This window comes from Cornus florida, unplaced genomic scaffold (genome assembly GCF_030987335.1).
Source record: "Cornus florida cultivar Cherokee Brave unplaced genomic scaffold, ASM3098733v1 CherokeeBrave_3.0.0_Hap2_Chr01, whole genome shotgun sequence".
NCBI lineage: Eukaryota > Viridiplantae > Streptophyta > Magnoliopsida > Cornales > Cornaceae > Cornus > Cornus florida.
The window spans coordinates 108056225-108128313 of NW_026775571.1; the positions used below are offsets into that span (position 1 = coordinate 108056225).

Below are 72089 nucleotides of genomic sequence, written 5' to 3' on the forward strand. Positions count from 1 at the left end.
TTTCATAAAATCCATGCATTTGACCATTAAATCTGTTTCAGTAATTAATGGCTGCTGTTTTCTGATCATATCTTTAATCAATTCAAAAAGGGTTAAAGATATAAGTGGCATCTGGAAACTGAGTTAATGTCAATTTGGAAATAGCATCCTGATACTCCACTGTTTTTTGTTTGATAAGAGTCAATAGGGCTACAACAGGCTCGTGAGACATGCCGGACAAAAACGAGGATCGATATATATTAAAACAAAATAACAACAATAATACAAATATATTATGACACAGACTGGTTTCAGTGCACCCATCAAAGAAGGGTGACATCTTGAATTTAAAATTGAAAAACTTTTAATGTAAATGTTAAACTAAACTTTTTCAAATTTCAAATTCAATTCACCCTTATTAGAAGTAATTGAGGTTTCATGTCTCGTTATCAAATTATAAATCAGATTTGGTTAATCAGCTTCTTTAAATTCGTGGCATTCCATCTTCTATGTTGGTGACTCTGATAAATCGAGGCGTTCATTACATGATCCCACTTTTAATCATATTGTCCTCAAATTGCACAGTTGTTTACTGGGCAGTTAGCTAAAGACCCTGATTTTTTGGCCACACTAGGACTAAAATGATGGTGAGTGAAGGAAGAAAGAAAACCAAAATGATTCCAAACAACGGGTTTGGAATTGAATTTGATTGATCCTAATTTATAGAATCAAAATTTCAACTTTATTCCAATTCCCCACAACCAAACGCACTCTAACAGGAGATCTCAATGCTTTACAAATTGCAAGTTGTGAACATGTTTCTGGTAAAACTCATTAAAGCAGCAATAAACAGCAAGATGTGTCATGGCTTTAATTCATCAGTCCGTGCATCAACAGTTACTGTTCCATTTTTCTATACAATTGATATACATTCCAAAGATGACAAAGTTACTGTCAAGATCAATTTTCCTTTCCTTTATGCAGTCTATCAATCACAAGTTCACAACTATTGAATTTTCCCTGTAATGCACAAATAACACACAAGGAACCAAAACAAAAGCTCAATAAATCAACTCAAAGAGAGAGAACTCAAACAGTGAGTGTCTGGTTCGTTCACACATTGCCTGCAAGAAATATTTGCGAATATGCAGCCACCTATTGGCAACTTTTATTTCTCCATTTTCCTTCACCGTTTACAAAGAATTTTGCATGCCAAGTGACAAATATTAGGAACGCTGATCATCTAGTTTAATCATTTTCTACATCAGCGTTTTGACGTCCCACCAAATTCTTCCAACAGCCTCTCGATAGTCTTCCTTGATGTAACCTTATCAATCTCAAATGCCCTCATCTCATCTCCTAGACCTGCATGAAACACCCAGAAGACCTGAATTATTGTATCTTGAACTGGAAATGGAATGACCAAGGACGTAGTTTTACTCAGTAATAACAGCAAGAAGACTACTAGAATCGTGTCTCTGTGAGTGTTAGTTTCATAGGTGTGTTTTTGCACATGCCTGTGCATGCTTAAGTGTGTGCATGCCTGTGTGTTTCCAAGATGGAGAGAAGTCTGTTGTTTAGCATTCTTTGGGACAACAAATTACCGCACTAGTGTGCCCGACAATGCCATCTAACATCCCTAGTCCTAACCCAGAAAATCCAGGTAGGTTGGTTCATAGTTTACCAATACAGGAACGGATCATTTGATCAAATCTTCTCTTCTGGAATGTATCAAAGCAATAAGATAACCATGGTTATTAATTATTTTTTTGAAAAAAAAAAAACAGGGAAAAAGATATAATCACTAAATTTGATGGCGATCATCATTTGACTGAGGCAACGTTATGAGCCACAACCTAGGAATAAGTCAAATTATATCAGCAAGAATATCTAATTCATCAATGGCATAAGGAGAAACATTTCACATCCCGAATCATGCTTTCATCTACGATGGTCAGAGCTGCACATATAATATGCCCCCCTTTGGTAGAATATCCATCAAGACATGGCGCACATGCAAAGACATCGTATGACATTCTGGGAATCTCATGGGTGAAGCATGTTGTAACTTTATTGTTGACTACAACTGAGTTTCAGGACGTAAAGTTAAAAAAGACAAACTGACCTGGTTGATGCAGAAGTTTGAGTGGCAGTTGGGAGGCATTCGCATTGAAGAATTGAAGAACATTTTTCATAAGTTCAATGGATTCGGCAGACACCAGGATTTCTCTCTGACCAGATATATGAAACAGTCAGTAATTTTAATGGGAGAAAAAATACATTAAACATTTTGAGACAGGTTGTAACAGTTCACATGGGGCATGTAGTAGTGGCATCCGACATTTGAATTGGCCACTAGACACCAAGAAAAAATCTACAATATGGGTAATTATATTTATAAAAAATCAGTCGTTCACTTGATACCAAATTAATTTGTTTCTTCATATTTCCCTTTGGTAGGATCTTTCGACTCTTCCCACAACAACTTTACAAGTGATAGTTTTCTTTTCTTTTGACAGAGGAAAGATGGGAAAGTGATAATAATCATATACTGAGTTTAGCCATGAAAAAAACTTTACATGTTCCAGTTATTCTGATACTTCTGCAATCATTGTGCTCTGAGTAATTGGGCTGATAGTTGTTGTGAATGCAAAAGTTGGAAAATACATGAAAAAATAAAACAGGAGTGCATGGAACATAGATTAAATTAAAGCCAAGTACAATGCTTAAAATTTTTGAGAAAACAAAAACCATTGCAAAGCCCAAATGTCAGGCAGTATAAACGAAAACTATTGCATGCCCAAACAGTTAACACCACGCTACCTGATCCATTCATCAACCTCCAGAAAAATAAGTAAATAAATCACGTACATTAAGAGGCTCTCCTTACCTTGAAATTCTTCTGAGCATCATAATAGCTGGAAACAACCATGAGAAGTCGAAGTTTCTCGAACTCTGGATTTTTAAGAAAGAGGCGTTAAAAAGCAAAATCCTAAATGTTTTCAAACAAACAGAAGATAAGGAGATACCCAAATAGGGGGGAAGGGGGGTGGAAGGAAAAAAAGAAAAAAAGAAAAAGAAAAAAGCTTAATAAAATATCACTTCATGTTAATGAAAGTTATTCTGATAAAGGGAATTTATTAATAAAATTAAGACCATACTAAATTTCTAGTGATGCAATAACAGAAATCATGAATCAACTGTCAAAACCAACTTCAGCCCTGAGTGAAGAGTGAAAAAAGAAGGCAGAGAGAACATGCAAGCAGAAAGGAGAATGCATTTGGAAGAACTCCATTGACAATATACTATAGAGAATATAATACAAACCATGAAGTTGTGGGTTGCATCATGTTAATTTTATAGTGATGAGAATATCGCTGGAATAGCAATGCATGGAAAAGCAGAATTGAGAAGAGCCCATATAGAAAACCTAGCAAGGAGAAGCCTCTACAAGTGAAAACAGAATGAACACTATGATTGTCGTGCAAAGGACCAATGGAAACACTAACACAGAGTGGTACCTGACAAAGGTTTACAGAAGGAAATGGTACAATCCAAAAGAATAAAGTAGCACATCAAAGTAGAGAGAAGAACTTAAAGCTAACATATTGACCAAAGGTAGAGAGAAGAACTTAAAGCTAAAATACTGACCAAAAATGGTGTTTAAATATCATTTAGAACATAAAGGGAACAGTGATGATAAAAAGAAGATGTTGATGTAGAATGGTATCACCCATCTCTCGTACAAAATATTTTGAAATATCTTGAAATTTATTACTGAACAATGATCAATCACTTACGCTGGAAATGTATGATTTCTTGAGCTGCACTGTCCTCATGAGCTAGAAGTTCCCCAATTGACATTCCAATTGAACTCATCCCGATATGTGATACCATCAATCTTGAACCAGCGTTTTCTGGTTTACCTGGTTCAACAATTCTCATGTCAACAGAATGAATAAGAATGAGAGTAACAGATAAGGCCACATAGGTTCAGCAGGAATGGCGTACATAACAAAGCATAAAAAACAACTGCCAAAACAAATTATTCTGATGAGTGCAGAGAATATATATTTTTAATCAGAGAGAGGCATGAGCTCTCAGAATCAAACATGTTATAACAAGTTGCCTTGCTTTTATGTCTGTGCAGAGAACAAAGATTGCAGATATATACACAAAGAGACACGAAACAATCTGACATACAACTAAAAGAATCAGACAATTAAGAGCATATATTCAATAAATTGGGTATGAATGAAGAAACCATCCAGATACTCTTACACTGACTAGCTAATCTATTGGAAGTTTTTACTCTTGAGGCCTTGCAAAAATCTACTCAGAGAGAAGTGAACCAGGTTGTTTAACCACGTTCAGCTGATTTATTAATTTTTCTCAACTGGATCAATTGTGTTATTTTACTTGTGACAAAAAACAATGATGGTTAACATCAAGTTTACTGGATCTTCCAGTATGGGAATCTCACTATCTCAAGCCATATATGTTGAGACTGATGTATGCATGCCACAAATGTGATAGAATATGTGCTAAGGTATAGGGGTAAATAATAAAAATAAAGGAAATGTGTCCAGACCTACTCTTGTCCACTTCTTGAAATCCTTGCGCAAGATATCTTCTACCTTGAAGTTGGATAAATCACAGATTTTGTATCTTACTGAAAATGATTAATTATAACATCAGAGATGGGCCCTGTAGTTCAAGAAATCCAAATTCAAAACTTCCAAACCATGTAGAATAGTAAAGTTACAGAACGTACAGATCTGGTAAAGACCATTGCATCCAAATCGACCAGCCCCATTAATCAACAATGTGGCTATGTATTTATCTTTCATGGTACAACGAGGGTTTGACAAGTTTCCAGTATCCAAGAGGATGCCTGCTAACTGCAAGTAGACAGAAGAGCAGAATACACTAAAGTCTGCCAAGATAATTTTGAGTGGTAAAAAAGGACAAACTGAGCTCAAATTGAGAAGAATCAGCATATATTATTTTATAATAGTTCATGTTATTGTGCCCTTGGGTCATCCCAATGGGTGAAAAAGGAATAGTAAAGGAAAGAAAAGCACCACGTCACTTGAAGGAGAGAAATATAATCATGTGTTATACCAAACTACGTGCATCGATTTGGATTATAAAACTGCTACACAAGTCCAAAGTCCACATCTAAAATTAATGGCATGGTCAGGAAGTTGATAGCCCATATCCTAAAATGTTGATAAATAAACAAATCTCCTAAGAAGAATATTCATAGCAGAAGTTCTATTTTTCAGTTTGTGTTGGATATTTTGGAGGGGGAAAGGGCACATATTGATAGTTGCCTTCAACATCCTGCATTGGAACATCTCAGCAATTTTTTTCTGGCGAAGTAGGTGTTGAATACGTGAAACATAAAAAGATTAAACGGAATAAAACAAAACAAAAAAAAGAAAAAGGAAAGATGAGAAAAGAAATTGGCAGTTGCAAGTTCAGAAGCACTAGGTACCAGAAGTCGGCTGATTCCTTTCCCAGTCAATATCTCTGGTGAAGTCAGTACAAACTTTTCAGCAATAAGTGCACAACATGAACATTCCTGCATTTGCAGATCAGCATGTTCATCTAACTAAACTAGAGAAAGAAAATGTACTGGTAGGTATAAAAAATTAAACTATGTATATGCATATACATACGTGTAAGGATTAAACTTTCTACAATTAAATTAGTCAAAATATAATTGACCTTAAAAAAAATAATAATAAATAGAAAAACAATAAAAGACAGATTATGCACATCTTTTAAATAATATTTCAAACATTTTCATAGAGAAGAAATATGTAATACCCACCAATATTATAATATTTTTAAATAAATTAGTTATTAATTAAGTTTTTAATTTTATTTTATGAGTATGCAACTCAACTTTGTATACAACGGTTTGAGAAATTCAGTTGCCAAAAGATCGAGAATATTATTAAATTTCTTCTTAAGTATTATTATTATTATTATTTTTTTGCATTCTAGTAAGTAGTAACAACATTTACATTTTTTTCAAAAAAACATAAATTATACACCATGTCACCATGGGACTGAGTTTTATTATTATTATTAGTTTTTGTTAAGTACCATGGGACCAAGTTGGTTCCTCCAAAAGTTATAAATACTAAAAATTATTGTATCATTACATATTTATTATTACAAGGCCAATTGCATATGAAGCTGATATTGCAAGAGATACATTTGTACATTCAAGGGGAATTCCTTTTTAAGGGAAAGTTCTGGTACCAAAGAGAGGTCCTTTTTCTTTTTAAAATTAAGATATGTCCTTCAGGGGAAATTTTCCTCTGAAGTTCAAGCATGTACGTATTTTTTATGAGAAAGTGAAGATTTTGCATATCTGTCTAAGTGTAGGATTTATAAAATCCCCAAACCGAGAACACGACGACATATTATTTCATATTGTTCTTTTATTTTCTAGAACAAAAATAGTGTTTTTATGTATCACGGAGCATAATAAACTTGAATTGTTGGATATGCTTGTTAGATATATTTATTCAACCGGATGTATCAGATGCATAGTTGTGCCCATGTCTAATTGTCATCTGTGCTACATGAGTACTTCACACATTTCTTAAGAGTTCATGTAAAGTAGGTTCATAAATGAAACTAAAGGTATTGATTTTATCAATGAAGGCATATATGGATAAGTTCCTTATTGAAATTTAGAATTCATCATCATCATTCTTGCCTTTTCCCCAATTTAATGGGGTCAGCCACAAGGATTCTCTTTCTCCATTCTATTCTATTATATACCATGTCTCCTCAAATATTTAATGTTTTAAAATCATTTTTAATTACTGCATTCTATGTTAGTTTTGGCCGTCCTCACTTTCTAGTGGGCGCATTAACGAGTCTGCGTTCTATGTGTCCAAACCACCTAATTCTTTGTAACTGTATATGCATTTAATGGCAAGATATATTAGAAGCGTTTCTACGCAATACAAAAATTAAAGACTCACAGAAAATCTAACATGTCAGGGCAGAAGGTATAGAGACATCAGAATTTCGCATTCATATCTATCCTAAAACTACGAGAACATGCAGAGATGTTCGTAGATGAAGTGTGTTAAATCTGTGATGCAGTGTAATATGTGAAACATTGCATGCGTCTGGCCAGACATTCATGCACGTGGTAGCATTCCAATAAACATCTGCAACAAGGAAAAGCAGTTTCTAGGTCTGCACAGGACTTGATATATGGCAGCCCTTCCCTCCACCAGTTACTTATTTCTCCCTAGCAGCTTTGAATATTCACTAAATCTATGCCAATTCTAGAAAAGCGATTCATAGTTCCATGGAACTCTTAAATAAGAAGGTAAAAAGAAATTGTAGAGTTAGCATCTTCATGAGTAAAGACGAAGAGAAACAAAAGTTAAAGATCAATTGTAACCCTGATATACACGATTAATACTCAAAGTGCATGCTATTACAACCAGAATATCCCAAATAAGTCCTTAATCCTATTGTTGTTTCTAGATTCAGACAATAGTTATAATGCTTAAATTAAATGGAAAGCCCACATGCTTAAAGCTTTAGACCACAATACAAAAAGGATCACATTCTCAGTATCAATTGCCTTCAAATTCAGAAAATGTTTTCTACCAAAGTAACTTCCCTCATGGAGCTACTATTCAATGCCATTTGAAACTAAGTAAAATGAACCAGCTAGCTGTCCAGTCATTTGAAAAGAGTCCCCATTAACGTGGTTAAGTGACAATCCTAGAAAAATGGAAATAAAAAGTTGCTGCAATTCAAGTATCAGTCATCCAAAGCACACAATAATATGAAAACCTAAACAGTGGTTATGTTTTCACCATCCTAAATCATATTCAGAAAAAACAAATTATGCTAAGAAGAGAACCATTAAAATTTTCAGATTCATGATTTTGAGCACAAGAATGGATATAAAAAATTTCAAACCAGGAATATCTAGTTGGCTTCACTAAAAATTATGATGGGCATACCTGTCCCTCGGTGACAGTCTCAACCCAAGGATATGCAGTTTCATCCTGTAAATGGAGAGAAACACTAAGATATACATTTCCTCCTTTTTGAAGATGTCTTGAGGTAGACAAGATAAACTATACTGAGTTAAATAAAATACACCTTTCTGCAATTGAAGATTTCAAACAAGGCCTCCTTTAGTGCCTGTTACAGAAAGATACTAGCATATATCCATCATTTCCAATAGTTCACAGAAAACGTACAGAAAGTTTTACACTAAAATATTACCTCTTGTTTGGCTGGAAGCTTATTTCCATTTAACAAAACTAGTTTAAGACTCCCAAATAGATCATAATATGACAGATCAATCTGCTCAACATTTCAACAATCAGGAAAAAGGAATTTCAGTTTGAAAGGCAAGAAGAACTTGGAGACGAGAATTTCAGGTCTCTAAGAAAAACATAAGATTTACTTGTAAAACATGGAGGAATTCATAATAGCATAATAACCATGCAGATTGCGTGAATGGAGCAGGTTTCAAACTGTGAGATTCTCTTTGTGAGAACGAAGAGATACAATGAGAAGATTCCAACCATTTATCAACCCTGATGTATTCTTTGCAATATTTTCCCTTACCATACAAAGTATGAGATAGGAGGCCAACTTTTCTAGGCAAATCAGAGGGTTAAAAATTAAAATAAATGGAACACATGTTACTCTATGCATATTACAGTAGATCAACATCAAGATTTAATTTTAAACAGTCAATTGGGACATACCTCATCAACAAAAATCAATGATGACTGATCAAAAAGACAAGAGTCAAGTAACCATTTGAGCTCAGCCTGAGAGTTTAGGTCTGCCCTCTTCATGTTGATGATTGGCACAGTGCAGAACTGGTCGCTTTTCAATGTTTCATTCAAGTAGAAAGCATACATGATGGTTGAGACAACTGATCCAGCATCTGTACGTAGCTATACCAAATAAATAACCAGCAATGTTTGGTGTTTGCAAGATTAACAACAATTTGATGCCATTTCAAATGAACAGCAAATGGGTTGAATTTGAACCATAATCAAAGCAATGCCGAAACAGGAATCTCAGCAAAAAATACATTAATTACTGGTAAATGCCATTTCAAATGAACAGAAAATAGGTTGAATTTGAACCATAATCAAAGCAATGCCGAAGCAGGAATCTCAGCAAGAAATACATTAATTACTGGTAAAATCAACATAGTTGATTATCCCCAACCATCTGATCAATATATGTTTGCTTTTGTATGAACCATCGCTTCAAGGAGGAAACCAAATAAAGGTCCTAAAAAATTCATCCATTATAATAACTGTTACAGATTCATAAATTCCGTAGGCCTTAATTAACATCAATAATACGCATTGCATGTTGATAAACACAATGCTGAAAAGTAATTCATAAAATTAAATATAGAAAGTGAAAAAAAAGAAAAAAGAAAAAGGAACAGAATTATACGAAGGGGCTGTTTTAAACTTGGTCAATAAGAGTTCACAAGTAATGTTACCAGCGACATCTTGCCCTATTACAGCGTGCAAGAATCTTCCCGGGACACCAGCATTTACATCTTCCCTTCTAGCCTTCAGATAGAAATTTAATCTGTTAGTGAATTTACACACTTCCACAATTTCCAGTTCTGGTGAGTACCCGTTATAGAATGATGCTGCAGATGGAGGAAGCAGAATTCTAGAAAGATTAGTTCTTATCTTGTTCACACTATATGATCTTTCAATTGCAGGCCTTGCCAGAAATGTTAACTCTTCATCTGTTTCACATATCGTTGGGCTGGGCTCCTTTACTGGAGCATTTTCTTCCTCGAAGTCAATGCTCAAATCTAACTTTATACTTGGGTTGGGCTCCTTTACAAGGGCATTTTCTTCTTCCAAGTCAATGCTCAAATCTGACTCAATACTTGGTAACGGAAATGAAGATCTTTTGGAGAATTTTGACCACCTCCCAGACAATGACCGGCGGCCATAAGGTTCTAGAATAATGTCAGAAGGTGACCCTTTTGAGGGACTATAAGCAAACTTTTCAGATATATCAGCCGCAATCTCTCTCGGTCCTCTGTCACCGATATCTGAAACCGACCTAGAAATGTTACGGTCACTAAACTTTCCTCGAGAATCAAATATGGTATCCGTGTCCATTACAGCTGCATCACCCCTTCTCATGCCATCAAAAAATGGGTCATCACGGGCACGAATTAATGGTTCCTGCAAACCAAAAAGAAAACATATAAACAAAACTGGTAACATAACAGAAGTAATCTAATGACGTTCGTAAGAAGAAAGCTTATACCTATTTCATGCCATCAATAAATACATTATTACCTTAGTACTGAAATGAGACCTAAGATATAGAAGGCGATTGTTAGTGTGGGTCACTTGGTCCCGAATTATGCAGGGTGCTGATCAGTAAGTCCTCAATCCAACCAATACCATGCAATTTTGATGACTAGTATCACTAACCAATTTAATATTGTCATGCAAGCACACGAGGTCCACTGAAGACAAGTATTTGATTACATAGAATTTAATGTAAACACGAGTATGCATGTGGTTGAGTGCATCCATATGACGACATGTTAAGATTTAATTAATTTAACACGGTATCACCAATTTTTTCACCACTGGGAGAGGGGAGCGGAGACATACCTAAAATTTGGCATTATTACACTCTTGTTCAATTTTACATCTAGTTTTCCTTAATGTCACCCCAACAGTTATAATTGCATCACACAACCCCAAAAGAACTTTTGACAAGTAATCTCGTTATCCATGTATTCTCTTAAGGTCCTGACTAATATTGTTTTAGATTGTAATCTTTTTCCTAGCTGTCCAATTGATTAAGTAATTGCTCCATAAAAATGTAGTCACTAAACTTGCATTGCATAAGGTCAAACCATCTTAGACAACATTCTTTCATCATCCCTTGAATCTGCAGCAACCTTATAGACTTCAAAGAAGCATTTTATTTCTTATTCTATCTTTGTTGAAAATGAAGTTCGGAAAATAGAACATTTCCTCCTCTTGTATCATCAATAACCCATTAGTCGTGCATGTTTTTTCATACATGCTTCTCGACTGCCAACATTTGGTACCACAAACATGGACCATATTTTTGCTTTCCCAATTTCTTTTTACCAAATATGCATTCGACAGTCAACAACATTCCAGAAAACAGCTTCTCCACTTCATCCATCCCCTATCTAATTTTATGGGCGACATTTTCTAATTATCTACTGGTCTTTACAGAGACTCATCCAATATGCTAAAAACAATCACTTTTGCCTACTTTGAACATCAATTTTAACCGTCCCCACACACTTATAGTTTAACAAAGTTACAACAAACATCATAACAAACGAATTTGAAAACCATAAAGGAAACAAATGATATTCCAAAAAACAAATTTTACAATCCAATTGTGGTGTTTGTATCCACCGGATGTCTAAACAGGCCCAAATTGAACCTCATTTCATCTATTACTCACAATAATACTGGTAGTATAAATGCCTCCTAGCAGCATAAACTACTAAAAGGGCTAGCCCAGTACACCCCCTCCTGCCATTGCAGGGTCTGAAACCGTCAGATGTTCGCAGTCTTGCCTCCACATGGAGAGGCTAGTCCGGTTTAGCACCCGTGACCTCCAAATCGTAATTGCCAACCTTACCATTGTGCCAAGGTCCACCCTAGCAGCATAAACTACTAGAATCCAAATATCTTTATTGACAAAGAACAATTTTCACACCAAAAAAAACTGAAATCTTCAGGTCCACCAATATTAATAACCTCCATATGCAAGATAGAATTCTACCATTATGAGAATCTTCCTCTATTCTATTTACATGTTTTGAAATAAAAAATAACCGATGAACCACAGAGCTGTATTAGAATCATACAAATATATCTGTGTGTGTTACAAAATAGTGATAATAAAGAAGAAAACAAGTAATATGATAAGATGGGTCGAAGCTGTATTTACCTGGTGAGTCTGTGGCAAAGATTTGGAAAGAGACCTCATCATTGTGGTGATGAGAAGGAAAAAAAGAAGGGAAAAACAGAGAGTTTTTTACAAGAGAAGCAGACGGCAGATTCGAAGAGAGAGAAACAAGGGGGGGCCAATACGACCACACTATTTTTGTCTTCCTCGTCTTTGTGGACTCCGCCATTGCTGAGCAATTCTCCCCGTCTCCCTCTGTCTCCCTCGCTCTCACTATGTACAGTGCTTTGTTGTCTCATTTATAATTCCAATTATGTGTGCCCAGTGGTAGTGGTTACCTAGGAGACTTTGTTCTGTCTGACTGTCTCTGACTCTAGTGTAGTCTACAAATTTGGGTGGGCCCACATACATGGTCTAATTGGCCCATATATATAAAAAGTGGTCTGGTTAGCTTATTGATGATTGGGCTTGGTCTGCAATCCAATTTAAGCCCAAAAGAGAAAGGGCTGAGCTAAGCCTGTGTACAAAAATGCCGAAAAGTTTAGACTATAATATTAGAAATCACAATTTGTAGCATGACGATGGTATCTCGTTTCCTTTCAAAGTGAAAGACATAGAGTTCCAGTCCTTCCACGAGTATAGTTGGAGTTTTTTAATAGGAAAAAAAAAACCTATCTTAGAAATTACTATTCAGTCAAAATAATAAATCAATAAATTTGATTGTTAGTCCAAATTTGATATGAGAAGATGGCATATGAATTGAACATATTTATTTCAATAATTCTTTAGATCTAAATTTGATTATCCACTAAATTAACAAGTAAGATACGGTCAATTCGATCTGATCAGAGATAATTTTGATATATTGTGTTAATATTATTATTACCTTTTGAATGGTGTAAGTGTGATAAATAAAATACACAAACTGATACAAATATATATATATATATGTGAGAAAATAGTAGATTGTTTGATCAATTTCTATACAAAATGAAGGAACCAAAATACAATCCTTCCATGAGTGAATATGTGATTCGGATTATTCAGATTGGAATTACATAAACTATAAATCGCATACAAATTTGATAAAAAATAATCTATTGAATTATAGGATTGATTGACAATTTTATGTTGGATTATTAATTTATTACGTACCTAGAATAAAATTATTGAATTAGATTAGAGATAAATACGAGTATATATATATATATATATATATATATATATATAAACGTCATCGTTCTCCGTTTCACCAAAGTTAATTATGCCTAATTAACAGTAATAATTCGGTGATCATGTGAGGCGTTGGACGTTTTTGCATATCCCAGTAGTTTATTCATAGGAGGTCCTCAAAAAGAAAGGGAGACCTTCCACCTCTCTCTCTCTCTCTAAATCACCTACTGTCTATATAATCTCCTAAATCACCTACTGTCCCTCAAATATATATATAGAAGATTTTGCAGAGAGAGAGAGAGAGAGAGAGTGGTGGGAAGTCCTGCATGGGGACTGATTCTTTCTTTTTAAAGGGTGACCCGTCACTATATGGAATCTCCTCTTACTAGGAAGAAAAAAAAGGTTAATTTTCCACTAAAATTTGAGGGACATGTTAAAAAGAGAAGCTAAATTCTTTACCTAACTAGTATAATTTTTGTAGGTTAATTTAGGAAAAAGATAGAGACAGAATGATGGTGATCAAAAGAAGCAATAATGATTTGACTGGCGGTGGTTGTCATGCTGGTTAATTTGATTGGATTTAGTAAAATGCATGCATGTGTATTAATGTATAAAAAAAAATGTGTAACGCTTATTTAATTAATTCATAAAATATAAAAAAATTCCCTCCTAAGCTCTATATATTATTCCAAGTCTTGCCCTGATCGGTTACTAACTAGCGAGGTGTTACAAGAAAAGACTTGTCTCACATCGGATTCGGATGAAAAGTAACATGGGTATAAATGGGTGGGTATGCAGTATTACCCAACAGTTTGAGTTTTTGGGTAAATGGGTAAACGCCCACCCGTTACAGTTGGTATCAGAGCCAGTCCTTGATCTGGTGCTACGCCAAGCGCCCGACCCGGAAGGGCGTTGCGAGTTCGGGTGGGAGAGCGAGTTCGGGTGGGAGAGAATGTTACAAAGAGAGACTTGTTCCACATCGGATCCGGATAAGAAATAACATGAGTATAAATGGGTGGGTTAGAACTTTTAGATAAATGGACAAGCGCCCACCCGTTACACTAGGTCACTACATTGTGCCTTGCAAATCTCTCTCTAATATCTCACTCTCTCTGAGTGATGAAGTGAGATACATTTATAGCTTCAATTGATCAACAATTGAAGAAAATAAAGTGAAATATATGATTGTGCCTGGCTCCTTGTATGCCACACATAAATATCAATCTCTCCTTGATTGATTTTCACGCGTGCAAGGAGCCAAGCATATTCAACTTAATTTCTCTTTAAATCTACGTTACCTCCATTACTTGAATTGGTGCTGGCTCCTTCATTTGCAAGAACGATGAAAGGTTTCCTATCTTGATGCTGTTTTTTTTTTTAATATTTTCCTGCATCCACTATATTGACATGCATTAGAAAATTTCTTACATATATATATATATATATTTCTCTCGCTCAATCATGTTAATCTCATGCATAATTTGCACCATGAAAAAATAAAATAAAATAAAAAATAGAATGTATGCCGATCTAGTGATTCTTGCCAGGTAGCTTTAATATTTTTAACGTGCTTTACAACTATTTAGAATTAAGTGAGATTAACTAATATAGCTCGGTTGTACCATATGTTGAATTTAAAATAATAATCTCTCTCCCACAACAATTTTGAATTAAATTATCTTAAATTCCAAATAACCTAATATATAAAAATAAATAACATTCGGGTTGAAATTGCTAATACATCGCCTGAGCCCAATCATAATTAAATAGGAATTGTGAATTTTCAACTAAAATAGAACTCTAATTATAAAAAAATCTTGATACTCAAGCCCACAAGTCTCACAAACAACCTTAACCCAAAGGCTTTACAGTCCTGAATGAGAGACTCATGGGCTATATATATATATAATAATATAACACAGTTACACACGCACACGTATAAAGATGGGAAGAGACTACAGAGGTAGAGTCGGCTAAAATTAGCATCAGCAGCGGTAGATGACGTCGTGCATTGTGGAGCAACCACATCAACGAGCAGGTTCTCCCTCTGTCTATACACACGCATGCAGATCTCTCATACCTGCTTACATACATATAGAACCGCAACATATTCCCATTTGGTTTAATATTCATATATCAATTTCGAGTTAGATTCTCATCATTTGATCAATTGATTGTTAAGGGTCGAAAGCTAGTACTTAGTAGATTCAATTTATAGTATATATATGTCGATAGACAATCAAGATTCAGCGGTTGAGTGTGGAGAAGATGACATTTTTGCCCATGACCATGCGTTGCCCTCCGATCTCATTGGACTTTTAGAATCCCTAACCCACAATTTTGATCATTGGAGCCCTAATAAAGATTCAATTTTCAAATTGATCATCATGTTTTGCCTCCCGGAAATGAAAACCCAATTGGACACCATTAGGTTTCGTGTATCACATATGAAGGAAAATGAGGTTCAAGTTGTCATCTGCCATTATGCAGAGCAAGGAAAGCTCATTCACCTGGCTGCTTTGCTCACCATAGCTCCACTTTCTAGGGTTGAGACATTGCGCGAACGTGTCGCGACTAAGATGGTGTCACTGATTGTTGAGGAGCAGAAATTGATGGGCGTGAGTAAATTGGATGATCAGATGATGATCATATGCAAGGAGAAGAAGAGGTTGATGATGTGTGTGATGTTGTTACTTGAGATTTATGAGAAGATTGGTTTTGATATACAATTTTGCGTGCACCACGCCCATGCCATTGATAGTATTTGGCCGGAGATTCAACAATGTCGCTTGTGAGCAGTAGTTGCGGTGACATATACAATAAACCATCCGTTGCTGCTCAAGTACCGGCATCAATCTACCTGTTCTCGCTTGTTTGTTATTGGAGGACGTTCGAATTCATATTCCTATGCTCATTTAACAGCTTCACTCAGTCCCGTGTAGACAATTGGTACACAATCCCAACTGTTACCAAGTTGTCCTTGAAGTTCATCCAAGAAACTTTTGCAGTTGGTAAGTTCTTTTTATGATTAGGAAGCCTGAATTCTTGAGCATTCGTCATTGTTATAGCAAGAAATTGTCCTCTTTTCTATCAAGGCATTGCCTAAGTGAGGTCTTAATTTTCAATTAGAATTATTGGTGGAGTTGCTTGCTTTCCATTTGTGTCTCTATTTTCTTGGCCTTTTCTAAATGCTGTGTTATGGAGCCATTGTGAAGACTAATGAAGGACCTTTGAATAAATATTCATCACTGCATAATGTCTCAGAATGTTCACTGAATGCTGTCATTGTTTGACATATTTATTGTTATGCTAACTCAAATAACTATTTTGAATTAGAAAAAGAGAACAGTATTGAACTTATATACATATATATTTAAAAAAGCAAGAACTAAACAGCACTATACATAGCACATTGTTGTAGACTAGTGTATATTTTCTTAAAAGTAGACTTTTTAACTTCCCTGTTTTTAAGGGGAATGCAGCACTATTGAGTTTTTTTTTTTTTTTTTCTTTCTTTAATCGTATTTCTATGTGAACTCTTTCTTTGTTAAAATTGTGAAAATTTCAATGCGAGATTCATGGCTGTTGTTCAAACCATCCACTCTATCCATATTCATATGACTTAGTCCTTCGTAGTTTCTACCGCCTCAGCCGACCTCCATCTCCGCCGCCTCAGCCGGCAAAGGGCGCCTCAACTGTACGGTTGTACCTAATCATCCCTCCTCTATCAGACCCAACAACTCTTCCTCTTGGTCGTGACTATAAACAACCGATTTAGGGTCTCTCTGCCCATAAATCCAATCATCGTCCCATTCATCCGGCCACAGTTCCCCAGTCAGAGGTAAGTGTGTGTGTGTGTGTGTGTGTGTGTGTGTATATATATATATATATTAAGATGTGATTTTACTAATTTTTGCTGCTGCTGTTGTTTCTGTAACGAGTTGGAATTAGATTTAATAAATGAAATTTCATGAAGTGAATAATCAAGTTGGCTTTGCTGTGTATGAAGCGCTGTTATTTTTGCTGCTTCATTATTATTTTATTTTGCTTGAAGTTTGATTTTCTCAAATTTAATCAGGGACGGGGCTGCGGTTGGGTAAGTGGGGGCAGGGCGGGGTGGGGGTAAAATTTTAAACGGTTTTGGGGGCGGGATTCAGGGGTACAAAAAATAAAATAAAAGGAGACGGGATGGGGAATGAGATTCTCGTCCCAACTCATTCCGTTGTCATCCCTAGTCATGATACAATTTCCTGATTCGAGGAGTCTAAAGAGAGGTTAATCCTAAACTGCGCTTCAATCCAAACAGAGATTATTAAAATTTGAAACCAGTTACTCCTTAAAGATTGCGCGTTTGTCCTTAGATTGAAAAAATTGAAACCAGTTACTATTGGCGAACAAGAAGTAGGTAAGCCCTCAAAAGGCTGCACTTAGATTTCTGTTTGTTTTCATGCAGTTATGTTCGTGTACCTTTTAAGTAAATTAATGCTTGGGAACACTTCTTAAGCAATGTGTATTGCGAGATCAGAAAATTTCAAGCTTCAGTTTTTTTAATCTATCTTCTTTCTCTCAGGAAGATCATTGTTTTCGTAATGTGATTTTATTTGTCAGAGGCACTGTGCATCGGCTGAATCATAGCAAATATTTGTACCTGTGACTGAGTTGTAGCAAATAATTGTACCAAACAATTTTTACAGAACAGAATATCAAATTGAGACCCTCTCCATCATCAGGAATGGTCGATAATGGAAACGTGTGAGACATTGAAGGATATCCTTATTTTTGTCATTTTGATATATATACTTGTGAAATTAATTTTTTTTTGCCTTTGCCCCTCCTGAAATCATTTTTTTTTTTTCAATCTAAATTGTGGGCAATAAATTAGCACTGTTTGGTTCGCGTTTTGTTTTTGATATTTTATTTTAGTCCGAAACAAAATAAGTGTTTTGTTATAGAGTGTTTTGAATAATAATCAAAAGCTTGTTTGTTAACGTCTTTTTTGTTGCAAGATGTTTAAAAGTAAAAATATGAAAACATATTTAATAAAAAAATGTTGCAAGTTTAAAAAATTTAATGGTAAGTTTAAAAATATCATTTAAGAGTTTTTTTTTTTTTTTTTTTAAATATATATAAATAAGTAACTATTCATGAATATAGTACCCGTTGTTACAGTGCTGAGACATGTAAAAATATCAAATTGGTGTTATGATTTTTAGTCACTATTCACGAAATGTTTCGGCATTGTGTAAAATAAAATATATTTTAGCAAATATATATATATTTTTCATTATTCACTGTACAATACCCATTTTTCATTATTCACTGTACAATACCCAATGAAAACAAAAACAAAAACATCAAAAACAAAGGGCATACCAAACCTGACCTTAATAAATTGAGTGCCTGAGATTTACTTAAAAATAAAAAAGCAGTTGTCAATAAGTATTAAGTTATTTTACTCATGAGAGATGATATCATTCAATATGATGAAGTCATCATCTTCGTTCGTATAAAAATTAATTATATCCGTTTCAAAAATAATTCAGAATCTAAAAATCGGACAATTCTAAATAATAATAGGGACTTGCATAATACTACTCGAAATTGTCTCGGATGTACGTAGTCAGATGCGTCTGCCTTTCCAACTCTTTGTACCACAACTTGTTTCTCATTAATTGTTAAAAAAATAATTTGAAGTCCAAAAGTTGAACAACTCCCAACGTATGTGAGTGAAGCTAATATCATCGCGATGTTATTAATATTTTTGAGGTTACTAAATTTTTTTTATTTTTTATCAACGGTTGAATCCCTCGTTGTACGTTGCAACAGACTCAAGGAAGTTTTTATCTGATTGGAGGGGTGGTGGGCTTCCTATATAGCCTACCTAACCAACTTATCGTATTTCGTAGCTGTTCCAATTTAGATTGGGCTATACCGTTCAGTTAGGCACTGGTTCAGGTCCAGTATGTATACTAACCTTGGCCCAATTGGGAAACCCGAATCCACCAAACCATCTGTAATTCTTTATGTGAGTAACCGTCCACTTCTCCTTCGTCGACTCCTCCATCAAACACACCCAACTCTCTCTCTCTCTCTCTCTCTCTCTCTCTCTAAAACTCTCAGTTTCTCTCTCTAAGCCGAGATCTAGCAACCATGGCAGCACCGGACCTGTTGTTCGGTCTCCGAAACAACTTCTACTTGGGAGCATATCAGGCGGCGATTAACAATAGCGACGTGCCAAATCTCTCTCAAGAAGACTCCGTTGAGAGAGACTGCCTCGTTTACAGATCTTACATTGCCCTTGGAAGCTACCAGGTCCTCGTCCCCTTATTGCTCAAAAAATTGCAGTTATTCTCTCTAGCTGCGTAGATTTTATTTTTACCTGATCCATACTTGTGTATTTCAGCTTGTTGTCAATGAGATCGACTCGTCGGCGGCGACCCCTCTTCAAGCAGTGAAATTGCTCGCTTTGTATCTTTCGAGTCCCGACAACAAGGTTTTTTCCTTAACCTTCTTCTGATCTCTATTTCAGCCTGTGATCAAGACCTAGAGGTTTAGATCCACTTTTTGTTTTTAGTTTACTCAATTTTGCGTGAATTTCTTGATTTGGGAATGAAAATAAAATTCATTTCGCTAATGCACATTGCTTTTATAATTGAGATCTGTGTTTGTTCTGCTTTTGTTGATCAAAATCACTAATTTTATCATAAAGGTGGGAGAGAAATAGAATTTTTGAATTTTAGTTTCTTTATCAATTACATAAAAATAAAAAATAAAAGAAGTACGCGCCTAATAGTACGCTGTTTGGCTTGTTGTAGATGGGTTCCCCATATTTGAAAACATAATCAGTATACAATATAAGGTCCAAAATTTTATCATCTTTCTTTAATTCAATTTTCCCAGCAACTGAATCGTGGGTTTGTTTCTCCTGTTTCCCTCTCACTGTTTGGATTTGAGTTTTATTTTTCCCTTCGTTTTGGATCAGAAACTAGACTCAAAGGTTGCTTTAAACTTCTATTTTTAATTTTCTTTTGGGCTAAAGAAAACTGAGTAACCTTTGGCAAGCGTCGAATACAGTAATTTTATTTAATTACCCGAATTTTACTATTTTTTATGAAACCCTATGAAGGGTTTATGTCATTTGTGTTAAGCTTAATAGTGGTGTTGCTTCTGAATTATACAGGAGGCTACAATTTCGAGTCTCCAGGAGTGGTTGGGAGATCCAGCGATAGGAAACAATCCAATCTTACGGCTTATTGCTGGGATTATATTCATGCACGAGCAGGATTATAATGAAGCTTTGAAACACACCAATACCGGAGGGACTATGGAGCTGTGAGTCTTACTTTACTTCTTTTAATACTGAGATTGTCAAGCATACTTGCCAAAAGAAAAAACAGAGAGAGATACTCAGCATATTCTTCAATAATTCATGGTTTTTCCGTCTTAGTCTTTATAAGATTGATAGGTGCTCAGTAGAAATGCAGTCTCGTGGGTGCTTTGAGATTCAATGTTTAAATTTTATTATTATTATTATTTTTTATCTTATGAAGTCATATAAATTAAATACTTATTTGTTTTGCAAATATATATGCAGGTGAGTAAGAGAATTGTTGAGTATAAATGTTCATCACAATAGTACCCTCCTCTAGCTTGGAAATGGTGCTTAATTGTTGTTGGTGTTGTGATTAGATCATAGTTGTAAATTCAATTATTTTTCTATTTTGATGATCCTGGCAAGTTTTATTAATGTTTTCAGAACCTTTTAATTTTAAAGCATGTCTTCTGTTTCCAACTTAGAACTTACATTATGTGTACTCTTTTTGGTTAAACTGTGTTTTCAGAAAATAATTTTCAACCCTAAGTAAGCTTTGTCATTACAATTTAGCAAACCTTTTTGAGGAACTTTTTATGCTTGTTAGTGCTTTACAAATTAACCAACCTTTTGTTGAGCTTTGTATGTTAGTTGGTGCTTCATTTTAAGTATTCCTGATTACATAATCTGATTTCAAATCTTCTCATTAAATCAATGATATCATCTTGCTGAAAGCCTACTTATGCATTATCTAACTTAATAATTACCCTATGGAGTCTTTACTGTCCCTTCATAGCCTTTTCTTTCCTTATAAACCTTTTTGTCACTTGTCTAAATGAGAAAACATGATTAATTTTGAGGCTTGAAGCCAATCTAATTTCTGTTATTTCCTTCATTTATGTCTTTGTGTAATCTCTCGCCTATATGATATGAATTATAAGCTCAATATAGTCATAGTTGGTGTACCTCTGATTAACATCATTAGTGTTACATATATTGTTTAGTTTAGAGTGATTTCCCTATACATATCTCACATGTTCGTTGTCTTGTTGATTTTAATGGAATATGTTGATCTACTAAAACTGTGCCTATTTTGTGTGTTTATTTTATTTTATTTTTATTTTTAATTTTTTATAACCTCACTTGAATTTGTAATTCTCTTAGATTTTAATTATTTTCTAACTTTAATTTTTATACTTGGTTTTCTTAAAATTATGTGTAATTGTCTGTGCTCGTGCTTAATCTCGTGAAATTTTACTTACGTGAAGAGTGCCTATCAGTATCAGTGAAGCCTGATAGATGTTACTTCTTTTGTAGGCATGCATTGAATGTTCATATATTCCTTAAGATGCACAGATCAGATTATGCAGAAAAACAATTGAGGATCATGCAACAGACTGACGAGGACCATACTTTGACTCAACTGGCAAATGCATGGCTAAACTTGGCTGTGGTACATACATTTCCTCCAACTTTTGTTCATCTTAAATGAGAACTGTCATGTTCTTAATTGCATATTTTTCTACAAATCAGGGTGGTTCCAAGATACAGGAATCATATCTTATCTTCCAAGATTTCTCTGAGAAGTACCAGATGACTGGTTTGATCCTGAATGGAAAAGCTGTTTGCTGCATGCATATGGGAAACTTTGATGAAGCTGAAACATTGTTACTTGAAGCGCTAAACAAGGCAAATTTTATACTCTATTTAAGATTTGGATCAACTGATGTGCTTTTTCGTTATGCTTGAATCAATATTACTATATTTTCCAAATTTCTTCCCGGATCTTGAACAATCTGCGTTACTGCTGAAGTTCAAAAGTTTGCTCTATATTTATTGCATTTGAATAGAGAGACTTATGAATCTCTTTACTTAATGTGAGATGCTCTGATGATTCATGCAGGATGCGAAGGATGCAGAAACACTGGCCAATCTGGTTGTGTGCAGTCTTCACATTGGGAAATCATCCTCACGTTATCTCAAGTAATTATCTTTTCATGAGATCTATTGGGACATATTTCTTCTTTGATATTTTTTTTATTCCATTGAAGAAAGCCTTAGTGACTTTTTTTTTTTTTTTTTGGCTTTGCTCTAACATGTTAAATTTATTAAATTTCATAGTTTCTATTAGATATTAAAATATCTTGAACATTTTTTTTATAAAATGTAATTATATGATTAGGGTCAATTTAGTGAATAGAAGTGGACAGCCTTCTACATAAATTTGAGCAGGTTAGGGGGGTTCAACAGAGAGAACTAATCAAAATGACCCTCTCCCTCTTACCAGCAGCTAGAGCTATACTGGGAACCATCCTTCTGGTCTTGGTTCCAAGGAGCTAACCAATTACCTAAGAAATAGAAAGGCAAGTCTCGGAGAGATGCCTTTTGCAAGCCGCTGATCTTAACAACCCAATCACGAATATCACGGTCTTCGAAAACTAGAAACTTGGAAGTCCTGTCTTCTTGTGTCCGGTTGAGATAGTCATAAAGGATGGTTATATGTTTTTATTTATTTTTATTTTTCTTCAGCATGGTAGATAGCAATAACCAAGGGTGTCATTGTTACTAATTTACAGGATTACCTGAAATATCTGATCCCAGTTACCATGGTTTATTTAATTCATTGGGCCACTTTAATAAGGCTTTAGGTCCACATTAGGAATAATTATATTGAATAAGCTATTTGGAGCTGTTATAGACAAAAGTCAAGAAGGGGACAAAGAATTACAATATTCCTCTAACCTAGGAGGTTATTTGCATTATAATAATTTACTCAAGAAAGTGTATTTGAAGTTAAGCATCTGATGAAGGAATTGATTGTGGGGGATTACTGTTGGTCCCTTGAATTGTTGAGTCTGGAACCAGAAGGTATGGACTTATGAGTTCGATATTACGTGGACCTTATCCATTGATACACCTACTGGCTACTGTTACCTCTAGGAAACCAACATCATTAGGCCCAAAGACTTCTAGAGAGCAGGAAACTGCATTACAGAGAAGAAGCACTTCCCTATTTTTTCTCTGTGAACTTCTTTTTCTACGAAAACATGGGAACCTTTCATGGAGGTTCGGGTTTCTGAATTAAAATGGTTGAAACTCTTGCACTCCTTTAGAATGTGGTGGAATTATGAATTCTGGAGAGGGAGGTGTCTGGGTTTAAGATTCAGCTGTTTGATATCATTTGGATTGTACAAATGGAATAGGTTCTATGTTTTGTTTTGTTTCAAACATTGACCTCATTTATTTAGTTATTTTCATCTAGCAACCAATGCATGGAATGTTGTTTTGTAAGTTCCCGAAATACCCACTAGGGTCTTCAAAGTAACGCCCCTGCCAATGTCTTTGTATTTTGGGAGTGGCTTGAACAAACAGTGCGTGCAGCACTTTAGTGGTTCTGGATTTTGAGAAATGGGTTTTGGGATTTTCTTTTTTACTTATAATTTTAGGTTAAATAATCTTTACACATGCAGCACTGCATTGCAACTGATGATTTTGTTGGGTGATTGTCTACTTGGTACATAAGTTTGGTATACGTCGATTGTCATTGTCTTTACAAGGTTTCTTTGAATTCCTAAGAATATGGGTCTGTCATGAGCTGTTCTTGTGTCCCATATTTCCCCACGTTGTTATGAAGTTGCTAGAAAAAAAGCATAATGGAAATGACTGTTATGTTTTATCTTTTTTTGCAGTCAGTTGAAACTGGCACATCCAGACCACATGCTAGTTAAACGCTCATCAGCTGCAGAAGAGAGTTTTGACAGAGCAGTCCAAACAGTTGCTTGAAAGAATGTGCGAGTAATTTGCAAAGAGGGAGAATAGTGTTTCTTAGTCTCGTATCCTTTTCAACTTTCGTGATGATTGCAGACCTGGTTTTGTGATCCATATGAGCAATACATGAATTCAACTGGAATGTTTTCTTTCTGAAAATATTATATGATAGGCTGAATTTATTTTAGTGATTTTTTCTGAGATCCCTCATTGTAAAATGAGAACACCGTGTATTGTTGGTATCAAGTGACTTCATTTTTATGGGTTTATGGGTTGTTGCATACTTGCCATTTGGAACATGCAAATCACGATAATTACATATTATATTATACTGCTTGCTCATAGTTCATTTTACTTCTCAGAAGATGTTCATTGTGAAGAACCGCCAGTACAGACTGAATTTTGTGATTAGAGCAACTCTTTTTGTTGACGTGAAAGAACAGTTTCTCTCTCCCTTACCATGCTCTTCAATAATCGGGACAAATACCCGGTGTGCAGATGTAATTCTGGCTTGGTTTTGTGTTAAAATTTATTTGTAGTCCCGATTGTAGTGTTCAAGGAGCAGAGGTTAGTAAGGGCTAAGTATTATGTTTAATATTTATTTATAAATTTATTGTTTTTTTTTTTTTTTGGTAACAGAGGGGTCCAACCCCCTTGGGGGACGAGACTAATTGAGTACTCTTTCAAAGCAGTGCACGTATCTGAGTCACTATACCCCAGGATATCTGAAAATTTTTGCCAGGAAAACCACCTGTTCAGAAGGCCTTAACTCTTAAAGAGACCCCAACTGGCTCAATTTACCCAGTTTCATGTCATATTGAAAATATTTCAATAATATTTTGAAACGGCAAACAAGCCCATATTGATTGTGTTGCTCTAGCTTGGTGCACATTATTGGACTACTAAAATACAATCAAAGTCAGGTTTATTTATCTGCTAAGTAAGTTGCTAACCGACTAAATTTACATAATTCTAAGTATTTATTAGCTTATCGAGTCGTAGTTCAAGCCAAGCTCAATAAGTTGAACATGGTCAAGTTTAGGGTTTTGTTGATGGCAATTACTGGGCAAACTGCATCAAAGCCTTTGAAAGGAATTCAAGTCCTAAACAACATGGATGAAGGCTGAAAGCTATTTTCTTAGTTTTGGACAATTTATATTGCTACAATCCTGAGTGTGAATGCAATAAAAAGGCCATCACTCACCAAGCAGTTGCTAGAAACAGATTTTTGTTCAGACTGTCCCGAATGCCATTTAGCGTTACCGTCTTTCAAAACCCCAATTCTACTCTTTGGGATAAATCAAAACCAGATCAATTTAAAAACACAAGTTGCATTGTCAAAATTGCGGAAACTTCGGTTTAAAGCTGTTCTCAGAGAATATGAAAACATAAAACAATTCGAAAATTCTTTTGTTTGCATTATTGTTATCTGAAAACTGAGTTAAAGAAAACCCCAATTCCCACAGAACTTTGAGAGCTAAGAAGAGTGCGAGTGCTAGTAACTGACAAGATTGTTTTTTTTTAATCCTTTTGCTCGTGAGCAACTGAGGAAAGTTGCTATGGTGTCAATGCGGGCTGGCTCCTCTTCTGGAAGACAGTTGTCCTGTGGCATTTGACTATCTGTTCAAAATGGCTAACGATCCGGTAAGTATGCACTTGGACTTTAACTTATGGATCTATTGTTCCTTTTCAACATAATATATATTTGTGTGATTAACTCTCTAATATGTTTCATAATTTCTACTTGTGTAGTTCTATGAAAGAATGCCATCATGCATCGATGATCTGATGTCTTTGTTTTCCAAGTGGCTTGTCAATGAATGAGAGTCAAGATTTTAACTGGAAGTTAAATGTTTATCCAATGCATCATGTTCATATAACAGTACTTTGTATAGACAGGAGATAGATTTTATGGCTCCCCTACCCTAGGTTTTATTGTCTATCGTTATTATTAGGGTTTTGCAGGGTCTTGTGCAATTCGTTTTGTCCTTTTTATTAATTAGACTGCTCGGTATTTATCTTCCCTGATTAGACTTCTAAAATGAGTATTTAGACGTTTGTTTGAGCTTATTTTCAAAATTTCTATAGAAAATATAGATTTAGTGTTTGTATTAATATCATCTTTACTTCTATTGCATGGTGAATAATTCTTCTCTCGTTTTTCTGCCAAATTCTTATTCTTGATGCATAAGATCAATAAATAAGACTCCTTGGGCTAGACTTCTCGACTAGACTTTTATGGGCAATGCTATTTATACTCTATAGATGTAAAATCCATTCATCCCACTTTTTGATATCAAAAAATAAAAAGTAAAAATTGAGATTTTTAAGAAGATAGGTACTTTAGGAACAATAAGAAAAAATTTGTCAAGAGCTTTGTGGCCAGTGATATATTTTCTATTTTTCAAAGTGAATGGTAAATGTTTAAATCTCCAAAAAGACAAAGTATATGTGTAAGTGGTGTGGTTTGTTTCTTACCAACGACAAAACAAACAAACAAAAAAATGGAGAAAAAGAGAAGGTACTTAAATTCAATATATTTAAATTTATCTAAAAAGATGAAAAGGATATTATACATGCAACAAACAGGATTATTATTGTGATTCCTGATAAATTTAGTAGTAAAACATATTTTCTGTAAGGACAATGGAGAGCAACCCTTGGGCTATGAAGAGAGTCGGTATAATTGTGCTTGGGCAAAGTATTGTAAAGTCTCAATTCCAACGACCATATATTTTTTTGAATTTTCAGTGTATGAAATTCCGGTCACTTAAAATTTAATTTCACTAAACGCACTTAATTGGATTATCAAACAACACTGAATTAGAATATCAAACAGCACCTTGAAATGACCCGCTCAATTAAACTAATCACCCAATAATTATTGTTTATTGGGCTGGGATATTGGGTTTGGGTATATTTTGTCTGCCATACTTCTGACCTTTCCATGCATGTAAGTCATGGTTAATTAAATCAGCCACTACAGAGATACTTGCAGAACTCCCTGTCAAGACTGTTTGGAGGCTTTCTGAAATTTGGAACCCAATTATCTTTCTATATAATTCACTTTCTTGCCACCAGAGAGCTACCAAAAAGAATGATATATGAACAAGATAACAGCTATACCTGACCGGCCATTCTTATTGAACTAGTTCTCTGTGTTTCAAATACATGTAATAAATGGGCTGCTTCCTACATTCTACCACATATATGAAATATAAAAAATAATTATACCAAAACCCTTCCAACCCCCCTTCTAAGAGACTAATAGAAGCTAGGGCTGAAGTCAGCTCCGCATGAGTTTTGCGTTAGTCTTCTTCCTCTAGGAAAGCGGCGAATGTATTAGGAAGCCATTGCCAGAGGGTCTCCGTACCCATTACGGTGTGACTTCTGCCATCTCCATGCAGTTTGTAAGCTATCTTGAAGATTGGTGTGTTGCGCTGTCCAATTCAGCTCACGCCTGATCTTAGTCGGGTCACTGAACACTTCAGCATAGTCACCTGGCCGACGAGGGAGGTAGTCTACTTTGATGTTCACCCCGGTTGCCTTCTTACATGCCTCCACAAACTCCTTCACTGATCTACCTGTTGACAGAGACCCAAAAAAAAAGTCGAGGAACAATTTTCTGATGGCGTTTGATTGTTATGCTTGAATAATACAGAATGTAATAATACCTCTTCCTGTGCCAACATTGTAGATTCCCACTTCCCCAGGCTTTGCCTTTTCAAGGGCTTTCACATGAGCATCAACCAGATCTGTGACATCAATGTAGTCTCGTATGCATGTGCCATCTTGAGTTTTATAGTCTGTTCCTCTAACCTGCAACAAAACCAAAAATTTATTAGATTATGGAAGTTGGGCAATATTGCATTTTGGGGGGTGGATATGTTCACCATGTGGGAATTCGGGTCAAGAATGACAAATTCTTGAGGACCAACAAAATTTGGGTATTGATTTAACGAAATTTTTGCGAGCCATAAATGCCCCAAGTTGCAAACATTCCAGTTCCCATTAAACGTAACAGAGTTCAATTTTACTCACTTCAATATGTAGGAATCTCAATTTCTGTTAATCAAGAATTTGCAAGTGTAGTTGACTTGTATAGCCAATTGTTGTTGTTTTTACCCAAAAATATCTTTTTAGTTGACCACAACATTTTTTTTTTGATATGTAGCTTTGACCACAACATGGTTGATCAACATTCAGGAATTTGGGTTTATGGAAGGGGAAAAAGACTGTTAACAAAATGTTGTCCTTTTTCACATAGAGAAGTACACAATTAACCAAAGATATAATTTATTTTGCAAATATGTACCAAGTTGGTTACAGACCGATTATTGGTGTGCATCCTCAGTTAGAGAGAAGGTCCCGGGCAGTGAGAAAGGTCCTGAAGTAGGATTCAGTCCTTAGATAGTCTCCTGTAAGCTTTCCTAAAATAATAGAAGTGTTCCTCTTGCCAATAATTACACAAAGTGTGTGAGCAAGCTTGGAGATTGAGCAAGCTTAAACATTAGATAATAAAGTGACTGAAATCATGAATCAATATGGTATAAATTATTTGGTTATTTATATTTTTATGATTTATGACTTTTTCTAGTGTACTGTTTTTCAAAAGATGATACTTTGTTCTTAGTTTGACCCAAAATCAAATACAAATAAGTAAAAAAATCCAAGTGTCAAAAATTGAAAAAGACAAATATCAAAATGTGATAAACTGGGATCAAAACACGCATATTATGAACTTTTAGTGGTTAATTAATGGCATTGAAACGAATCCCCCATGAGCCTTGCCCAACACTACATTCGATCTTATTGTAACTTGACACCGTGATCCTATACCACCAATACCATGGTTAAGTGCAAGCAATTATTTTCAAATTTTCAAGTACATCCAAACAAAAGCAATCTTGATTCGTCATAATCTTCGTTGTTGTTATCAACTTTAAAGGATCCATGAATTGACCTTCAGCTTCTTCTTTTTTTCCGTATTTTTTCATCAGCCCCTAGTTTTCTTATAAAGTAACTCTGGACTCATGCAACTCACTCCACCAGCTTGGTTGAAACTTTAGATCTATTATTCAAAAATAAAAAAGAGGAGAGAAATGGGGTATTTCGAATCTCAAGAAAATTTTGCTTCTAGTTGAGTTCCCAACATATCATCCATAGTTGATGATTCTCATGAATTTTCCAATTTCAAGCTTAGTGCCCAAAAAGTCATACCTAAATGAGAATTAATCTTTCAATCCAGTAAAACATATGGGAGTATAAGAAACTAAGTGCAAATATAGGTGCCAAATTAATTTACGACAGCATAATAGGGATAGGGCTAAGGGATTAGAGATCACCATACCTTAAGCCCAGGAATAATTCCACGAGCTGCATCAAAACAAGCACCAGATATCCGTCCATGCTCACGCAGTTCGGGTCTAGGAGCTTCTCCTAATCTTCCTTCTGGATCTGAACCAATGACATTGAAGTATCTGGCATTTTTCAATAGAAGACATCAGTCAGTACCTATCTGGTTGATTGAATACACTTTATCAAATAAATGAAATCAAAATCATCAATGAAATCAAAATCAACATTAAAATGAAATTATAATATCAAGGCGTGTTGTGTTGTCCAACCCCTTGGGAGGCCCATCAAATGCAATTTGGCAGGGACTAATTCCATTCATGTATAATCATGAATTCAAGATGAACTGGATATCATACTGTGACACAACAATTAGAAAAATTAAAAAATGGATTGACTTGTAAGTTCAATATCCAGGAGCAATTGCTTAGTACACTGGTAAAATGTTGGGCCTGTCAAGCATGGGAAAGGGGGTTCCAGTCTTGAGAACAGTCACTTTGTGCAAATAATGCAAAAAGTTGGGTCTGTATCCAGTCCATCCCTCCCAGGACCCTTGATTAAAGGGGACCCCACCGCGTAATGACACTTTTTTGTGCGTTCAATCTCCTTTCTTAGAAAACTGAAATACACAAGGACTTATTTATTAAATGACACATTTGGAGTAACACATGGTAATGCAATTTGAAGTTGGGAAACAAATTTGACACACAATCATGCCTATGGACTTTGCTTTAGTTCTAGACTTGAAGGAAATTAAAAATATATAATTTTTCTTCGTTACAGAAGTTTGTCGACTCATTTAATGGATGATGGGCATTATTGGAATAATTAACATGACACAGTATCCTTGTTACCAAAAAAAAAAAACTCTCAAAGAGAATTTTCAGCAGAAAAATAGTTCACGTGGCAACACATGAATGTCATGGGCTGCATGAAGACGACTAGATGTAGCCAATTGTTGGGTTTATTCACTGTAAATACCATTTCTTTCAGAAAGCATACTAGCACCACAATGAGAGCAAAATTAAATCATAGAAATGTACTTATAAAATAATCTAATACGGAGTACTAAGAAAGTACAAATGAAAACAAAAAAGATATGTAACATTTGAACAATAAGAATATAATAAAGTGACAAAAGGATTCTGAAATATAAGTATACAAATTCAAACACATACCTTAAGATCATGACAGCCATGTCCGAATTTTTATGGAAATCCAGGATGATATCTTCTGCCATCTTCTTAGCTTTTCCATATGGATTTATAGGAAGCTGCATTTATGCAACAGGGGTGATGAGTAGTCATGTAATACAACTCCGAACACATCAAACCAAGCTGTAGCTGGCCAAATTGGTAAATCATTCCCACAAGCACATAAACAGACCAGAAATTTGTAGCCTGCATATACCTGAGGAGTTCCTTCCGTAATGGGCATCTTTTCAGGTTCTCCATACGTTGCGCACGTACTAGAATATATCAAAGTCTTCACACCATGTGCTGCCATTGCCTCTAATACTCCCAGGGTATTTGATGTAATATTGTGATAATACCTGCATTAAAAATATATTTTTTTAATTAATGATAATAACAATATTACTAATACTTTTTTTAAAAGACTAAAAAAAGGAGGACAAAAGGGGGCAATTTCTACACTCCAAATAGTCTTAATGGAAACAAAAGCAAACTACAGCAATAAAATGATAAAATATAATTGCGGTTGGAAAGACAGCCTTAACAAAAAAAGATTGGAAAGACACTCTTAAGATCTTAAACATATCAGACTCTAGCCAAGTGAAAATGAAAACAATTTATAGATCAATTAATATATATATATATATATATATATATATAAAGATTATGCTTCCACCAATATTCAGACTTACTATTGTACTGGAAAATCAACATCACAAGCAATAAATGACTGACTGACTGACTGAAAAAGCTTCTTCAGATCGCAGCTACTGAAATTAACTGAAAAATATGTTAAATGTGAAACAGTAATCGTTTTCCCCAAAAAATTGTGTGTACAACAGTAGTGCCGTCATATTTGATGTACCAATCCCCAATAGCTCTGATGTATTATTTGGCTATGCTATCTTGTCATTCATTTCTTTGTAAAATAGAGTAATACCTATTAGCAATAATTTAAGTAAATCAATTTATGTTTCTTTTTTGAGTACAATAATTGAGTAAACCAATTTGTAAGCCATGACAGAACAATGTAACACATCTAAAGTGAGTTCGAATACAATTAAACCCTCCCCACATCCTTCAAGGAGGTGATGTACTCCTGATGATAGTGATACTTGGAGAACATAAGTTCTACTTTCAGAAAAATTCTTTTTTCATCTCATTAAAATATCTTTTTATGTCTCTTTTGCTTCCAAATGGTACTCTCTAACTCCATTACTAACCAAATTCTATTTTGTCCCATTTCCCCGTTCCTAAATTTTTAACAATAAAAGAAGCATTTCCAATTTATAAAACAAAGAATATCTGTTATGAAACCCATTTTCTCAGTAGAGCAATTCTTAGAAAACTTGCTGCAAACAGCGACAACTTGGCACAGGATAACATATTAAAAAGTTATTCAAGCCAACTAAGAAACCCAACTATTTAGGTTCCAACTTCCAACACATGATCATGTACCATCCTTTGCTACTTTAGATCAATATTTTTTAAAATGACCACAACTATTATCACTTACGCTACACTACCCCAACTTAGGGTCTTAAGGACCAAATGGACCAACCTTCTCCATAATCCCAACCCAAATATCTGGGGGCTCGGCTGTGACAAACAATTAATCAGTATGAACCAAATCTTTGCTTCTACAACTCGATGTACTATCTATATATTGATTTCCATTAAAACTCGGAACTAAAAGAATATGACATTGGTCACATTGCTATTGCTAGCATTAATTTAATACTTGTAGGGCTAGACCTAGGTCCAGCATTGTCTTTTAAGGGCCAAGCCTGATCAAAGGCAATATCAAAGTCATTATATTTTAAACTATAAACGTAATTTTATGACACTGCTTTAAAGCATTTATAATATACATGGTTAGTAGGTTTCGATACAGGACGGCAAGTTGTGGGCCTACACTCAGCAACACAACTGCAGTTCTGCCTTGTTCAATATCACTATGCATATAATTGACCAGCTTTACCCCAACAGATTCTTTGCACAACGCTGTCTCTAATTGATCCTGCCCAAGCCTAATCAAAAGCCAGCTTTGCTTGAAGAGACGTATACCCTCATATGGTATAAAAAAAGTTTTTATCCTTCTTTTACCACATTAAATTTCCAAAAGTGTGCTGCAAGGAAATTCTATGAAAATTCATAAATTATGACATAAAAAAAAAAAAAAAAAAGAGTTTCCGCAAACCTGACACTATGCTTCATTTCCTTACAGACCAGAGTTGTCAGCAAAAATTTTAATAACTGCTGGGGTAAAACTACTTGGATCAAAGGAGAATACTTGGAGATCTCTAAATATTTTCCAGTGATAACAGATCTTCATTTCCTTACTCTACAGAACTTATTACACATTTCAACAATTTTTATCTGAGACATCCCATCAAAATATTTGGGAATTGTTTCTACATCAAAAGATGTTAATCAATGTATAAAGTCTTCAAACAAGAGTAACAAGACAAACAAATTTAAAAGACTTAATACATCTCTCTTTTACATTCTCTTCTTTTAAAAAATAATGCAGACGAAAATTGTAAGACAAAATAAGGTTGATCTTTCAGTGGCACATGGACTTCCATATCAAGAAAAGATATTCCATAAAATTACTATCATATCCACTTTCTTGGATCTTTTCATTTTTTTGGGCTTCCAGAAAAATCATTTTTCAAAATAGAAAGAAAACAATTAATCATTCAACTTCAAAATTCAACTTCAGTCTTCACCATCCAAACTTAGCCTTAAAACTTGCATTAAACTCAAAACTTAAAATTTATTAATCATACTAACCATTGCCACATGTGAAAAGGTGATAAAATCAACTTTCCATGGCAAAATGTATGCACATCTGTACATAAACTTTATACATATGATAGCTGCAAGTTCGACAAATATATGAACAGGATATGTTAGTTAATAATACTTACTTTAAAGGATCAAGAGTGCTTTCTCCAACATATGCAACAGCTGCAAAATGTATCACAGCATCAAATGCATTTTCTGAAAATATTTTGTTTACCTGTAACAATGGTTTAAGGAGACAAAATTCACAAAACATGTTCAATTTTTTCAGCAATAAACATCTTAAGAAAACATATATTCCAAGGAAAATTGTGATCAGGATACAGCTCTAGCATCCCCCAAGTCAGCATAAATGAACTGAAGTCTCCCAGGTTCTGGAAATAATTCTTGTAGAACCTTGATGGCACCTAGGTTTCCGCGAGAGAGATTATCCTATCATACAAGGAAATTTTTTCCATAAACATATCAACTAAGTAGGATTTATGGACAGCAAATAATTTGAACTGGATAATGTTACATATTTTGATAGATAGAGAGATACCACTATGGTTACACGGTGTGAGTCCTTCAGAAGTCGTAAAGCAGCATGTGAACCAATATAGCCAGCACCTCCAGTCACTAAAACATGAGTGACACCTGATTCATGTAGGGAGAACTTGAAGGAAACAAAATAAAAGAGCATAAACAGTGTCAGATTAAAAAAAAGACAAATCCATTTGTTAGTTAAGAAGACACTGCAATAAAAAGTACTCCAACAGCAACCAGTAGTTGAAGTGAAAATTTCCACTTTTTTTCCTACATCTTGGAAATCAAGTGGTGTATGTATAAGTGAAAATGACAGTGTTGAAGCACATAAATATTAAAGTTACACTATCTCTAACAGCTTTAACTTTTAGAGTAGATTTTTGTTTACATGATATCAGAGCAAACAAGTTCCTGTGTTCAAACCTCACCGTCACTCTGATAATTAAAATTGAAACACGTGTTGGACCAAATGAAGGCCACATGTGAGGGGCCGTGTTGAAGGATATAAATATTAAAGTTACACCCTCTCTAACAGCTTAAGCTTTTAGGGTAGATGGTTGTTAACAGAGAAGAAAAAATAATCATTCCAATCAAGGACAACAATAAAATAATCTGGAAAGAGAAAAGCAAGGTGATGAGAACACCAAATTATTTACAAAATAAAACCCAAAAAAAGAAAAAAGTAAAAACAAAGCTCAATCAATGATAGATTGAGTTTTCCCATCTATCAAGAAGTAAAAGAAAAGTAAGTGCTGAAGGAAAAGCAAAAATACATGAATGATTGAACTGAGGGCATAACTCCTTTGCACAGTAACCAGAGTTTGTTCCGTTAACAATTTGTCTTACATACTACAGACGCAATGCAAATACTCATTGAAACAGATAAGCAAACATGCACTCTCAAACAAAATTCAAGTGTCTTGTCGGGGAAAATCCTTTGTCAAGCATATCATAGATAAAAAAATTGTTGAATGTGTGATAAGTTGGTAAGTGCTTAATCTTGTACGTATTTAGCTGAACGATGATGATAATAAATTAATATTGACATTAATTCCCTTGGCATATTTGAATCCAACGAAGTTTAGTAAATGGAGATCTTTTGACATTTCAGTATTTTACTAAATTCATAATTCATATAATCCTGTCCTAAAATAGTACATGCTTCCATATTCCACTCCAGACCTCACCAAAACATAAATAGGCAATATAAATTAGATCATTGAAAGAATAAGCAATGAGTTGTTATGTTGGAATGAAAACTCGACTTTCAATAAATAATAATAATAACAATAAAGACAAAAAACGAACTAAATCTCGAGAAATAGTACTCTATGCATATTCATTATACCAAAATTAATTTAAACTGAGTACTGAATGGGATCAGAGAATTACTGGGCTTGGGGTGTTAAACGTTTGCGATTGCTTGAGCATGAGAATGCATAGTGCTGTGAGGGAAGCAGCCAAAATAATTTTTCCTAGTAAATTGTTCTTCTTCTTTGGATCTGCATAATCCATACCTACAAACAAAAAAGGGACAAAACACTTACAACCCCGTAACATTATAAATTTAATTTAAATATATCATCTATAAAGTTTATGGTTGACTGAGTTCTTATGCAGTCAGAAAAAAAGAAAGAATTAATCCACACCATGTTAACCATTAGCTGCAGATGTTATTTCTATGGACCTACCCACCAACCACCTTGAAATTAAGTAAACAGGCCTTAATACTTTTATTTGTAATCTATATGACCCCGAAAAACTAATACTCCATGGTCTATCATTCAGTTTACGTATAGAAATTATACACAAAACGCTGAATAAGTATACAGTATTATTTAAAAATGCCAAACTTCATTCTTTAAGTAACAAATTTAATTGATCCAAACAGTGAGCGAAAAAAATGTAGAAATAATTATATAATATCAACACGCACACATACACAGATGCAAATTAATCAAAAAATTGAAAGGAAACCTGACCTCCTAATGACATCGATCTTGTAGACCTTGGCTGAGTTCTTGTCCTGCTAAAATTTAACATTCGCAAAATTTCTTCAATGCTAACAGATATAAAAATCAAACTAAAAATCAATGATCAAAGAAGAAGCCTCCTTGACTGCAAATTTGGTGTAATCTGCTGCAACAAAAAATAACCACTGATAAGTGGAAGCCTGATGAAAACACATAAAATATATAGCATTAAAATAAATAAATAAGGCGAAATTGAAGAAGAAAGAAACTAAAAGAGTGCCCGGTTGAAAGAGAAAAGAGGACTAAAAAGTTTCTTAGTCTTTAATAATTAAAATTACTATTACAAAAACCTGAGATTATGATAATCCAAACGGGTTAACAAATTCAAACTTTCAGGGATCTAAACAGACCCGGAATTGAAAACCCATCCAACAAAGAGGCATAATTTCAAGAAAGTAATGCAAGCACACCTTCTATTCAAGCATATGAGACCAGAGATAGAGAAAAAGAACATGATCATCACTCAAATTCAAAATTCAACTTAACCAATTACAGAAAGAGCAAACCCCAAAATTCAAAGTTTCAAGATCTAAAGATGACCCAATCAACAAATACCCATAGCGACCCAACTCAAGACAAAAACAAATACTACGACCGACAGACCCATTCGTATTTTCGAGAAAAAACATTCCAAGAAGATAATTAAAGAAACTAAATGAACCCTAACAGAGAAGAAGAACGGAGAGAAAACAGAGTCACAAACCTTTGAAAAACTGAAGAAACAGCTGATTAAATTAAAATTTCAAAAACCATTACCTGAAACATATAGCATTCAAGAACAGTCAGATGTGCCACAACAAATAAGACAAAAGAGCGACTTTTAATTAAAAGGGTAGGCCCAAAATCACCAAAACTATACATATACAGTCAGCTATATATATAATTTCAGCGATCACAAGATCTGTAAACAGTAAGGCCAATAGAAACTCAGTCTGAAATATAAGAAGACTAGATGACCTGAATGCATGCACAAAAAAGCAACAAAAAATAATTTTTTTTTTTTTTTTTAGAAGTAGAAACCACGATGGGTCTTGAATGAAACGTAAGTGGGAGAAAGTAGAGAGAGAACGTACAGGGAAGCGATAGGAGAGAGAAATGGCATTGGACCGAGTCCCGGTATTGTGGGTACGTTTGAATTGTAAAAGAGATGTAATATTACGCGGAGATTTCTATCCCATGATGTTTAGTGTGAAGAGGAGAGAGAGAATAGCACACAAAATCAAACGCTTTTCAAGTTTCAATCTTTCATTTCCTATTCTCTCTCTTTTTCGACTTTTCAAAGCTTTCTATTATATATTTTTATATAGATATTATATTATTTATATATAGATTTATAAGTGTTTTGCTATTTCCCCACCCTTATTTACTTATTCATATTTTTACAATGAAAAGTCAGAATTACCCTTCATTTGGGAACAACAAACTACCGACAATCCTCTCTCCTCTTACTTCCATGTTCTTCTAGGATAGAAAGGTAAATCTGATTCATTGATATCAGTTGTAACCAAAAAAAATAAAAAACAGATAGTAGATAACTATTAATTAACCATGTCCCAAGTGAGAGAAATAAATCAAGTTATCTTTGGGACTCTTTCTTTTAATTTTTTTTAAAGAAAATATATATATATATATATATTTTCTAGAATTCTTAGAACATTGTCAACCAATTGAAATTTCATATGATTTTCTTTCTTGTAAAATCTTAGAGAGAAATAAATAATAAAAAACCATTATTATTATATAACCTTGTAAAACTCTTTCTTTTGTGTAGTTCTTCCTCATTTAATTTATTTTTAAACTCTTTCGCAGCGTATTTTTATTTCTTTTACTCCGCATGAAGCATTTTTATTTCTTTTACTCCGCATGAAGCATAGGCCATTATTGTAAAAATAAAAAATAAAAAATAAATAAATAAATTGTATTTTCATCTAAAACCTTCTCTTATTTATTTATTTATTTTTAGGGGTAAATCACTCGCTTCTTTATTGTAATACCAATTATGTAAAATTACCATTTTAAGGTTTGAATAATATGTAACTTACCATAAAAGAAAGAATAATATTGTAAGTTCACAAAATTTTGTCAAAAAATCAAAGTTTTCTTGTGTTTTTAGGAAGAAAATTTTATGGGAAAAATAATTAGTTATGAAAAGTGATTTTTTCTCAAAAAACAATTATTTTTCCGCTAACCAAACTCTTAAAAATCCAAACTTTTATCCATCCGATCTTTGTCACGCATATTATCGCATTATCATGTGATATATAATATAATATGCATAGTTGCATCAAAATAAACGATAGTTTTTTTGTTTGCTGCTGCTTAAATAATCTCTAATGACTTCCAAAATAGTAATTTTGTCCAAAAAGAGGGAGTGGACAAAAAAAAAAAAAATGCTTGGAAATAGCCACACCGATATATATATATATAGCATGTAACATTCATATACATACAAACATGTATTATTTTGTTGCTTAGTTTTTGTTAGTTTCATGTAGTTTTTGTTCCGAGGGTCCTAGGTGTTAACGTGCAAAAGGCGATGAATGCGGGCATGGGTAGGCAACTTTGAAGCCTCCAATCATGCATTAACAAGTACTACCTATTCAATCTCCCCACTCACCCTTGAAATTTTCTACATAAATTAATTGGTTCAAGTCGGGCCTCACAAATTTTTTAATTTTTTTTCAAATTCAATGCAAATAAGCTAAGTCAATTAAGTCTCCTAAAAAGTATATAACAAGCTTTAATGGTATCCTACTCACCCAAAAGTAGTCACCCAAAAGTAACCGACGTGGTCCATACAAATTTACACACAAGTAGCGTCCAATGGTTGGGATTGCTCTCTAGGCGGCTCTTTTAACCATTAACTCTTAGAAGAAAATTTTTGTACCGAAAGAAATTTTTTTTATTAAATTTAATATTTTCTTTTTAATAGATATATGAATCAAATTTTATAAAATAATAATTTTGTTGTTCATTTATATAAACATTACGGTATTACTCGAGACAGTTAGACCCTTAGGTGACAGGCGGTTGCCTAAAGCATAACCAATTGGAAGACCTTAATTTTTCTTTTTATTTTCTTATATCATATTTTTCCTAAAATTTTTATTTCCTTCATATTATCATACTCTAGCAATATAAAGGCCCTCAAAAATTTTATTTCCTTATATTATAACTTTCAAAAAAATGTTATTTGTTTATATTATAACCTTCTTAAAGATGTTATTTCATTCTTATTGTTAAACTTTACCCAACAGAAAGACTCCAATTTTTTTTTTTTTTTTTTTTTTTATTTCCTTATATAATACCCTTCTTAATTTTTTTTTTTTATCTTTATCTTAACTCTTGTTTTTTCTCTATCTACTCCTCCTTCGCGTTTCTTTTTTTTCTCTGAAATTTGTACAACTTTATTTTATATATTTTTATTTTAACTTTTATCTTCTTTGTTTGTTTTTTTTTTACCCCCTTCTTAATTCTAACATATTTTTTCCTCGTTTTTCATTAAATATAAGTTATATAACTCTAAGATCAATTATGTAACAAGAAATATTAATTGGATTGACTATATATTATATATTTAAAGGCTATTTTTATATTTTTTGCCTCAGATATTAAATTATATTGAGCCAACCCTGCCTATTACTGACTTTTCACAATTAGTTTTTTTTTTTTTTTTGGCAGTCAATAATTAGGTTTGGAGGAAGTCAAATTAATAAACCACGTATTGTTTATATAGATATAATTTGCCCAAACCTCAAAACAGGTCAGTGTTGTAATTTACATCATTGTATAACACATGGTAGACTCTCATACTCAGTTAAGTCACCTAAAAACAATAATTAGTGACATTCCGTTTTTAAAAACTTTAATTAAATATCAAGTATGATAGCATTGTTTAATGTTTAAAAAAAGAAGAAAAAAGAAAAAAGAAAGAAGTGAAAATGACAACATAACAAATTTTCGTATTTAGATAGAAAATAAAAAAGATAATTGCAACCCTTTCTTTTTGGAAAGGATATAATTTTTTTTTAATATGTTAGTGGAATAAATAGGACAAGACTATTCATTGTTGATGTGGTCCAATTATAAATGTACAAATAATATGTAATTATAAAATCAGAAAAGTGATAAATAAAGAAGTTAGAGAGAGTGACTGAATTTATTCTAAAAAATATTCCTAATTTTTTAATTACAAACTATTTGTACATTTATAATTGGAACACATCAGCGATATGACTTACTCACCACTGAATCGACAAGTCTTGTCGAAAAAGATGAATAAGAACTCATTTGTTTCTCACCGCTGAATCGGCAAGTCTTGTTGAAAAAGATGAATAAGAACTCATTTGTTATAAAAAAAGAGGCAAAATGGGTAATAATTGATTCCTTTATCTTTTTTTTCTTTTCTTTTCTTCCCGGAGGATAGTTAAAATAGTATTAAGTGAGTAAATTAATATCCCTCATTATTTATCCTATTTTGTTTCCATTTCTTCCTCATTTTTAACACCAAATACGCCTAAATCATATTAAGGTACCCGCCCATTGCAGAAGGCTTAATTCTCCACGAATGCCTCTCTCTTCTCAAAGTATGGGGTTATCAAAATATTGTGGTGGAAGGGGGTTGTCAGCCGGTGATACATCTTTTGCGCTTTACTGAGGCTTCATGTAACATGTGTAATTTTTAATGATGTTATTTCTCTTTTTATGGTTTGTAAAGGTGCTTCTTTAGCTTGGGTGCCTTAAGAAGGCAATGTGGTTGCTCATTTGCTTAGTAAAAAAGCTCTAATAATCGAGTGTGGCGATTTGAAATGGAGGATATGATCCCAATGACCATTAAATGTTTTACTCCTTGATTGTATTTGTTCTCCATTTTAATATATTGTTGCTTTGGTTTGGTGAAAAGAAAAAAAAAAAAAATCATGTTTGTATATAATCATTTAAGTCACATCAGAGTAACATGAAATGTGATCTTAAACTCAGACTCAGTGCTGAAATTAGTCACCTACTCAAGTATATAAGTTACCTGAAAATAACAATCAAATACATCCAATTAATTTCCAATAGGGGGCTTATTTAATTTTAGTATTAAGAAATTTTTTGTAACAACTCTTTACCAATCAATCCTGATTTTAAATTTTTGAAAGCAATTTTATGGTCCTAATTGACCACATACAGGTCCAGTAACCAACTTTAAATTTTCTACCGATGGCAATGGTGTGGTTGGACCTTCCTTTCATGGGTGTTTTAGTCACTCACTAACAATAATAAAAAAAAAACAATAATAAAATAAAATAAGCAACAATAAAAAAATAAAAAAATAAAAAATAAGAAGAAGAAGAATACAAAGGAAGAGGATGTCTTCTGGCATTTTGAATTGTTAACTTAGAATACGGATGGAATAATTTCGAAGAAGTCAACCTTTGCTTTTTATTTATTTGTGGTTATGAATAATTTGGAACTACTCAACCCATTGTTTTATTTTACAAATTCCAATTTGTTTGACTTTGTAGTTGAATATTCAAAATTACATTGGACTGATTCGGATTAAAACTTTGTTCTATTCAATTTACATGTTTATTCCAACATAAATTTGATAAGATATCAGAATTTAAGAGTGTATTTACAAAATTTAAGTCATTTTTTTTTTATTTTTTATTTATTATTTATCTTAGAGAACGTATATCGGTTTCATAACACATGTACCATTCAAGTCAAGAGTGCGGTTCAAAAGCGAGACCTCAATAATTTACTTCCCGTATCCCTGCCAATACTACTATGCCTGATGACTCATTTTATTTTATTTTCCAAAACACTTTCATGAATATTTTGTATGAATTGGTTTTTTTTATTGTGACTTGGTGATAGAAAACAAAAAAATAACAGTTATACCTATGCATTTTTGTACCTTAAACTATTAAATACAATGTGTAATATTGTAGGTAATGTGCCGGGTGAATATCACCTCCAGTTAAATAGTAGGTTATTTTCACCATTTTGGAATAAGTGGAGAAGAATTGGCCACATCAATTAAAAATTTTGGGTAACTAAATTTTCACCACCTTTGTATTTCATATATAAAAGCTTTAAATATTGTATTCCATATATATAAACACATTTAAATATTGTATCCAAAATACGTCTATCTTCTTCCAAAATATGTCGTCTACTTCCTTTCTCTCTCTCTAAAAGCTTCATCAGGCTCCATTGACGGACTCACAGTAACTTTTGAACTTTAAAACTTCACTTCAAAACCCAAACACACTCCAAAAACTCATGTAATTTCACTAGAGTATTATGCAGAAACTCCAGAGTATCATTCATAAATCTAAGCTTTATTCATGTAAATCTCGATTTTTGGTATGTTTTTTCTTATCTAATTAAAGAGCACAAACATTATTGGTTCGACTCTTTTTAGTAGAATTTTGTTAGAATTTTACATATAACATAAATATGAAATATAATTAGTACTGATAGGGATACAAAATATATATTGCTTGGGATGCTAAGTAGGATTATATTGGGATGTTACGAACAACCTATACTGACTCAAATTACAAACTGTTGGGATGTTATGTACACATTGCTTGGGATGTTAAGTAGAATTATGTTGGAATGTTACGCACAACTTATACGGACTTAAATTACAAACTGTTGAGATGTTATGCACAAATAATCTATTAGGATTATATTTGTTGTGTACAACTTATATTGACTTAAATTATAAATTGTTTGGGATGTTATGCAATACACAAATAATTAAACAAAAAAAATCATGCCAGATGTTGCTCTGTTCCAATATTACTATGTTAATTTGGAATAAAATGACTATACAAAAAAAGATAAGTAAAAATTTATAGAAACAAAAGGAATGGAGAAATAGATCTGATAAATTTATGGAAACAAAGGAATTGAGAAATAAATGTGTGATTTGTTTGTGATTCGTTTTGAAAACAAATTAAAGGGAATTATCGAGATTTGAAAGAAGAAGAAGATAATAATAAGTAAAAAAATGCACTCTCTCTCTCTCTCTCTCTCTCTAAAACCTTTGGACAAATTTAAGTAGAGATTTGGGTTGATTGATATTTTTTTGTGAAAATTAACAAAAGACTCACAACAAACAATATTTTTGAAAGAAATCAAAATCTAGGTTGCTGAAATGGCAGGGTTTTGAAAAGAAATCAAAATCAATATTTTAGGAGAGAAGAAAATGATAGGATTTGGGTTGCTGAAAATAAGGGAGGGAAGAATAAATAGTATTTGTGAACAGTGTATACATACACATATATATATGAAAATTATGTATAAAATAAATAAATATTTTTATCCACCTCAGTAGCTACTCGTTGACACAAAAAGAAAAAAAATGAGCTACTATTGGACGGGAGGTGATCCTGGCCCTTGTAATTACATGTGCTACTTTACTTTAATGATACTTACATGTGCTGCATGTAATTAATTAATTAATTACTGGAGGAGCCACACGTGACTTGCTTCATTGTAAAGATCTGCTACCACTTTTTGCATCTTCATAAATATATATATATATATATATATATATATATGTTTTTTAAAAAGTAAAATTATAAATCAACTCTTTTATGCTTTATTTTCGGTCTATTCGCGTCAAAGAGGGTAAGGTCTTTCATTAGAAAAAAGTCTTTCTTATTTATGTGTCGATGATTGATTGATGATACTCATGACATAAATATAGTAAATTTCGAAAACAAACTAAGAAAAATGTGATTATTTAACAAATTTAAACTTTTACTATTACATCAAAGAATAACTAATATAATCCAATAAAGTTTCAAATTGAAAAATGGTAGTAATTCAAAACGATACTTGAAAAAAATGAATCTTTAATGATCAATTACATGCTTTTGAACAAAAAAAAAAAAAAAATCAGGCTTTTTATGGTGTCCTTCTCTATCGTCATAATATTATAAAAAAAAAAAAATTATGGACTAGTTTAATTAAGAAGGTTGCAATCTTCAATAGTACTCTAAGGCCATCTTAAAGTTGTCTTATGAATTTTTCTATGAGTAGCTTAAGTCATAAGTTGCCACTTGGCAGCTGGACTTTCAAATCATCTAGCTAACACAGAACCAACCATATAGTATAACCTAAATACTCAGTGTATATTTATATATATATATATACACACACATCTGAGAGAGGTGGGACTATGGGAGGGCAGCGTTTACAACTTTATATAACCTCAAAACAAACATGCATTACAAGAAAGCAATTAAATTCTACACACACACACATATATGTGTGTGTGTAGAATTTGTCAAAGCTCGAATATTCTAAAATTCAGTGTCGGCTAGCATTATCGTTCACAAATCATTTTGATTCAACTTTAAACTAGCTACTTTAGTTTTAAATGCACTTATATTAATTCTAGAAAAAATTATAGAGTATTTGTTATGATAGCTAGTATTCACTGATGTGGAATAATTTTTTTGCGAGTGCTGCGATAATCATTGTCGCAACAAATAGCAGTACTTTAATTTTAGATATTTATAAAATAATGAATTATTTTACGTGGTTGCTTAGCTAGGTGTCAACTTTGATGTGATGTAGTTTAGCTTTGTCATTTTTAATTTGAAATGCACTTAAAGTGTAACAAGACTCTAAATGGACTTAAAATTAAAGCCTTCTTTCTTTGACACTGCATAAAGTCTACTTTACTGAGCATAGGTAACGTGCATTTAGTGTGGAACTTTCTTAAATTTCAAATATTAAGATACGAAAATATAAATGTGTAGGTTATATTATTGTTGTGTTTGAAAGTATTGAATTGACTTCTTGAATTTTAAATAAGAAAAAATTTAGTTAAAACTTTAAACTAAATTTATTCTAATTGTAAATTCAAATGATTCAATACTAACAAAACATAGTATATATATTTTATCTATTTTTCCTAAAGGATTATGGAAGTTTTTGTCAAATAAAAATGAAAGAAAGTTTTTGTCAAATAAAAATGAAAGAAAGTTTTCAATTACAAATTAATTATCACAATATTTTAGCAACTCCAAATAAATTCGAGTTCAGTCATCGTTAAATATGAATTTGACTTGAATGTCATGAAAAAAATACAATCTAATCCATTTGATTAATGGTAATTCAAACAAGTCCTAATATTCATCGTAAAATAGAGTCGATTTGGTTGAATTTTTTAAAAGAAAAAAAAAAATCATATTGAACTCAGTTTGAATTTAAGACTTAAAAATTTAATTTAAAATAAATTTTGAATCAAATCGAGTCAAGGTTTAAACACGACTCGTCTTATTTTCTAATTAGGTCGAAGGTTAAAGATTGATTTTAGAAGTAATCTTCAAATATTCATCATTTAAGAATTTCATAGTCATATGAAAATGACAATTTCCACAACTATGTATTTTTCTATAATGGTAATTGCGCCATGTATGTTCTTGGCATTTACTCAATTCGTTTCAAAATAATTGTTCATCTTTTTATTTTGGAATATTTCAAAAAAATATATCTTATTCCAAAATTGAATGTACTTTTTTTTTATAACATTCCCAAATTATCATTTCAACTAAATAACTGCACTAATTACGAAGCACTATTTTGTCTTTTAGTAAGAGTATATTCGAAACTTCACTCTTATCAATACAATAAAAAACTATTAAAACTCTAATACCAAAAAAAGTTAGATTTCTCATACAGAATATGTATTGTGAGACAGATGAAGTATTAAATATACTAGCTAGTACAGGAGGAGTCGGAGCTTTAAAAAATAAAAACTGATCACCTTCTTCAATTGACAATTTATTTACTCTGCTAAAAGAAAAAACACAAATGAATAAAAGTATAAAGTGTAATATATATTAAAACAGAAGATTTTAAAACAAAATCAGCACCATTATTGAAATAAAATTTAACAATATGATAACATGCCTCCCTTAATTAGCTATAAAATCTCCCTCTCATATGTGTCTGTCTATATATATATATATATATATATATGTATATAGCAATTCCACATGTTAATTAATTTCTTGAGAATTATTGAGAAGAATTTTCTATTATCTTATTCACTCTCTCTCTCTCTCTCTCTCTCAACCATGCATGTTGCAAAGAAGTCAGACAGAAAACTTTACGAAGGATGAGGTTGGAAATCATTGTCAGATGTCAAACAAACGAAACACCTCTTCTGCTTCCTGCCGGTGGAGTTGTCTCAATAGTGAACTGACCAATCATAGTGGTCCTGGTCATTGCTTCTTTTTCTATAATACTAGTGCACAAGAAATGTCATTTAATCCAACCAATATATATATATATATATATATATATATATATATATATTAACATCAATTTAATAATAATATTGAAGCCATTTAAATACCAGATAGTATAAGAATAAAAAGGAAAAATAATTATCTCAAAGCCCAATTGTGTCGATGCCATATATAAAAATCTGCGTGGGGTAGGTAGGTTGTTTGGTGGAGGTTTGATATTTCTGAGTCCTTGTCCACATGCCTAACTTTGGTATTGACTTGTAATGTGTTGCCAAATACCATTTGCTAGGCTAGCTTAGGAACTACCCAATGAAAACCAACTTTTGATCTGACCTTTCCTTTCTATCCAAGCTTTTTCCAAACATCAAATAGAGAGAAATTCAGCAGTCACTTTCTCCCTAATGACACTTCCTCTTCTTTTTTTTTTTGGGAAGGTAATGGACACTTCCTTTTCTAACCACATAAAGGTGTGGGGGATTTTCCACCACCAAACTGAGGCTGCTTGTCCACTACAACTAGACTTTTCTTTTACTAATACCTTGTTTTGTACTCATATTTTATTTATTTATTTCTTAGCGTTTGAATCCTCTAATGTAACAAATTTCTCTTAAGAAATCTTATAAATTTATTTTTAGGGGCGGCCAAGGATCGGTATCAGCATAATTCCTAATTCGATTAAGTCCCAATAAATTTTAAAAAAATCTGAATTTGCCATCTAAGGAATCAGGTTGAATATGTGGAAGAACGAATCGAATCCACATAATATATATAAGGTAAATTACACGGATCTCCCTTATAGTTTGTCATAATTACAAGGATTGCACTGACATCATGTATTAAATGAAGTAAAATGCTCATAATACCCTTATTCTTAACATTATACGAGTATATACGTATATATATATATTAGTAAAAGGCACGTGCGATGAACGTGATAAATATTTTGTAATTTATCTAATTTTTCTTTTCATATATATTTTAAATTATTTTATAGAAATTATTTTATATTATTTATATATATCTTTGTCTAATTAGATTTTCTTTTATTAAAAAATTCATAATAAATAGATAAATATAGATGTTATATGTGATAGAGTTCTATTTTAAAATTAATTAATAAATTTTTTATATTAAAAAATAAATACTAAAATGCTAAGACTTTTTACACTTTTATATTTTATTTATATGTATTATTATATTATTATATATATTTTTTAAATATATCATTGTCTAATGTGATAGAGTTTTATAGAAAATAAAATAGAAAATTTGTGGAAGAGTTTTATAAAATAATTTGTCATTTGTGGTAGAGTTTTATATAAATTATTATTTTTTTTAAAAAAATACATCATTGTCTAATTAGATTTCCTTTTATTAAAAAACTCATAATAAATAGATAAATACAAGTTATATGTGCTAGAGTTTTAAAGAAAATAAAATAGTTAATTTGTGATAGAGTTTGGCTAATTTGTGTTAGTGTTTATAGAAACTCTTTTAATATATTCTTATTTAATGTGATAGAGTTTTATTAAAAATAAAATAGGTAATTTGTGGTAGAATTTTATAAAAATTATTTATTTTCTTTATATATATATATATATATATATATATATATATATCCTTGTCTAATTAAATTTTCTTTAATTAAAAAACTGTAATTTGTGTTAGGGTTTTAGAAAAAATATTTTATTTTTTATATCAATTAATAAATATTTTTTACATTAATAATTCTTGTTGAATTAGATTTTCTTTAATTAAATAACTCATAATAAATAGATAAATCGGTAATTTGTGTTAGAGTTTTATATAAACTCTTTTAAAAATTTATTTTATTTTCTTTAAATATATCATTGTCTAATTATATTTCCTTTTATTAAAAAACTCATAATAAATATATAAATAGAGATTATATGTGATAGAGTTTTAAAGAAAATAAAATAAGTAAATTGTGATAGAATTTAATAGAAATTAATTTATTTTCTAGTAAATATATTCATAATAAAAAGATAAATACATGTTATTTGTGATAGAGTTTTATAGAAAATAAAATAGCTAATTTGTGGTAGAGTTTTATATAAATTATTTTATTTTCTTTAAATATATTCTTGTCTAATTAGATTTTACTTTATTAAAAAACTCATAATAAATATATAATGTGATCGAATTTTATAGAAAATAAAATCGGTAATTTGTGGTAGATTTTATAAAAATCATTTTATTTTTTTTAAATATATTTTTGTTAAATTATATTTTATTTATAAAAAAAAACTCATAATAAATAGATAAATAGGTAATATGTGTTAGAGTAAATCTTTTAAAAACTCTTTTTATATCAACTAATTAATATTTTTTAATATTAATATTTTTTGTCTAATTAGATTACCTTTTATTAAAAAAACTCAAAATAAAAGTTAATTTGTGGTATAGTTTTAGAAAAAATATTTTATTTTTTATATTAATTAATAAATATTTTTTATATTAAAAATTCTTGTCTAATTAGTTCTTTTATTAAAAACTCATAATAAATAAATAAATAGGTAATTTGTGTTAAAGTTTTATATAGAAACTCTTTTAAAAACTTTTTTCCAATCAATTAATTTTTTTTTATATTAATAATTCTTGTCTAATTAGATTTACTTTTATTAAAAAAACTCATAATAAATAGATAAATAGGTAAATTGTGTTAGAGTTTTATAGAAACTCTTTTAAAACCTTTTTTTATATCAATTAATAATTTTTTTTATATTAATAATACTTGTATAATTACATTTCCTTTTATTAAAAGAAACTCATAATAAATAAATAACTAGGTAATTTGTGTTCGAGTTTTATAAAAACTCTTTAAATATATCTTTGTCTAATGTGATAGAGTTTTATTGACAAAAAAAAAAAAAAAAAGGTAATTTGTGGTAGAGTTTTATAGAAATTATTTTATTATTTTTTAAATATATCATTGTCTAATTAGATTTCTTTTTATTAAAAAATTATAATAAAAGGTAATTTGTGGCAGAATGTTAGAAAAATTATTTTATTTTATATATCAATTAATAAAATTTTTTATATTAATAATTCTTGTCTAGTTAAATTTTCTTTTATCTCAACTTAAAATAATAAATAGATAAATAGATAATTTGTGTTGGAGTTTTATAGAAACTTTTTAAATATATCATTGTCTAACGTGATAGAATTTTATTGCAAATAAAATGGATAATTTGTGATAGAGTTTTAGAGAAATTATTTTATTTTCTTTAAATATATCCTTGTCTAATTAAATTTCATTTTATTAAAAAACTCATCATAAAAAATAATTTGTGGCAGAGTTTTAGAGAAATTATTTTCTTTTCTATATCAATTAATAAATATTTTTTATATTAATAATTTTTTTATCTAATTAGATTTTCTTTTTATTAAAAAATTTATAATAAATAGATAAATAGGTAATTTGAGTTAGAGTTTTATGGAAACTCTTTAAATATATCCTTGTCTAATGTATTTTATTGAAAATAAAATTGGTAAATTATTTTATTTTCTTAGTATTACTAAAAAAAACTGTCATGAGGCGTGATGTAATGTCTAATCCACTGCACAACCTTATCATGATGATGTAAATAAAAAATAAAATAAAAAAAAGCAAAAAAAAGAAGAAGAAAAGTATGAGGATAATATGTGGTGAATTAATTATTTATGCACCAATTGATTTATTTCACTATTTTATGCACCAATTGATTTATTAAATATTTTATTATGCATTAACACTTTTTTTTTACGAAACAAATAATAATTAATTTATTAAAATTGAGTACAATCATATGATGTATTGTTTGCATATGAAACAAATAATAATTAATTTATTAATTTATAAAAATTGAGTACAATCCTATTATCCTTTGTTGGTTGGATCCATGTGCTGACGAATTTTGATCTCGAACGACACGATTTTAGATGTGCTTGTTCTTTGTTGAAGTTGAATTTGAGGAAGAACAGTACGATTTTAGATGTGCTTGTTGTTCTTCGTTTCTCTGAAGAAGCTTGTTGTTGCTCTTCGTCTTCTTCGGTGCTGGGATGATTTTGAAATTATGAGTTTCTAAATTTCTGCCTCTTTGGATTTCTAGAATTCTCAATTTATGTACCATTTTTCCTTCCTCAATGCCTCTATTTATAGATTTCCTGAATTAATAGGATGATGACATGTATCCTCTCTTGATAAGGACATAATCATAATTGGGTTGTGCCGGATGAATGTCATTATCTTTTATAACAATAGTATATATATAGATATAGATTTTGTGTTACAGTTTTATAGAAACTCTTTTAATAATAGTATAGAATTATTAGGAAATTTGTAATTAATTTTTAGAGTTTTATATCAATTAATAAATATTTTTTTATATTAATAAATAAATACTGAAGTACTGTGGGCTGGGCCGGATGAATATCATTATCTTTTATAATAATAGTATAGATATAGATATAAATTTTGTATTACAGCTTTATAGAAACTCTTTGTAATATTTCCGAATTTTTATCATTTTTCATTTTTTGGAATTTTCTGATTTTTCAAGGGCATTTTTATCTTTTCTGATTTTGCGTGCCGGACACCGTGAGGTGTGCCGGGTGTGTCCGAGAGTTGGTTGGAACATTTTTTTGAGTTCAGGATTCTTAGAAAGTAATGGTTGTCATTTTGACATTTTTTCGTTTTTCTGGCCGGACGGTCTCGGGTGGGACCCGCTACCGGAATCGTTGTGTAAGGGAGTTGTGTCTTGGGTCCATTGCATGTCATGCATTATTTTATTGTGCATAATTTAATTGTTAGAAGATTTATTATGTGGTTGCAACCCATTTGTTCATGTGCATAAATTTGTGGTGGAAAAATAAAGATTAAAAGAGATTTTTAATGATGGGACCCACCACTAACTTTTATTTTAGTGGCCAAGAGGCCACATTTGGCCTCAAATTCTCTCTCTCCCGTAAGCTCACTCTCTCACCCTCTTCTACTTCATTTTTCTTTTTCTTTTCAAGTGAGACTTCAATCTTTGATTACTCTTTCATCATTTAGAGTTTTTTTGTGCCGTTTACACATCGATGCAAGCAATTCACCATTTGGTGCACCCTAGGATATTTGAAATTTGGACTTGAAATTGGGACTTTTTGCATCCATGAGGTAGGGGTTTTTAATTCCCATTTTCTTGGATTTTAGTGAATTTTCCTTCATTAATTGTTGTAAAGTACGTCTAGATTTTGTTGATTCTTGCAAAGGTGACTTAATTGTTATACATGTGATATGTGGTTATGTCTTAATTGTTATTTAAGGAGAAAGCATGCTTAATTGATGTATATGAGAAATGTGATTTTGTGTTAGTTGATATTTTGTGTATAAGCATGCCTATGTGGAATAGAATTTGTGCCTTGTATGTTTACTATGTTAAATCAATGTTGCATGAAAGTATGAATTACGTATTTTGAAAGTTATTATGGAAAGCATGTGTGAAATTCATTACTTGAATTGTGTTTAGAAATATGAAGCATTCATGCATCCATTGGGAAAGAAAAAGGGAAACGTATTTTAAAACAACTGAAATTGTTTTGGAAAAATGTTTTCTAAAAGTGTTTGCGAAAACCCACACGCCTAGGAGTCGCCTAGTGGTCCGTGGTGTTAGTGTAATCTAGAGGGGGTTAGAGAGAGACTCTAGTGTGGTTGAGTTACCCAGACGACGCCATTGAGGTGCCATGTGGTCGGGGAAAAATTAGCCAACCTCTCCCTTGTGACGCCATGGAGGTGCCTTGGGTCGGTTATACTAATGGTTTGGAAGTTGAAACGGAAATGTTTCGAAAATGGGAAGCGACATGAGCATGGCATTGCACTTCATTAACATCCATGGTGTTTTTGTGACTTGGATGGCATTTGTGTTTATATTGGATGTTGTGGTTATGGTATACATCCCTGGCATAGTATGATCCCGTTTTCTATTCTATACGTGGATTTACGGGGTCATAAGAGGTGTCTTAAACATTTCCTACTAAGCTTAAGCTCACTCTATTATTTAACATTTTTCAGGTTCGGGGAAAGATATGGTGGACGACAATTCATCACAGCTTTAGCTTGGATTAGAAAACTACTTTTGGTTTCCTTTTGAAAATAGATACCATCTTGTAAAACCTTATATGACAAGTATACTTTTTTTTTTGTAAACTTGATACAACACATGTAATTCATATTGGGATCATGTATTGGGTATGTAAGACTTATGTTTTCATTGAATGTAATGTAGAACGATATTTGTAGTTGGTTAGAGTAGGTTTTGGTCTGTTTTTTTTAAACTCATACATAGACCATTATATACTTCCACAAATCACAGCAGATCAGTAGCATGTTCCCAACTCGAAGGGCCATTTCGGCCAACCGAAATGGGCACTTCGGTCGGCCGTTACTGTTTGGGGCACAACTGACCGACCGGAATAGCCATTTCGGTCGACCGATGCAGACTTCATTCCGGCCTGCCAAAATTACATTTCGGTCGACCGAAATGAAACTGTCCTATGCTTTTTGTTCCTTCTCTTGTATGATCACTCCTTGCACCATGGATTGTGGTTTAAAGCCTTTTTAAATATATTTAAGAAAAGATGATGATATGTTGACCTAGACTTGTAGTGTTTGACTTAGGTGACCTCGAGTTCGGATAAAGACCTGGTTAACGGTTCGGACCCACGGGTTCAAGTCGTTATACTCTTTTAATAATAGTATAGATTTATTAGGAAATTTGTAATAAATTTTTAGAGTTTTATATCAATTACTAAATATATATTTTTTATATTAATAAATAAATACTGAAATACTAAAATACTGAAACGCTTTGCACATTTAATAAAAGTATAGATATATATAAATATATAACCGTTCGTTGCCGAGAGCAGAGTTGGCAAGCGTGACACCACCTTCACAATAAAGCTCTGAGCCGGCACAACCACGTTTCTCTCCATGGCCTACATCTTAGCCATCATTATTAAAATATAAAACCTACACCTGCACATATATCTTTGTATCATTGAGATGTGAATTTATATATCATTGATGCAAATATTGCAGACACAATAAAACCCCCAAATTAATTGGCCTAATCAAATCGTTAACCCTAACTTCACACACACACACTTTCGATTCTCTATGCTATGCAAATCGCCATCTCTGTCTATGCTCTGCAACCCTTAAACAATTACAGACAAAACACATATTTAATCATTCACAAAGGTTATCCAAACGCCAGTGATAAAGACTCAAATCAGTGTTGTCGTCTCTGATCGGTAATTTACGGTTTGTATTAAGACGAGTAGGGTCGTTGGCTTGTCGCTAACTTCTTTGCTTGCTTGCTGCTGCTAAGGTGTGTGTATGGACAGTAGTTGAACGGCAGAGAGAAATGCCGGAGCGAGCGCGGTCACTGAGAAGATGCCTCTCACCCCATCAATGCCTCTCACCCCACTAGGAAATCCCCAATCTGCATACACCCTCTACCTTGTCGAGCTCATCGACCACGCCTCTGCAATGCTCATTGTCCACAACACGTGCAAATCCTGCCACCCTGCCCTCAACCGAACCAAAGCCCAGTACGACTACATCATCAACGCCTTCGATGACTTCTAGTAGCACGTCGAATGTAATATATATTACTTCCTCCGTCCCATAATAGTTGTCCATATTTCTTTTTTGGGTTGTCTCAAAATACTTGTCCACTTGCTAAGTTTAAACAACATATTTCACACCTTTTCATAATATACCCTTAAAATTTTAAAAAATTTCTAACTTGATTATATATAGATTTAAACTTGAAAGGGTAACTTTGTAATTTTTAAAAGGCACAATGCAATAATTACATGTCGCATTAAAAAGTTCTACTCCGCATAAGGAATATCTATTATGGGACGGAGGGAGTATAATTTAGGTATATAATATACTGCTTATATTATAGATGGGTACTTTAGTAATTTATTATAACAATACAAGGGCATTTAAGTAAATTAGATAGGCCCGTTAGTGCATTTAATGGTCGGTCACAAGGAAGGGAGGTCTGTAAAAGTTAGTTTCATTTTTAGGGGAGGTCCGTGAAAATTTCCAAACCACATAGGAGATTCCTGTAATTATGGCAAATCATAAAGGAGGTCCGTGCAATTTACCACACACACACACACACACACACACACACATATATATCACAGATCGGATCAAATTTTTAACAACTGTGATACCCCTCGATTCTAGAGCCACGGGTGATCAAGTCCGAGCACAGATCTGAGGGATACTAAACAATTAATATGTAAAACGAACACGGAATACAAAACTGAATTTAAAAGGAAATAAATAATATAGTTGAAAAGAAATCTAATTACAAAATCCTCAAAGGTTATTATTGTAAAACCAAAAATCCAAAACCTCTATTTATTTACAACTCGAGAATCCATCTCATGGACCCTTAATAAAATCCCAAACCGAAGAGAAAAGATCTGAAACAAGTCCAAAGCTAAATAAAGAAAGTAATCTTATATAATCGGAGGAGTGAATGTCTGTATCTACTCTGCACGTCCAAGCTCTAACCCTGGAACTGATGAACACTTGAAAAATAAGAGAGTGGGTCGGGCCTGCATTCAAGTCCTATTCTACTATGATTCATACATAAACCCGATACACAGATACATCCTAGATAGACTCAATAATATTTAGAGTAGTCTATATATGTATATAATACACACTATAAGACGTTCACTAGTCTAATAGGTCTGTCTCAGCCTAAGTAGAGATACCATGCAAATCGCACATCACGTGGTCATGTGTACCTAGACCTATCAGGGAACAACAACTACTGTCCAGCTATCCATCCTAGGCAATATACGCACTCTAACCATGGTCCCGAGACTCAAGCTCATACCATGGCACCATAATATAGATATATAAAATCCGTTCCAGATGTGTCATTCAAAAAGTTTATTGACCTGACACCTAATTATAAGTAGGACTTAACTTGTATAGTTAATCTATCTTATTACCATATAGGTAGGACTTAGTATTAGACTAATCCGTCCCTAAAATAGGTAGGTCTCAATGTTTTGAACTGAGTTGTCCCTAACATGCCACCATCCCATACCGGTACATAACCATCCACGTAACATACTTGTTAAGACAGTAATTGTTATTTATCAACCATTAGCCATTAGCCAGGAAATGCATAATAAAGTTTAATACACATATCATGATATTAGACAGTCATCATAGACCCTAAATATCACAGTTCATATGTCCAAATTTGCTACCATGAGTTACAGTGTTTACATCTTCCATAAAATGCATATATTGATGCAATTAACATACCATACACATTAATTCTGTACCAAACCAAGTATAGATGGTCTCTCTAATTTACTACACTAGTAAACTTGATTATATACAATTTAAACAGTGATAAATTATGTAACACAGAACCATCAAGTTTCAGTGAATAAATTAAATATTCCAAAACAGTGTGCATTCTACCTTTGTTCCTTAACTGCCACTTGGTCCAATCCTTAGTCCAATTATGAATTAATCTTTTTCCATCATAATACAGGTTTGTTACAGTCCCTAACATCCCTTAGAACAATTTAAACAAAGTGTAGATACACTGAATAGCCCAAACAGCCCCCAAGGATAAAAAACTGGACCATTTAAGGGAGAGCAGGCTCTTTTAAAAATTGGAGCTTGCTTTAATCCACCTAGAGTCGGCTCTAGGTCCTTAAGAGCTAGCTCCATTACACCTAGAGCCGGCTCCACCTCAATGGGAGCCGGCTCCAATGGTTTTGGGAGCCTGCTCTCCCTCCCATGGCAGCCGTCTTCCGTTTTCACCTTGTCTCATTCGACTCCGGTGATTTCCAAGCCTCTGTAATGTGTTTCAATTCTTGTTCCAGTGTTCGTTTAGCATTCCAGATTAACTACTAGGCAACCACATGAATCGTTGATCTCAAATATGCAAGAATTAAACATGTTTACAGAAGGAGACAACTAATTGAAATTTACAGAGTTTTGGTATATCAGTTTTATTGAACGGGATTACTTATCAATTTAAGCATGCATAACATATTGTTTAAGCATTCATTAAACTCCTGGAATCCATCTAAGCATGCACAGATCACAAGTTTAAGGGAAAGAGTAGAACAGAAACTTGCCTTTGAGTTTCAGTTTGAAACTCTAAACTGTTGTCTGTGAATTTTCCGACTAGATTCCCGACTGTTGTTCCCCCTCTATTACTCTTGGTTTCACCTACGAACAACCTCTCCTTCTTCCTTCTTGGTCCAACCTTGGTCTAGGCCAAAACCTTGCCCTCCTCTCTTTACCTTCCTCTACTTCTCTTAGTACCTCTCTGTATCTCTGTTCTACAGAATTTACGTTTATTTGTCTAAAACCCTAGACCACAGTACGTATATTTATAGGTGAACACCTTAACCTTAGTTCATGTGCAATTAGAGACTAAGCCCTAAGTCCAAACCTAGTTGGCCCATGAAATTATACGTGAATTATAAGCCAAAGTTATAACTGTAATCCCTAAGTTACGATAGACAAAATAAATCACCATTAAATCAAATATCACAACTAAATAATATAAAATATGTAATAATACAAATAATTCAAATAAAACAATTAATTCAAATAACCAAATAATTCAAATTAGACAAAGAATTCAAATTAGATAATAATCACTTAAAGCACCACAATATAATTTAAATTAAACAAATAATCTAATAAAATGACACATAATCAAGTAAAATACAATCAAAATAATAAATTTAATTCCAGAAATATCCTTTTAAAATTTAGGGGTATTACAACAACCCAATTCGTAATCTGATTCGTGAATTATGGAATCCACATTATTGAATCCACCATTGTAACGACCCACTCCACCACATGGTATGATATTGTCCGCTTTGGGCCTGAACCCGCACGGTTTTATTCTTGGGTTTTACCCCAAAAGGCCTCATACCAATTGGAGGTGACATACTTACATATAAGTACTTCACATTTCCTCTACCCAGGCGATGTGGGACTGTGCACCCGTAGCTCGCCAGTGTGGTAGCCTGACAGTGTCTCTCGCACCCGCCTACGGCACACCCGCCCACAGGGTCATCACAATCCACCCCCCTTGGAGGCCCGACGTCCCCGTCGGCACACTTCCGGCTGGGTCAGGCTCTGATACCATTTGTAACGACCCACTCCACCACATGGTATGATATTGTCCGCTTTGGGCCTGAACCCGCACGGTTTTATTCTTGGGCTTTACCCCAAAAGGCCTCATACCAATTGGAGGTGACATACTTACATATAAGTACTTCACCTTTCCTCTACCCAGGCGATGTGGGATTGTGCACCCGTAGCTTGCCAGTGTGGTAGCCTGACAGTGTCTCTCGCACCCGCCTACGGCACACCCGCCCACAGGGTCATCACAATCCACCCCCCTTGGAGGCCCGACGTCCCCGTCGGCACACTTCCGGCTGGGTCAGGCTCTGATACCATTTGTAACGACCCACTCCACCACATGGTATGATATTGTCCGCTTTGGGCCTGAGACCTCACGGTTTTGCTCTTGGGCTTCACCCCAAAAGGCCTCATACCAATTGGAGGTGACACACTTACATATAAGTACTTCACCTTTCCTCTACCCAGGCGATGTGGAACTGTGCACCCGTAGCTCGCCAGTGTGGTAGCCTGACAGTGTCTCTCGCACCCGCCCACGGCACACCCGCCCACAGGGTCATCACAATCTATATCCAATTCATCCTACACATTTAATCTCAATTGCTAAAGCATTTTAAAAGATTAAATCCATTCGTTTGTTTAAAAGATTCAAATAGCAAGTTTTTCTTTTATCTCTTTCCCTTTGATTCGTGTTTCTGTACATGCCTAGGAAATTCCAGGATTTATTAAACACATAAAATTAAATAATTATACAGGCGATGACCCTGTGGGCGGGTGTGCCGTGGGCGGGTGCGAGAGACACTGTCAGGCTACCACACTGGCGAGCTACGGGTGCACAGTCCCACATCGCCTGGGTAGAGGAAAGGTGAAGTACTTATATGTAAGTGTGTCACTTCCAATTGGTATGAGGCCTTTTGGGGTGAAGCCTAAGAGCAAAACCGTGAGGGCTCAGGCCCAAAGCGGACAATATCATACCATGTGGTGGAGTGGGTCGTTACAAATGGTATCAGAGCCTGACCCAGCCGGAAGTGTGCCGACGGGGACGTCGGGCCTCCAAGGGGGGTGGATTGTGATGACCCTGTGGGCGGGTGTGGCGTGGGCGGGTGCGAGAGATACTGTCAGGCTACCACACTGGCGAGCTACGGGTGCACAGTCCCACATCGCCTGGGTAGAGGAAAGGTGAAGTACTTATATGTAAGTGTGTCACCTCCAATTGGTATGAGGCCTTTTGGGGTGAAGCCCAAGAGCAAAACCGTGAGGGCTCAGGCCCAAAGCGGACAATATCATACCATGTGGTGGAGTGGGTCGTTACAACCATCGATTTGTGAGTCTAACAATCTGATCCGATTTATATGGATCAGATTGGATCGGACTCGCAGATTAGCGGATCAAATGCCCACCCTTAAACACATTACAACTGGGGACCACTTTATATCCTTTTTACTAATAAATTGACTGTTTTGTCAAATTATTAGTCCCTATATATATATATATATATGTATGTATGTATGTATGTTACAATCTCACCTCTTCAAATAGGAAATTGAGAGATCGAAGTTTGTGTAAAGGTACACTAGCTTGTTTTAACTTTTTTTTTTGGCCTAGCAATAGAAGCCATACGGCATCTATAAGAAACAGAAGAACAACACACAAGCCACAACTAAAGCAAACAACTGAACATCCCAGCAAAACAAAAGAACCACAAGACCACGTACAACCATAACAAAAGTACAACTATGCATATCCCACTACAGAAGACAAAAAGTGAAACCTAAATTATAAACCAGCCGTCCAAGGAGATTGCCAAAGAGCCAGCAAAGGCTGAGAACAAGGGCCACGTGAACACAAAGGAGCTCTACAAATATATCGTAGCTGTCAGGCAGAAGCACCACTGATCACGACATAATTAAAGCTTATGTTTGGCTAGCAAACGTCTTTGTCCCACTAGGGTGGGCTCAGACATTTAAAATCTTCATCATTGGGCTACCCACAAAGACATTAGGAAGTGGGGGAGGGCAAGAAATAAAGCCCAAATCCATTAAGCCCAGATCCACCAGTATAACTATCTCCTGGTCTCCCCGCAGTAGACCGTGTCACTCTAAAACCTTATCCATCATTACATAACCCATAGGGTCCACCTTCCCTATGCAGCATTTGGAGCCACCTGGATTGACATGCTCTTTACGCTGATTGAAAGTTACCATCGTTGGTATTGACTTTTGAAGTGCCGTCTGACTGACAAACAGTTGGTGTTGGGCTCAAGGAAATCGCTTTGTCGTCGGAGATCAAAGCGTAGAAAGAAGTGAGCGCTCCGGCGAAGCACTAGCAGTTGGATCCTTCGGAACTAAGAACCATTTTCCAGCCGGACTATTAAAAAAGACACCACTAAGAGGCAGAGACACATCCTAAGCAGTAGTATCTTTGTTTGATAGCCACAGACCATATACTACTCCTTTCGCCATGGCCACGGAATCCAACGTGGGACAGTTAATGCTATAAGGCCCAGCAATGGATGAAAAGAACAAAATGGAGTAGCTAAAAACTGAGAAAAATAAACCAACCAAAATAATAGAACAAGTAACAGAGAACAAAGAGTTTAGAGCAGCGCCTGTAGGAGATCCATGCTGGGTTTCTTTGTTTCCTCTGGCAACTGACTGATACTGAGGAAAGGAGAGAGAAAAGCACCAACAAAGACACCAGGAAGCAAAAAGGAAACAAATAAAAGTAAAAACTAGAAGAGGAATAGAGCAAGCTGCATGAATACCCCGATCAAAAGTATAGATCGGCTGTTCCTCAGTAGAAATACTACCAACACCCAAAAAACCATTGGGAACTACCATCACCGCACACATCACTTATGTGAAACGCCCCATAAGCACAAACAATTTGAGCTTGGAAGGAATCCATCCTAGAGAAAGACATACCACCATGGAGAAATCTCCAAACCTTCGATGAACAGAGAACCTTTGCTACACAGAGAGGAGAACCTCTACACAGAGAGGAAAGATCCCAGGACTCTCGATGAAATAAGACACTCTCTCTACAGAGAAAACCTCGACAGCAGCAAGGAACTGCTGTTTGTTTTACTAATTTTATTTAAATAATTTAGTTTAATATTATATAACTATAACAATAACATAAACAACTATTGTAAAATGAATTAAATTGTACATATTTAAAACAAGTCAACAAAAAAATTAGTTGAACAAAATTAATATATTATAGAAGTTGAACAAAAAAAACCAAGAATAAAAGAAAAGAACAACTAACTTTTTAAACACTGTTGCACCAAATATATGATAAAGTTACAAAATTTTCTATTTAGGAAAAAAAAAAAAGTTACAACCTTTCTTACACATGATAATTATGATAATGCAGGAGTTCGAACCATTCGTAAAAAGAAAAGTGTGTGATAAAAAAAAAAAAAAGAAATAAAAAAGAAAAAGAAAAAGTGCATGTTTGGCGTTCATGATATTAAAAGAAGTGCTTCAATCTCTTTTTTAATTTTTTAAGGGTAAAATGCAGAAAATTCCCTTTAATATAGGTTTTGTGAACAATGTACATCTCTTTTTAAAACTTGAGCACCGTATTTTTCTTCTTAATTTTCCCCTCACATAATGTGCGTGCCCTTTTTGTTTGTTTGTCATTATATATATATTTATTTATTTAATTTTGTTTTGTGAGTTATTATTTAATAAAATTTTTTTTATTCTTATCCCAAACAAACAAACTCCTATAGCAATTGAACAAAATAGTCATTTTACATGACATGCATTTCTACTTATTAATTTATTCTACTAACATGAGAGTATTATCGTCATTCTAAGTCTCGAGGGGCCTATTTACACCGAATCAATAGTATAGCACATGTACTTTTTTGTACTATATCGATAATAGAGAGATTTGTTTTTGCACTTTGACCCATTTTTAATTAGAAGTGCCAGTCTTTAACAAATTACTCTGAATTTACCTAATTGACACGAGTTCCAGTTGAATTTGCTTTGCAAATCTGGCTGAATATTCTAACTTCACTGCTGTAATTTTCAAAATTTTCCTAGTTAAACTTCCACTTACTCACATAATCAACTCAAATTGGAATTTGAGCGACTTGCTGCAAATGCTAAGTGGGGTAGCATGAAATCTCAGTCGAAACATTTGAAATGATATGGTCATCGATTCCAATTTCAAGACATAAAGTTCATATAACAAAAATATTACATGAAATCTGAGTCGAAACATTTGAAATGATATGGTCATTGATTCCAATTTCAAGACGCAAACTTCATATAACAAAAATGTTAAAAGTGACCATATTAGGTTATAACCTCCTCATTCTTAGAGAGGAGGGGAGGAGTTACGGGTTCGGGTGTTGACAAAAAGTGTGTAAATAAGTGCGTGTTTTTTTTTGCCATGAATCAGACAAAAAAAAAAAAAAAAAAAAATGGTGAGAGTGAACTTTTAATTTTTTTTAAACATGGTCATGACAGTTTATAAAAAAGCAACCCAAGCCAAAAGACAGTTTATTTTAGAGATGGGCTTCCCTCTGGACTGGTTGGATACAGGTGCAACACTCTCTTGAATTGAATGACCTCATTCAAATTTTATCATTCCAATGCAGAATTGGATTATATTCATTGTGGGAATAATGACTAAATCATAGATTTTGTCACTTTAATGAAACCTAAATATTTGAAAAAAATAAAATAAAATAAAATGAAGTCTAAAAATGACCACGTATGAAAAAATTAGATAAAAATTCCTCTACGAACTCTATACCAGATGATAAACTTGTTTGTTAATAACAATTTTCTGATTCAGCGATATTAAAATTAATGTTACAATGTTTAATCAATTTTTCTACGGCTCTAACAGATAGTGTCCAAGTTGTCCAACAAACATTCTCTCTTCTTAGAATGTTTATTGCGTGATTGTCACATGAATACATGGCGTGAAATTTGGTCTCCAGCTGAGTTATTTCATGTCTTAACCGATTTTTTGCATGCACCAACCAAAATTTCAAATGTCCTCGTACGTGTTTTCAAGCTCATTATGAACCATGAAGTCCCACCACCATGACTATGAGTGTACTATGTAACGCATTCATTAATTATGCACCTCAAAAGTAGCATACATCAAATTAATGATCATTTTAAAGAATTTAGTAGCTCCAAAATGAGGAAAAGTACCTTTCAATTTCTACTTCCATGCTTGAAAAGGTGAGAAATAAAAAGCCTGAAACATGTGATTCCATGTGATCGACCTCACTTTGTAAAAGTAAAGTTACAATAATCGGATTTGAAGGTGGTCAGAAAATTTGAAAAAAAAAAAACAAACAGTGTGTTTGGAGATTAGAAATGGTATTTGATAGTGATGATGATTAATGAATCTGAGGTTCTAATTTAAAGAGGAGAGAAACCAATTAGTTCAAGTTGGTAGTTTAAAGGAATTTTTGAATTTTATCCCTTATTTATTTATTTATTATCATTATTTATTTTTGAATTGTAACTTAGTTACTCTATTTCTATTTCTATATGAAAAAATTGGGTTTCTTACCGCGGAAGAAAGAAAAAAAATAGTATTCACACTGTGCCAGGTACGTTGCATGTGATGTGACATAACATTTAATTATTGAAAAAAATAACCAAATGCTAAATTTTATTATTATTATTATTATTTTTTTAAGGTTTGGGCTTGACTAACAAAGTCCAATTTCGACTCCAATTCTAAGTTTGGGCTTCAAAAAATAATTACCTTCAAACCAAAAACCAATCAAGAATTAGTTTGAAAGGCTACATTATGGGCTGTAGGATTGCCTGATAGGTTCTCAGTGGTCCATAAGAGATCCATTTAACAGAACAGAAAAGGATGTTAGTTTCAACTTTCAACACATTGCATGATTCAATTTTTCTTTTTTTTTTTTTTTTTTTTTTTTTTTTTTTTTTTTTTTTTTTTTTATCTCATTTAATATTTGGGCCGTGGCAGCCACAATAAATCACACTTTCAAGTTTCAAGCGACCACAAGCTTTTTCCAAATTAAATTTTAGGGTCACAAGCTCTGGGCCGATACCCCAAACCCATAATCTGGGCCCAAAAACTTTCTTCAAACTTGAAGCCTAACCTCATATTTCTTGAAAGAACATGTTTGTTATATGGATTCCTCACTTTCAGATAGGGGGTGCACAAGTTTTTTGGAACCAGAAGCAGAATGGTTGGGACATGGAACAGGAACAGAATCGAATCGGTTCCAAGGATATATATATATATATATATATATATATATATATATATATATTTTCTTCGCAATACCAATACATTGGGCCATATTTATGTCGATACCATTTAATGACACTAAACTTGTTCGTAGTGCGTTTTGATATATAATATAACACACGAAAACATACATTTATTATATCTCTCTGTAGTACTATTTTGATGGATAGATTTTACATGAATATTCTTCTAATAAGATTAATGCAGCATACGATCAGAGTATTTTTAAAAATTTACAGCCAAACAAGCATCAATAGACATATATATTAGTAATTATATAATTTATTCGCATGGTTCCGGTTCCTAACAGTTCCAATTTTGGAATCGGAACTGAACCGATGAGAAACCAAAACCAGAACTGAAGCACGGGTTCTTTGTGCACCCCTAGTTTCATTTTTTTAAATGTCTCTAACCTCTTCAACTCTGTAGTTTGTGTTTAAAAAATGTTATAAAATGAGCATTTATTCAACAGACGTTTTTATTTTTGTTTTTGTTTTTTTTGCCACTTTCATTTTCTAGCGAATTTCTCACTTCAAAAGGTAAAGTTAAAATGAACACTGATTTTCTCATTTCAGAATGTACAAAGAACATTTATCTTCTCTGAAAAAAACATAAAATAAAATTTCAAGACCCATAAATTTGAAACACCATTGCTCATTTTGAAGATCAGGAGAACAAAAGGAAGTTTGGGGGATCCAATAGGAAAAATGGATCCCCCAAACTTCCTAGAATTCTTGTTAAATGCAGATTATCATTTGAGCAGGTATACACCATTTATGCATTGGGCTTCTGGAAATAGTTTTAATCAATCATCTTGATGCTGTAAAGAAAGTTGTTCTGAAGTGAGGCACCTACCAATCTTTGTTGGTAGTCATTTTTAGGGCTGGTCAAGGAATGAATCAAAACTTTATACACATTGTTTTCAGGGTAGGTGTGACATTGGCCCAACCTAGCCCTCTCCTCCATATTGCCTGCACTAGTCATGTTTAGTTTTGTTCGTGGAACACAGGATTTGCAAATTTGAGTATATATATTGACTGTGATACAAGTAAACCAGAATCGAGCATGTAAAATGTTCCAATATTAGGGCTGAAAAATAAAGTCATTTCCAACAAAACCAAATCAAGAAAGAAGAAGAGCAATGTCACAAATGTCTGTTAATCCTTAATTTCTATCCAAATATGATAAACAGTGGCCAAGAAAGCTAGCTAGTTGTAAAAAGTAGAGGAATAGGAGTGATCTTTAAAGCCCGAGGCTGCCCAAGATATCCAAGAAGAATAGCTAGCTGAAAGGCCACACTTAGTCCTGATTTGAGCCGAGACTCAGGAAGAGAGAGAATAGCCAAATAAAAAAGTGCAATGCCATAAAAAATCTATCAAATATTAGTTTGAAGCTTGGATTGGAATTTCATTTGTAGCTGCAATATGTTTGTAATGTTAGAGCAGAACTTGAAAATGGCTAGTGATGTGAAACTAGAAAAGAAATGAAGCTAAACTGAGTTTCCAATTTTTAACTCCTCTCATGTATAGCATTGAGGTTGTAGAATGCTCAAACTTCTCATCCCACATCGCTCAAGGAGTTAAGATTTCAAGATATATAACTCATCATGAAAGTCATTAACATTGCCGGGCCTTGTAACGTGGGCCTGTGACTCAAGTGAGGGCATGAAGGTGGTTGGAGATTGGTCTGGTTTAGATGGTAGGGCTCGGCTGGGTTAATTTACTGGCTCGTCCTGTCCAAGTAAGGAGTTGGGCTATGAGTTACAGGCGAAGGCCCGTAGCTCTCGGCCACTAGAGTTGGAGGGTACTGCGTGAGGCTGGTTTCACAGAGCAGCGAGCACTTTCCGCTCCTGTCGGTGGAAGGATAACGGGCCGGTTACCCGCAAGCCCATTAACGCCTGATGACCCCCTCCTAATTCGACAGCCACTTTTTTAGACGCGGATTGCATGTGATGTAGATAGCCCATGTTTTCGGACCATCCCCAAACATGTCCTTGAATCCCTCACCCACCTTCCTTAATATAAGCTCACACTTTTGTGACTCTGTTCTTCACAAATTTCTGCTATATTTTTTCTTTCTACTAAGATCGATCTTAAAAGTTTACAATTTTAGATGGTGTGCTTCTTATTCAGATTTTGTATTTGACTATCAATTCACATGTGATATCTAAAACATGTCAATGAGATATTATTACTATATAGTTTTGAAATTATCACACATTCACTCCACGCTTAATTTCAAGAATGGACATCTAGAATTGATTTATAACACTATATTTTACACTATTACAACGTGTGTTCTTATTCAATTTTATCTATTAGGTAATTAAAAAAATTGATTGATTTTTGTAACCTTAATATTTTTTTTTATTTTTATATGAAAAGGAGGACCCACATGACTAAGCAAGAACAAAAATTGGGAAAAATATCAGCCAGCTAAAACATGTCAATGAGATATTATTACTATTTAGTTTTGAAATTACCACACATTCACTCCACACTTAATTTCAAAGATGGACATCTAAAACGTTTAGAACACTATACTTTACATGATTATAATGTGAATTCTTATTTAATTTTATCTATTAGGTAATTAAAAAAATTGACCCATTTTTGTAACCTTAATATTTATTTTTATTTTTTTATATGAAAAGGGTACCCCACATGACTAAGGCAGAACAAAAGCTGAGAAAAAATATCAGCCAGCTGCCTTTTGAATGATTAAATATGAACCAGTGGCTTAAAACGGAAAAAGAAAGTGTCCTGGGGGAACAGATTTGACATGCATGACAGGATGGAACGGTGCCCCAACTTTACCTAAAATAAATATTCCCAAAGGAACAAACAAAAATCTTCAATCAATGTACTCCGTAACATATATGATCTGTACTGCATATGTGAAATCGAAGAGCTTGGGTTGATTCCAGACTCCACAATCATTGACCCTTTTTTAGTGTTTTGAATAATTGTCAATTAAAAATAGCCTAATAACAACAATCCTTTTTTAGACATTTTGAAATTTGGGATGAGTTGAAATTGTTTATAGTCCGTTTAAAAAACATTAAATAATCTTAAATATGTACGAACGAGAATTGCATGTGTCAACTCCAACAGCTAAAAGTACTGCAGAGGAAGAAAAACGAAGCAGAAGCTTCCAATTTGACCAAAACGAATGGTTGTGTGAACAAGTGGCGGACTAATCTCAGCAACCAATGGGCCACCTCTTTCGTCCTATTTGGATAGCCACCCTACTTTTAAATGACGTAAAAGGTGGGACACTACCATCGTTAGTCTAATTTTTTTATTTATTTTTTTATTTTTATATTTTAAGTTTATCTCTTAAAGCAATTAATAAACTGTGTTGTAACAATGGAGTAATTCTTTTACTAGACTCTGGTTCATTAATTCAAGTTGCAGAAAAATTAGATTTAACAAAAGAATGGGTAAAAAAAGAAAAAGAAAAAGAAAAAGAAACAGACAAAGACAGAGCTAAGAGAGAGACAAACTGTCATCACTTCCCCGATGTGGAGAGTCTTTGCATGGACCCCCATTTTGTCTCCTCTCCTTTTCACAACCCATCAATTTCCCTACACCCTAATTATCTCTCTCTCTCTCTCTCTCTCTCTCTCTAAATTCAATCCATACAACTATTGAGACCAAGAACTCCTGCTTTCTCAAGTCTCACCAATAATGGATCTCACACGCAGTCTCCTCCTCTCTCCATAAGATATTGGGATTATTAGAGATATATGGATTTATGAAGTCATATTTATTATTTAATAGAAAATCATGATTTTAAGAAAAATAAATTTGACCAAAATATGATAGGTATATGAAAAAACACAAATTATCTTGTTATTTCTATTTACTACTTATACACGTGAGTACCGCATTTTATGCCCATTTATTATTTTTTTGTGAAGACCATGTTTACTTGCACAAAAAATAATAAATACCTGATTACATAGTACGCATAGAAATTAGCATTTGCTAAGTCGTACATGAAAAAGTAAAAGTAATTTGGACAAATGAATATTCTTTTGTCCCAAATAAATATCTACTTTTTTATTTTTAATAATCATAAAATAAATATCTTAATTAAAAAGTCAAAGTACCTATTTTTGTAACATTCCTGTCACTCTCTATAAATAGATTTGATAATTTATTCATTACAAATCTAATAAAAGAGTCAATATTTAGATCAAAATGCAATTTTATTTAAATTTTAATTCGTTCAAACTTTAAAATATCATATATCACAAACTGTATATTCAAAAATTATAAATAATATAGGAAAATAATATTTTTGACGATTTCCTCGCACCGATAAAAAACCGACATATGCTAATCGTAATAACAAGTCTCATGTGGCATATTAAAATGTAATATATATTTTAAACAAAATTACATTTTCTTCTTTGTTTCCTTTACTATTTTCTCTCTTTACGTGTCTTTTCGATCTGTGTGCATCAATTTACTTATATGTATATCTTTTTCCCTAAAATTCGTTTACTTTACAAAATACATTCTCCATTAAAAGACTTCTGTTGTCTGAAAGTGTGTTGTCTGAAAATGAAAAATAAGTGAAAATTTTATTATCTTCAACTATGATTTTCATCTCTGAAAAAGAAAAAAACGAAAAAAAAAACAGAAGAGAGAAAATTCGAGTTTTTTAATTTTTGTTTAACCTGGGTTGGCATAATCTTTTTCGTTTCCTTAGTTCTCTTTTTCATCATCGAGCAATTAAGATTTGAAGAACATAGGGTTCATAGGTTAACCGAGTCTCCACAACCGCTTTGTGTAAAAGATGAAAACAGAAAGAGCTTAAAGAGGGCATAGCCTCGTATAGATAATTTTTTGATTTCACGCAAAAAAAAATTCTGATATGCGCTGCCATTATAATCAGAGGAAACTGGAGAGAGGTCGTCGTTGGAGAAAGTTGGTCGTTCTGACCAAATTCTCGTGTCCAAGACTCCAACGATCATGGCGTTAGGCCAGAGCCGAGGAATTAAAGTGAGGAGTGTGATTTGCAAAGGTGAAGATGAGAGATTAGGGGCGAAAACTAGAGATTGCGTGTACGTTTCTAAATTGGGCACCACTAGTCACATGACACTTGTATAATAAGTTAGGGTTGGTATTAAATTGATTTTTTTAGAATTGAATAAAATAACATAGCTTAGCTTATGATATAAAGATTCCATAAATATAAAATTTGTACAACAAATCATTATATCCAAATAGGAAAAAAATAGTCAATCTAAGAATATGTTTTACCAATCTTATTTTATTTCTAATACCAAAGATAAACTTTTAATATGAGAAGGAGTTAATAAAAAAAAGGAAAAAAAATACTAAAATTCAATATTATGTTAACATTTTGGTAACCTCTTTTTATTTATTTTTTATAAAAAAACATCACATAACAGCTAAGATATACACGTAGCTTTACACGGTTTTACACCAATAAAAGAAATTTATGTACGACTCAACACAAGAAGCGAAACTTAAAGAAAGGTCAAGAGATAAGTGCACCTCCCTATATCACATATGTGCTATATATATATATATATATATATATATATATATTACACAATTCTCACGGCACTTCTCCAAAATCTTTTCTTGAGCGAAAAAAAAAAAAAAAAAAAATTCTCCAAAAATTTCTTTAACCAAGAAACAAACCACCAACAAACTCCAAGATCCCATTAGTCACATGACACTTATATAATAGGAATGCAATGGTGGTGTTAAAAATAAATTAATGTCATGATCATGGCATTAGGTCAGAGTCGAGAAGTTAAAATGGAGAATACGATTGTGCGTGATTTGCAAGGAGTGAAGACGAGAGATTGGAGTGAAGATGAGAGATTGTGTGTATGTTTCTAAATTGAGCTCCATTAGTCACATGACACTTATATAATAAGTTAGAGTCGGTATTAAATCGATTTTTTTAAAGTCGAGTAAAATAACAGTGCTTAATAATATATGCACGACAAGCCTCTATATTTAGAGAGAAATAGACAATCTATAAGAGTACGAAAAAGAGTTAATAAAAAGAGGTAAAAAAAAAAAAAAGAAAAAAAAAAACTAAAATTCAATGTCTATGCTAACATTTTGATAAAAAAAAAAACATCACATGCATGATTTTAACTTTATCCTATGACATCGTGTATGTGTAATAATAGGAGTAATAGCTGAGACATACACGTAGCTTTACACGGTTTTACACCGATAAAAGAAATTATGTACGGTACTCGACATAAGAGACGAAACTTAAAGGTTAAGAGATAAGTAAACCTTCCTATTGTTTTATATATATGTTACACAATTCTCACGGCACTTGCCCAAAATCATTTCTTGTGCAAAAAAAAAATTCTCCAAAAATTTCTTTAACCAAAGAAACAAACCAACAAACTCCAAGATCCCATAACATGTCAGCCGCAGCCGCTGCTGCCGCCGCAGCTGCCAACGCAAGCCGGTACAACTCCAGAAACACAACCACCACCAGTTCAACCTCCCAATACAGCGTCAACAACCACCACCACCACCACCAATTATCACTATTCCCACCACCCCTGCGGTCACCGCAGCTGAGCCGTTACGAGGCCCAGAAGCGCCGTGACTGGATCATGTTCAGGCAGTACCTGCGCAACCACCAGCCACCACTCGCTCTCTCCCTGATCAGCGGGTCCCACGTGCTCGAATTCCTCCGCTACCTGGACCAATTCGGAAAGACCAAGGTTCACAGCAGTAACTGCATCTTCTTCGGCCACCTCCACCCGCCGGCACCGTGTCCATGCCCTGTCCGCCAAGCCTGGGGAAGCCTCGATGCGCTGGTCGGCCGCCTACGCGCTGCCTTTGAGGAGAGTGGCGGACGGCCGGAGACGAACCCGTTTGGGGCACGCGCCGTCCGGATTTATCTGAGGGAAGTGAGGGACAGTCAGGCTAATGCTAGAGGGACTGATTATGAGAAAAAGAAGAGGAAGAAGCCGTAACAAATTCAAATTTAGTGGGTACGTCAGTAGCCTCAGATAGTTGGGATCCATACAGATGCTGTACCACGTCCCACGTCCTCAGACGTGTGATGTTTGTGAGCCGTCGCAGTACTACAGAGAATGGGGATCCTTGTTCCAGATATGGTAGTGTCGGGTCAGTTACAGTCTTTTTGATCAACTGGATGTTGGTCATGTCCAATCTTTTTATCTGAACCCAATGAAGCTCTGGTGATGGCGGGTTCATCTGATCATGCTGGGAGTTCCATGATTTTTCCATCTTCACAGAACTAGATAAAGTATTATTACTCGTTGCTATATATATATGAAACTGTTGTTTGTTATTAAATTTGATCTTGCTTATGGTTTACTTTACCCTGTTTTGTTTGAGAGTCAAGTCGTTGATTTGGTGCTCTAAGATATGTTTGTGAGGTAAGGAAGACGATAGGGAGGGTTGATCTTATCTCTTCCTTTTCGAAGCTTTTGTGTGGATAGCAAATAAGAGAAATGGTTCTTTTACATTATGCCTATGTTTTTCTTTATAATAAAAATAAAAAGAGAGGAAAAGAGTTTTATTAATTATTCATCTTAATTAACACTAATTTCTACTCTGGATTTTCTCAAGTGTTCTTATTTGTTATTAATCAAACTTAAACATTAAGCATGAACTGAAAAATAAAAATAAAATACATACTCAATAATAAAACTTTTCAATTTATTGAAAGCTGAAAAAAAGGCTTACATATTACTCAATTGCATACATGTTCAATGATAAATGCGTCTTGATAGAGTGCTAGGTACTTTTTCTTAAAGGACTTCAATTAACATTTCGATAGATTTTAATGAAATTGAAAAACCTTTAACAAAGTTTAAATGATGTCAAAACCATTAATTAAATAATAACAAATTTTCTTTCTTTTCCCTAAATTCTTCCCTTTTTTGAGATTTCCCTAAATTGTAGTGAGGTAAGGAAGACGATAGGGAGGGTTGATCTTATCTCTTCCTTTTCGAAGCTTTTGTGTGGATAGCAAATAAGAGAAATGGTTCTTTTACATTATGCCTATGTTTTTCTTTATAATAAAAATAAAAAGAGAGGAAAAGAGTTTTATTAATTATTCATCTTAATTAACACTAATTTCTACTCTGGATTTTCTCAAGTGTTCTTATTTGTTATTAATCAAACTTAAACATTAAGCATGAACTGAAAAATAAAAATAAAATACATACTC

The 72089-nt window shown here is 33.4% G+C and overlaps 4 protein-coding genes across 10 annotated transcripts; 2 read left to right on the forward strand and 2 right to left on the reverse strand.

Moving 5' to 3' along the window:
* Window positions 1-1025: 1025 nt before the first annotated feature.
* Window positions 1026-12275, reverse strand: LOC132312925 (uncharacterized). 2 transcript variants are annotated; one of them, XM_059811495.1, is made up of 13 exons: window positions 11995-12272; window positions 9515-10223; window positions 8754-8938; window positions 8263-8343; window positions 8137-8178; window positions 7995-8039; window positions 5480-5566; window positions 4754-4880; window positions 4571-4651; window positions 3780-3905; window positions 2870-2934; window positions 2105-2210; window positions 1026-1344 (listed from the first exon to the last, which is right to left on the reverse strand). In XM_059811495.1, the coding sequence occupies exons 1-13, from the start codon at window positions 12034-12036 to the stop codon at window positions 1244-1246; spliced, it is 1797 nt and encodes a 598-aa protein (XP_059667478.1). In that variant the 5' UTR covers window positions 12037-12272; the 3' UTR covers window positions 1026-1243. The 2 variants fall into 2 exon arrangements, with proteins under 2 accessions (XP_059667478.1, XP_059667486.1); XM_059811503.1 differs by lacking the exon at window positions 2105-2210 and having other exon boundaries at window positions 11995-12275.
* A 6900-nt stretch (window positions 12276-19175) lies between these two features.
* Window positions 19176-24472, forward strand: LOC132312941 (coatomer subunit epsilon-1). The gene is made up of 7 exons (XM_059811513.1): window positions 19176-19437; window positions 19529-19618; window positions 20306-20457; window positions 21755-21890; window positions 21971-22126; window positions 22341-22420; window positions 24127-24472. The coding sequence occupies exons 1-7, from the start codon at window positions 19276-19278 to the stop codon at window positions 24218-24220; spliced, it is 870 nt and encodes a 289-aa protein (XP_059667496.1). The 5' UTR covers window positions 19176-19275; the 3' UTR covers window positions 24221-24472.
* Window positions 24473-27308: 2836 nt separating this feature from the next.
* LOC132312949 (UDP-arabinose 4-epimerase 1) lies at window positions 27309-37387 on the reverse strand. 6 transcript variants are annotated; one of them, XM_059811525.1, is made up of 12 exons: window positions 37193-37387; window positions 36823-36875; window positions 36069-36222; window positions 35479-35603; window positions 34103-34216; window positions 33886-33993; window positions 33687-33778; window positions 30971-31112; window positions 30739-30833; window positions 29556-29685; window positions 27880-28024; window positions 27309-27789 (listed from the first exon to the last, which is right to left on the reverse strand). In XM_059811525.1, the coding sequence occupies exons 3-12, from the start codon at window positions 36127-36129 to the stop codon at window positions 27548-27550; spliced, it is 1254 nt and encodes a 417-aa protein (XP_059667508.1). In that variant the 5' UTR covers window positions 36130-36222; window positions 36823-36875; window positions 37193-37387; the 3' UTR covers window positions 27309-27547. The 6 variants fall into 6 exon arrangements, with proteins under 6 accessions (XP_059667508.1, XP_059667514.1, XP_059667531.1 ...); XM_059811531.1 differs by having other exon boundaries at window positions 36069-36225; XM_059811548.1 differs by lacking the exon at window positions 36823-36875.
* Window positions 37388-70177: 32790 nt separating this feature from the next.
* On the forward strand, window positions 70178-71384 carry LOC132312982 (protein LIGHT-DEPENDENT SHORT HYPOCOTYLS 4-like). Its single transcript, XM_059811578.1, has one exon. It carries the CDS (start codon window positions 70186-70188, stop codon window positions 70861-70863), a length of 678 nt encoding a protein of 225 aa, XP_059667561.1. The 5' UTR covers window positions 70178-70185; the 3' UTR covers window positions 70864-71384.
* The last annotated feature ends 705 nt before the right edge of the window (window positions 71385-72089 follow it).

Excerpts from the sequence above, each read along its gene's own strand:
- LOC132312982 (XM_059811578.1), top strand. The coding sequence starts at position 70,186 with ATGTTACACAATTCTCACGGCACTTGCCCAAAATCATTTCTTGTGCAA.
- LOC132312941 (XM_059811513.1), top strand. The coding sequence starts at position 19,276 with ATGGCAGCACCGGACCTGTTGTTCGGTCTCCGAAACAACTTCTACTTG. Across the intron at positions 19,619-20,305 it reads TTTCGAGTCCCGACAACAAG|GAGGCTACAATTTCGAGTCT; the intron begins GTTTTTTCCTTA and ends TGAATTATACAG. Across the intron at positions 21,891-21,970 it reads CATGGCTAAACTTGGCTGTG|GGTGGTTCCAAGATACAGGA; the intron begins GTACATACATTT and ends TCTACAAATCAG.
- LOC132312949 (XM_059811548.1), bottom strand. The coding sequence starts at position 36,129 with ATGTTAAATTTTAGCAGGACAAGAACTCAGCCAAGGTCTACAAGATCG. Across the intron at positions 33,779-33,885 it reads ACTTGGGGGATGCTAGAGCT|GTAAACAAAATATTTTCAGA; the intron begins GTATCCTGATCA and ends CCATTGTTACAG. Across the intron at positions 28,025-29,555 it reads GAATTATTCCTGGGCTTAAG|GTTAGAGGAACAGACTATAA; the intron begins GTATGGTGATCT and ends GTTTTGTTGCAG.
- LOC132312925 (XM_059811495.1), bottom strand. The coding sequence starts at position 12,036 with ATGATGAGGTCTCTTTCCAAATCTTTGCCACAGACTCACCAG. Across the intron at positions 8,344-8,753 it reads CATTGATTTTTGTTGATGAG|ATTGATCTGTCATATTATGA; the intron begins GTATGTCCCAAT and ends AATGTTGAGCAG. Across the intron at positions 4,652-4,753 it reads CAATGGTCTTTACCAGATCT|TAAGATACAAAATCTGTGAT; the intron begins GTACGTTCTGTA and ends AATCATTTTCAG.